The sequence below is a fragment of the Dreissena polymorpha genome, chromosome 12, assembly GCF_020536995.1.
Source record: "Dreissena polymorpha isolate Duluth1 chromosome 12, UMN_Dpol_1.0, whole genome shotgun sequence".
Lineage (NCBI taxonomy): Eukaryota > Metazoa > Mollusca > Bivalvia > Myida > Dreissenidae > Dreissena > Dreissena polymorpha.
This window is the reverse complement of record NC_068366.1, coordinates 29,128,681-29,196,889: the sequence shown is the minus strand read 5'-3', so window position 1 is coordinate 29,196,889 and position 68,209 is coordinate 29,128,681. Positions and strand designations below refer to the sequence as shown.

Genomic DNA, 68,209 nt, shown 5'->3' with positions numbered 1-68,209 from the left:
CTTCAATAAATATAACATACTTTATGGCTAACAGCTTGGCTTCAGAGAAAAGCGTTCCTTCGAAACACAACTTCTACAACTCATTGATGACCTGGCACAAAATATGAGATATGGACAACAAACTGATCTAAAATTGCTTGATTTCAGTAAAGCGTTCGACAAAGTGAACACTTTAAACTGCTTTTCAAATTACAGGAACATGGTGTGGATAAAGATACTCTCTCAGGGATTAAATCATTCCTTATAGGTCTTATTCAACGTGTTGCTCTGGATGGAGAATTACCATCCGAGGTACCAGTGACATCTGGGGTACCACAAGGGTCTGTGCTTGGTCCGTTACTTTGACTTCTCTATATAAATGACTTACCTAAATCAATCTATTACTTCTCAAGTTCGCTTATTTGCAGATGACACTGCCGTTTATCTAACAATCAACAATATGCATGACTGCCATACTCTACAAAAAGATCTAGATAAACTAATGAAATGGAAAATTCTTTGGGACATGGAGTTCAACCCAAGTAAATGCCAAGTTTTAAACATAACCAGAAATAAATCAAAATTCTCTTTTAACTACAGACTCCATGTACAAATATTAGAAACTGTTGACAATGCAAAATACTTAGGTGTGGACATCTCAAAAGACCTTTCCTGGAACATCCATATAAATAGAATTACAAATAACGCTAATAAATCTTTTGGTTTTCTACGCAGGAACATACAGACAAGAAATTCCAACATTCGCCAGCTGGCATACAAGACAATAGTTAGACCACAGGTTGAATATGCTTCTTCCGTATGCAGTCCTCACACATTACAAAATATACAAAAAAAATGAAAATGTACAGCGTCGAGCAGTCCGCTGGGTCAAGCATAATTATTCTCCATATGACAGTGTCACCTCCATGCAACAGGAACTTGGTTGGCAGACCCTACAAGACAGACGAAATGATACTAAATTAATAATCTTTTCCAAAATTGTTCAAGGTTTAGTGGCCGTGCCCCTACCACCATATATCGAGCGTTCCACCAGATTCACTCGTCACATGCACCCCCTCTTTTTCAGACAGATCCATACCACTGTAAATTATTATAAGTTTTCATTTTTCCCAAGTGCTATTGTGATGTGGAACAACCTCCCTGCCACTACAGTGTTACATCCTGATCTTGAAGGGTTTAAGCGGTCCCTGCTTTCCCCTTCTGCCCCTTGAGCTCCGAGAGACATGTTTTTATCCGTTGTTTAACTTTAAATCCCTTCGCCATGCATGATTAATCTAACATACTTTTATCTTTCTCACTTTTTCACTTTTAACACTTATCTTGCACTGACTGCGCACCTGTCAATAATACCCGCCAGGGGAGTTAGACAGTATAGATAGATAGATAGATAGATAGATAGATAGATAGATAGATAGATAGATAGATAGATAGATAGATAGATAGATAGATAGATAGATAGATAGATAGATAGATAGATAGATAGATAGATAGATAGATAGATAGATAGATAGATAGATAGATAGATAGATAGATAGATAGATAGATAGATAGATAGATAGATAGATAGATAGATAGATAGATAGATAGATAGATAGATAGATAGATAGATAGATAGATAGATAGATAGATAGATAGATAGATAGATAGATAGATAGATAGATAGATAGATAGATAGATAGATAGATAGATAGATAGATAGATAGATAGATAGATAGATAGATAGATAGATAGATAGATAGATAGATAGATAGATAGATAGATAGATAGATAGATAGATAGATAGATAGATAGGGAGGGAGGGAGGGAGGGAGGGAGGGAGGGAGGGAGGAGGGAGGGAGGGAGGGAGGGAGGGAGGGAGGAGGGGAGGGAGGGAGGGAGGGAGGAGGGAGGAGAGAGAGAGGAGAGAGAGAGAGAGAGAGAGAGAGAGAGAGAGAGAGAGAGGAGAGAGAGAGAGAGAGAGAGGAGAGAGGAGAGAGAGAGAGAGAGAGATAGAGAGATAGAGAGATAGAGAGAGAGAGAGAGAGAGAGAGAGAGTGAGAGAGATGGATGGATGGATGGATGGATGGATGGATGGATGGATGGACGGACGGACGGACAGACGGACGGACGGACGGACGGACGGACGGACGGACGGACGGACGGACGGACGGACGGACGGACGGACGGACGGACGGACGGACGGACGGACGGACGGACAGCCCAGAAGACAGGACAGACAGACAGACAGACAGACAGGACAGACAGACAGACAGACAGACAGACAGACAGGACAGACAGACAGACAGACAGACAGACAGACAGACAGACAGACAGACAGACAGACAGACAGACAGACAGACAGACAGACAGACAGACAGAACAGACAGACAGACAGACAGACAGACAGACAGACAGACAGACAGACAGACAGACAGACAGACGACAGACAGACAGACAGACAGACAGACAGACAGACAGACAGACAGACAGACAGACAGACAGACAGACAGACAGACAGACAGACAGACAGACAGACAGACAGACAGACAGACAGACAGACAGACAGACAGACAGACAGACAGACAGACAGACAGACAGACAGACAGACAGACAGACAGACAGACAGACAGACAGACAGACAGACAGACAGACAGACAGACAGCATGTCAAGTAATACGCACTAATGTTTACTATCTAAATGGCTCACATATCTGACATGATCTCAACAGGGTGCCGGTTTCAGCCGAAAAACCTTAACTTAAAGTATGCTACCATATAAAACGACCAATACGAGTTCAATTTAGCGGGGTGTACTGAAGAATTATACAATATAATTAAAAAAATACATTCAAAACGTCATTAAATGATTGCTTTCCTAAACTGTTTTAACATCATGTTACATTATACGCACATGGAGTTGCTATCGGAATAACATTACTACTTACAAATGGAAAAAGCGTAACAAAGGTAAACTGCACCGCCCGGAATGTTGTCCATACATTAACTGTTTTTCTTTTCGTACGGAAAATCTATCGATATCCCACTCTTGGAGGTGCGGAAGTAGACATGAAAACTTCTAATTCATATAATTTCATAAAGAAGACAAGCAATCTTCACAAGTTTAATGATAATTACATGATAATAATAAGGCTCCCAATGAAGTCACAGAAAATTATATTTTTAAATTCGAAGTAACATTTATATTATGTAATGTAAACATTAATTTTCTCTTCTGAATATACAATAAGGTGATTCAAACTGTTGAAGCCCTTAAAGTCATTGCAGGTGTGGGATTTATACATGTGTAGTGCCTTATTTCTGCCAGAAGTTTCTGGCGATTTGGCGGGTTTTCAATCGCCGACACGACAACTCTCAGTCGGATGACATTGCTGATAAAAATTAATTTTCAATAAGAACATAGTTCGGATATTTTCGGTAACGCTATCAACAACAAACCGAGCTGCAGTAATTTATTTAAGGTAGTTTATATTTCTTTCTGAAAGATATGCTTTATAAACGTCGATTTACATTAGTTGCGCAAGGTAAACAATTAATCAGGAACTCTGAAATACAAGTATTTCATCTGCTATCTACAGGTTTTGAGTTCGTTTTGTAAAATAGTAGCATTCAATTGAAACAAGAACAATAGCTCTATGCAAATTATAAGGCATTTCAATTGTGCAATCAAAACTACTTCTACATATTGCCACAAAAAGTGATCTTCTCGGTCATCTATTCAAAGGCTCAACCCAACTGTATATTAACTCAATCATTAAAAGAACTACATTTATAATGAATTTAGATATGAATCAATGTGTGTTAGATTGCTTTGAGTGTGACTTTCTTAAGATTGGGTGTTACTATTAAGAAAGTTTGTTCTTTCGACATAACTATTATGTGCTAAGATAAAACTGTTAGACTAAACATCGCAAAGACGATTTAGTAATGCTATGTAATAAACGGACAACACAATTTCGATTTAAAGACAGTAATGCAAAACGTAACACTTTTATTTCTAATTTATTAAACTGACATTCTTTAGCGCCAATCGAGATCATGGCAAAGGAAAGTTGAATTACAAATAACTTAAATTGCGACACATTCCTTTACTTATGTGTCTGATTGTGTTTTCCCGGACAATAATAATATAATTGTCCGTATTTTGACGTGTTATTGTATGTCTTACCATCAATTTGATATCTGATGTGTGACTCAACCTTGATCATTCAACCTTTATGTTTCGACTGTTTAAATCTTTAAGACGAAATGCATTTTAAATGTTTTTGAATGTAAAATGACATTCCATATCTGCGATGTTTAACGTTTCGGTTACAGAGTCGTCATAAAACACTTCGTGTCTCTTTAACTTCCTCAATAAGCACTTGAGGTGTAGTTCATTACCTTATGCATACATTCAAAATCGCATTCTTTAAAATATTGATCAGAGGCGTTATAAATTCATACTGAAGTATAACATGTATTATTTGGATGGTTAAATCGCTAAGGTGATTGTTTGTCTTCTGCCCATTACTAAATGGCCAAAGTACGCTCAACAACTGTTATCAGCAATTCTTTGACAATAAATGTCGTCTTATCTGAATTAGTTTTAAATCTAACATTGAGTGCACGTTTTAAGCAAGTCATGTGTGTTCACGAAATTATAAATATAGGAGTGTCATAGTCTTACATTTAAATGAATCAACAGATTCATTGTATATGCACAAGTGGTCGCAAACATGTATTATATATTAGAGACATTATTTCGTTGAAAAAAAGTTTGATACCGTTATTTAAAATATTGAAAAAGGCTGATTGGAATTAAGTTAAGTTAGACAAACCAGATTCAACATCTCTCAAACGAGTCCCATGAAAAAAAAACAGGCAAAACACAGAAATCTATGGTTTTTCAGAAGAATACATTTTAAATCAAAGCGCTGAAGGCACTGAAGTTGTTCGTTATTCCATAATCTAAGACGCAACTCAGTTTGCAAAATTATGTTTTAGCTTTTTATATCGCAAGTTTGAAATGAACACAACCCATTCAAATGTATAAAGAGTGTGTCATAAAGCACAGGTCGAGATGTGGGTGCACTGTTTATCTTCATATTTATGTTATAGAGATAACTTAGACAAAATAACAATAATATGTCTCTTTTGTTCGCAATAGGTTGCTGCACTGGCAAACATCTTTAGAATGTTGGTTGCCTTGCTAAAGAACAACAAGCCTAGAATCATGTACATGATGTGTTATGTGTATCTAATACTTTATTATTATTTTTTTTAATTCTTGAGCAATTATTTCGCCGACATGACAGACTTTTAATGCATCATGTCTTGTTGTTAGGCGGAATTGAATCATTTCCTAAGCCTAATTGATCAAAAGTCGCCAATTTGTATTCTATGTTTAATTGCATTGAGTTGTGTCAAGATTTGAAAAAGCTAGTTGCCCTAATTTTAAACCCAACTGTCACAAACTTTTAAAATTGAGTTTCCTGGGTCTAAATCTACTGGCCTCAGACTAACAGGCAACCACTTAACCTGTAAGTTATACATGGTGTAAGATGTGACAGTGTATTGAACTCATTCAGTTTCCAAGTCTGAAGACATTAAAGGGACCTTTTCACGTTTTGGTGAATTGACAAATTTTAACGATTTAATAATTTGGAGAGTTCTATTGTTGTCGTTATATTTTGCGGCGTAGCTGTATTAAACCAGCTTTTCACCTGACCTGACCTTTGTAAGTGTCAAATACAATTCAAATAAAATTTCCCGCGGCTAGGTACGAATGAATACACTTTATTTATTCCATTGGCTGATTTACCACCAGAACATTGGAAACATATCCGCGTCTTTGTAACACTGTTTTACTGCATGAAACAATTTTATCTCTAATGAAAAAGCTCAATAGATAGAACAGTTTTACACTCAATTCTCGACATACATACATTTCGTGCGTGCACCTTTTATTTTCAGAGAATTACCAGCGCAAAAGCGTTTATACTTAAAGGCTATGTTCTCATATTTAGTACTTACTTCCATATTCCTGTCAACATGTTAACATGTAAAAGTATAAAGAGCAGTGGAAGCGAGGCCTCACTTTAATGCATTGCATTTCAACCCGCGAGGTATCGGGTAAATCCGCGGCCAGTGTGTAAATGTCAGAGTTTATAAACAGTTCATCACCGGAGTTCACGGCCAGTAAAATAATCGTTATATAATAAAATAAAATATAATAAAATATCCGTGAACTAGGTGACCTGGAATTTTCTTTAGACCAAAAATATGTCAAATGAAGATATTCAGCAATATAATTATGGTATGTCAATAATAGATTCTTTATGTGTTTTCAACAATACAATGATAAATATAATGTTTGATTAATTTTACAATAACTATTCCACCATATTGACTTATGTATTAAGCATGAGCGCGATAATTCTCGATACCGTTAATAATCGAATCAAATAGCAATGCCCGACAAACCACTAAAACAGGTTTGTTCGAAGAACGCGCCTATAAATACGGATACTTCGCGTGTGGCCGGTTGACTCATATGTTTTAATTTCACTTCCATTCTTTTTTTGGTTTTCTGTTTTGTACTGATAGGTTTATGACCAGCAATATGTAATAATGTAGAATAAGCCGCGAAAAATCCGCGTAACATCCCGTACTGCGTGTGATGCAGCTAAGAACTGCGCAGAAAAAGACATTCGCTATCCTTGATCTCATTCATTGAACTATCAACGCCGTATATCTTTTTTAAAGATATTTCTTGTTTATACTACGAGGATTGCTACAATAAAGTATAAAAAACATCCCTCATTGTATGAGCACCGATGGCCGAGTGGTCTGAACGATAGACTTTTATTCCAGGGGTCAGTGGTTCGAGCCCAGTTGAGGGTAACTTGTTTTGTTTCTTTAATGTTATTCCTGTTTTGTTTGTTTTTTAAATGGAGCTTTAAAGATCTAATGTTTACATTTATCAATATTAAGCATTTAATGACAAACTGTAATTAGGTCATTTTTAGATGTTGTTTATTTGATTTAAATGTGATTTTGTTTATTTGCTTTGTCAGTGAGGTTACGTTGAAGTTATCACTTTTATCTGTTTTTTAAATCATTAATTGAAACGCTTATTTAAGCTTCTTTTTGGGAAAACAGGGCTTAATGCATATGCATTAATTGTCATCCCAGTACCAGAGACTGTCTTAAAACGAAAAACAACATAAAATCATAATTGAAACTAAAGTAGAAAAAATAGTTTCTTCTTAATAATTCGTGTTTGGATAGAGTAATTGCAATTAACTTGGTGTGATGGTAGCTTACATAAATACTTCGCTTGGGATTTCTTTTGGGGCCTGTCTGTTGAATTTCAAGAGCACTGTTACTTAATAAATCAATCATGAAGTATCTGATAAATGACTTTAGTTTAGACTGACCACACACACGTAATATTAAGAAATTTAATTTGAGAATACCAGTACTTAGATGCTGTATCTTCAAACTCAAACAAACTTATCCAGAATAAATTGACATGAATTCGAAAGTTGTATCAGGACAAGAAAAAGACGTACCGTGGTTGTATTCCAACTAGTCTTGTCTTATTAGAGTGATTTACTAACCTTTAGGTTGTATTACAAATTCATATTGATGTTTTTTAACCGTAAGAGCAGTAGTTCAAATGTTGTGTTGCTAACATAATGTGTAGCCTTTACTTAGCACATAGCAGGACAAATTTGGCAGATATTAGATTAATAAATGTATCTTGATTTCCGACTAATTTAATTAGTATGGCTTGTGTTCAAGTTTTACACACTGGCTTTTGTCATTTCAGCTTTACAATACGGAGATGTATACATATCAACAGTTATTATGTCAAAGATATTCATATTTTTTAATGATTGTATTGCATAAGGATATACACGAAAACAAAAATCAATGAAAAAGGTTTTCCGGATGATTTATGTATACATTCCGTTTGTGTTTATTTAATAAAATCATAACTGCATTACAGTTATATACTGTAAATATTCCTTTATCGGTGGATACGGTACTTAATCTAGATTGTACGACTTTAACCAACATTTTCGGAGAAGTCACTTGTGTTCAAAGGCATGTATCATGCTTTTTGTGTCTACATGAAGTGTTCAGGTTTCGCAGCCGCACAGTAGGTTGATGACTACGAGGGACTTGAGTAGCCTTGGCTTGGTGGCGAAGCTGCTTGAGCTGCTTGTCCACAACCTGCTCAGTCGGGCAATCGCTTCGGTCGACATGGTAATTCTTATTCGGACCTCAACCGTACTGGTACCAAAATAGGAAAGAGTTGCCACCAAGTACTTAAATGTGGCCACATCTTCTAGCTTCTTGTCGTTTATGGTGATGTCTGGTGTTATTCTTGCTATTCACCACGATCTTCGACTTCACCGAGAAACCGTGCCCTAGGACATTAGCCGCACGCAGTCGAACGCTTCCGTATAGTCGATGGAGTTGTTGAATAGTCGACGTTGGTAATGGAGGTGTTTCCCAATGATTACTCTGCTGTTCAAGGTTTGTTCCACTCTGCTCCTCCAAGCTCTGAATCCAGCCTGCTCTTCCGCCAGCAGCTCCTCGGCCTTACTGTTCAGGCAGTAAAGGATGATGCGTAGCATGACTTTGCTGGGATGGTTAATCAGGCTTATTGTGCAATAATTTTCACACAGCTCGAGGTACCCCTTTTTGTTAGGGGTGAAGATCAGAGACTGGCTCGACTTCTTCGTTCGCTTTTTCTACTCCAAGATCTTTTGGCATATTACCATGATTGCCCCTCCTCATTGCTTTATCAGCTCCCAAGGGCCGTTGTCCATTCTTAAGATTGTAATGCCTTCAGCTTGCGCGCTGCCTACTCCAAATCTGCATTAAGTATGGAAAAAAAGTTCGTTATCGGCTTATTGTATGGGATCGCTATGAAAGAGACTTCGTTTTGGTTCAAGCGGGTAGTTAAATCCACCTGTTCCGGATTGCGGCATTCTCGGTCAGCGTCTGACATATCAATGGTCCTCGTTAGGGTCTTGAAAGTAATTGAGGCCTTCTAACTCTTGCCTTTAGTTATATTTTTGTCAATGTTGATGCATATATATTCCTTAATTAGTATCAGAGGAAAAATGAGACATTTGACTACAATGATGTTCGGGTTTGAATTATTGGGAAAAGTAACGAATTTCTCAGCAAGAAATTGCTACCTGCCCCAACTCTTCCAAGCAAGAGACTGCTAGTAGTTTGATACATCGCTAGAAAAAAAATTATACATTTATACTTATTTATTTTTGCGTCTTCGTTAACTGATAAATTCCAATATTAACTCATTATACTGATTTTCTAATTATTATTCTAAGTTGTTTTAAATTGTGCTTCGATATACTATTTTTTCTTTTTTTTATCTTTTGCATAATGTGCACAACTAGCAAACACATCGTATGATAATCAGTAATTGGTCTTATATACTTCTGTATATTTACACGATAGTTTTTTCCATCAATAATTATTTGTAATAGACGCATTACATTAACTCGTTTCCATGAATTGCATGTATAAAAATTATTTAAGCATGCCAAGTCATTGGGCATTAATACACCTAAATGATTATTGACAAAACAATAAGTAAAAAACGATTATTAATATACTCGATTTGTATAATCAATGATGGATGGGATTGTTCATTTTTTTGCATTGTTTAGGATTTAGAGAAGATCACGATTAATAACCACATTTGTTCAACGTCTAACAACAATACGGCTGCATTTTCTGTTAGGGAATTTTCGACCTTGAGAAGACGTTTTTAACGTTGGCATTTAATAAATGTTATGGCAAAACCATTTTATTGTTATCTGAAGTTTACTTTTACCTCTACATACAATCTACATACAATCAAAATCAAAAATGTATTCGATGTCATTTTTTCAGATGAATGTGATAGTATGTACATTATACTATCACAGCGGAAATACTGTCGAGCGCGCTGTCTTCGGACATCGCATTTTAAAATGCTATTAAAAGACATATGTCTTTTTTGTTAAAACGGCGCATACAACAAATTATTATATATGTAATACATATGTTACTCTGAAACTTCGTAAGTGTGTTCATGGTTATAAATAAAACAAATTGTTTTAAACGACCGTTCCTGTCCTCCTTCGACCCACAAACGCACTTTGAGCGGGAACTTATAAAGACATTTATTCTTCTATGTAATTCTTTTTATTAAATGTACCATCCTATTGATGTGCGTAAAATAATTCATTTATTTTACAACATACAGATGCTAAAAATTGAAAGGTAACTTTTAAATTTATCTCAAACAGTATAATATTCCCTTTTTGACAAGTTTTCTCGCGGCGATTGTCTTTCAACGCTGTCACTCAATATGGCGATAAGTCTGTTTGTCCGTTCTCGCTGTCATTATTAGTATAATTATTAGTAGTAGTATTATTGTTTCTATTATAAAAATAAGCCCATGATGATGATGATAATGATGATGATGATGATGATGATGATGATGATGATGATGATGATGATGATGATGATGATGATGATGATGATGATGATGATGATGTTGTTGATGATGATGATGATGATGATGATGATGATGATGATGATGATGATGATGATGATGATGATGATGATGATGATGATGATGATGATGACGAGTATAATGATGATGATAATGATGTTGATGACTAATTCAGTTTTTTTAATTATGTCGCTATATATCGCAACTAGTGTTTATCTTATCATCAGCAAACTATATCGATGTAAGCAAATACTTTAAACAGGCGAATTTTATGATAAGTTGGGACTCTTGTTGTATTTGTAATGTCAAAAATATATTGTGTTCAACACTAGCATCTCAGCAGATTCAAACAAACGGACACTGCTGACATTTTAAAATGCATTTGTTTTAACACCGGTTATTTAAAAAAAAACTTTTTTCATGATTATCTATGTGATAAAATAAAAGTTATGTTTCTTCACTTAACATGTGTCTCACAATGTACATCAGACATAGTTTATAAACATGCAACCAAAATTTTGAACTATCGTTTCATAGTATTATTTTGCACTCCGATGTGCAATCTGATATGGTTTAACGTTATCTGTCCTAATCATGTAACAGCATGTTTTCCGTTTATCTGAAATGGACCTGCTCATAATCAAGCGATATATGGATCTGGTTGCATCTATGAATTCGCACTAGTTCGAATGCAGCTGTGATTTAATGAAGTTAATGATTGTGAACTGAACTGGTTACACATTTAGGATAGACTACAGAAAGAATTGACAGCCCATCGAAATTAAGCTTGGGTATGCAAATGATATGAAATGATGTCATCCATATGTGAATATAGCTGATTGCACCGTTAACTTATATTAAAGGGTAAGTTGTAGTAAATACCATACCCCATATCAAGACACGGTAGGGGATTAGCTGCTGTTGGTTTTCCATCACGAAAATGTATCGAGTACACTCTACCAAGACTTGTTGCCTACACGCCGCCCAACAATATGCAGCCATTTGTCACGCGCCTCTGGATTGGTCTTGCGGGTAGGGAAAGGGTACAGCCTTGCAAAATACAGATAATAAATTCATGCGACAATAAAAATAGGAAAATCAGCTCAAGATAATATTTGCTAAATCCAAACTTATTTTCACCCATTATTGGTATAAAAAAGATCTCAGAGACAATAGTATAATGAGTACCAACAACCTAGGGTTTGGGTCAGGAATTAAAAAGTAAGCTGTGGAAATACCCCTCTATATAGAGATTTGTCTATCTTTCTTGTGGCCACCATGCATGTACTCTTTATTATCCATGGAATAGCTACTATCTGTATTATTTCTAATGAACCAAATATATATCAACTATATATTTTTATTTATTTATTGTAAGATAAAATAAACAGTATACTTTTTCGGATCAAAGATTTATATTAATAAAACTTACCAAAACTGTGAAATGCACTGAAATTAATAGATGCATTGCGTTTTCACAAACATCGAATCTATTAGAAACACACCTTGAAGTGTGGCCGCTCTTACCATTTTGGAGGTTATTTCCCGGGGTTATTTATTATAATAATTATATGTTTTAAGCTGGGATTGTTGTCCGTCATGTGATCTTCAAAAAGAAGCGGGAACACACAATACAAAACACTGCTTTTTTTATTTTGATGTCGAAAATGTAATCATTGACACAAAAAGTAAATGTATCTAAAATTGCCAATTTTGAATGGTGTATTGAAATTATTATGGTTGATTATAATAACTTTGCCAGTTGTTCTCCGACAAGTTAGATGAAAAAGAGTGCAATTTGCCGGAACGACCACCCCCCCCCCCCCCCCTCGAGACGGGCAAGTTGGGAATCCAACACACACGTATCAACGTGTTATGCAGATGGAAACTCATTGAATCGCGCAATTTCGTTTCGTACAAATAAATACACAACGCATTCAATAACGTTTTATTAAAGCGTGTCGATATTCAACTGATTGTTTTGCCAAGAATGTGGCTAAATGCATACAGTCAAATTGGTTTTGCTTCTTCAAAGAACATTGCTGAGTAATCTCTATATAGATTCTTGCAAGATCGTTGGTAACGTTTCTTATTCATCCTGATTTAAATGTTAAACTTACATATTAACTATCGATCAAGTTTTAAACTAAATCGTTCTTAAGATATAATAATATACTCCCCGAATCATTCATAGTATACTATATTCGGCCAGTGTTTTATGGTGCATTTTAAGTATAATAGACGCCGAATTTCTTTTCAATTATATTCATTGTCTTCATTTCTGGTGTATTCGTGTGCAGGTCTCTTAGCTTTCCCCGAATATCAACAACATTTTCAGCGTAGACATATTAATTGATGACTATCATCCAGAGAAAGATATGTTTAAATATGCTGCATATCAAATTCCCATTGACTAATCATAATCCTTTATCTAAAACTAATCTATATGATATTTGATAGATAACACTCGTCCACTTTATTCATTTATTTAAATTGAATCTTACCAAACAACTTGATGAAATTATATTGGACAAAAACCGGTGATTGATTGATGAAATTTATGGGAAGTGTATGAGTCATTAATCGTGTGATAACATTCTGGAACACTACGCTTGTGGCGACGAAATATGAAGGGAAAGAGGCGCATGGTGAGCTTGCGGATGCCTTGTATATCTCTCTGGTGACCACCAGAAAGCAATTGATGCGAAGCACAAACATGGCGTTGCTTACAAGTTTATATTGCGACACAGGCAACTGAAATTTAGGCATTGTAATCATGAACACATAATGAAAACTCATTTATGAAATTTCGTGTGTGTTTCAAAATGACCCGTTCTTGAAAACTTACATTCGTGGATTCTTGATTTTGGAAACAAAATTATGTCACCGATCTATTACAAATTATTTCTGTGTCACGCGTCGCACTTTACTGTCGTGATCCTCTGTGTGTTGGCTGTTACAAATACAACATCCGGTTGTATACGCATTCTTTCTTTAAATTCGCGGACCGGTCCACCCATGAAACTACCGAAAAAAATGTCAAACGCATTATATGATTTTGCAGTTGTTGATATAATATTTGTAAGTGACATCTAATATTGTAAAAATAAAAACTATTTTAAGGACAGGCCATACACAAATCAGTTATTTGTACCCAGTGGGATATACATGTTGTAATGCGCATAATGGGATATATCGTATGTACCGATTTCATTAAGCGCAGTCCGTCGTCGGTAAATGTTTTATTCCAACGACAAGTCCTTAACTGCTTGACAGATTTTATACAACTTCACAAGATTCATTCTATGATAATCATCTTTGTAAGTGTTGCAAATCGTTCCGGTCTGCTTCATATTTATGTCACCTGTAAGAGCTAAAATACAGTTAAATTTCAAAAACCTCCTTTTCCGAAACCGAAAGATGACACTATATAATATGTGATGTGTAAGGTCGTATTGTTGGTGTCTCTTGGGTTTGTTTAACTCACATTGATTCCAAACTGCCGTCACCCCAGTATCACATGATTTTCAAATACCTATTCCGTCGATAACTTTTCTAAAACCGCTCGGGTTATGTATTTCTTATATTGCTTGTTACATTGTAAAGATGTCTTCTACTACTTTTGTTCAAATATAAATTTATATAAATATAAAACAACTTTCTTCTCTGAAGCAAAATGCCCCGGAGCTTTGATATTTCGTATGTATTATACGATATAGGTACTGCGCTAACATTGTTTGGATCACTTCAATGAGGTAAATACAGTTATGATATTATTGTTATTCAGTTGTTAAGTTTACAACATAATAATTATACTTCTCTTAACCACAATTTCGAGAACTTTGATATTTCGTATGTAAGATTGTATAGTGGGCCTCTACCAATTTAATTAAAATTGTAATCATGTGGCAAAAGCTTCGCACGTCCGATATGTCATAGGATTTAGTTAAACTTACATAGTAAATTAATTTATCAATATTCACCTCGACTGATGCAAATAGTGAAGCTTTGATATTTAGTATTGAACATCTGATAGTAGTCTAGCAATAGGTTTGTTTAGTCATGACCACGGAGTTTAAACTGATCACTCCCCAGGTGTAACAATATTCATAACAAAAAAAAAATAGTTAATTAATGAAACAAACATCACCTCTGAAGCTGCAATGATGAGAAATACACTGTGTCACAGTATATAAAATATAGATATATTTGATATAACATGATATTTATAATTTGTTATTATGTTTTGTACATTTTGATTTCAGTTAGAGGAGCTAGTAAAGTCATTCAAGGAAAACAATCACAAATGGCGGCACTATACGTCGATGAAGAATTCGAACAAGGCAAGATGATGTAAATCTGCATTGGTAAAGACAATGTAACAGAGTATAAATAGCCAAGATACTACAAACAAACTATTTTAGATATACCTTGCCACAATTCAATGTATGGCAATAACTGCAACCGTAAATAAATACGAAGTATAATTCGAATATATTTTCAAATTACAAACAAGGTTAAACAACTGTTTGCAACAGGTGGTATTTTCATATACGTTTGTAAGAGGTATGAATTATGAACATTTATAAATAAAGGCGAGAGTAACAGTTGCACTATTCCTGAATTAAAATCGATGTATATCTAGGATATTAAAATAAAGACAGAGAGCATTTTCTTACTTAATTGATATTTTTCGTTTACTATCAACAGTTTATTTCTTTTTGGGTACAATGGGCCAGAATTGTATTATTTTAATATCATCATAAGGGATGAAAAATGAGATGGTGATTAAATGCGTACTTTATTCTCTCAGACAGCTGTTTTGATTTACAGCAAAAGAAGGGATCTAGATCAAAATTATAACATATAAAATACTGCAACATGCATTCGTTTTCAAACTGTGTGGAACAATGCTTGTCACAATTACATAGACTTTGAGGTTGTGTTTATCAAAAGTATGCGCCAATTCGTAAGGGTGGTTTATTGCTTTGCACATGTCTGTCGGTAGGTTGGTCGATAGGTCGGTCGGTCTGTAGATCATTCTTTAACGAGCAATGAAAAATGCTTAGACTTACAATCATGCAACGTGACGCAATTCTTCTTTTGGAGGACACTTATCGATTTTGAGGTTAACAGACAAAAGGCCATTGTCACAGTGGCTCGTAACATGTTATCGAAATAAATAATAACGGTAGGTATTCCAATTAATCGCCCTTTCAACATACTTTGAAATATGATTAAACGTCATATGGACATACTGAATTCCCTGATTATTAAATAGATTAAAGTGCTTACACTTGTAAATGCTTTCAGGCATTTAATCAATATTGACATAATGACATATTGACATAAAAGAGAGTATCAAAGAGTAGTGTACTGAAAAAAACATGAATACATTTTTAGGCCGTCTGTCGCTTACTTGACCCTTGGCCGCATTTAATCTTTTCATAGTAAAACTTTTAAATGTGCAAGTATTGTTACCTAAAATGTGACCTTGTGTATTTGTTATTTTTATCATACTAAGTTAAATTACAAAAGCCATGCCCCTTTTCAAACTAAGACATGACTTAATTATTGTTATACCCTCCTTTAAAGAATCGGGGTATATTGCTTTGTAAGAGACCGTTGGTTTGTTGGTTGCTTTTGTCGGTTTGTTGACATTTCGTTATATATAGAACGCTTTGACATATAAACATGCAAATTGGTACAAAGGGAAGGAAGATGCCACATGAATCAAGTTTAATTTTGTCAAAGGTAATAAGTACAGGTCGCAGCGTTTTGGAACAGTAATTAATATCCGCTCAAATTCGAGAATGTTTTAATCTATGATCATTAACGCAAATAATAAATTATAAATAATAATGGTTACTTCAGTAAAATTGAAGATGCCTAAACATGTTGATGCACAGAAATGTCAAGGGCGTAGGGGTCTGTAACATGAAACTCATTTCGGAACCATATTTTGACAACCCTGTCGCTCACGATCATGCAAATCGGTATAGTGTTAACATGCAATGAAGTAAGCATTTTATACTAAGAGTGCTTTAACTTTCGATCTTGCACATTGTTTTGATGGTTATTTGGAATGAAACTTTCACGCCTATTTATGCACATTGGTTAGGTGGTTATTTGGGATGAAAGTTTAACGCCTATTTATGTTGTGTTCAACAGGTAAAAGGTAAATTTCGCACGCGCTAGTAATAGGATATTCGTTACGGCATACACTCTCGAGAATGCCTGGAGAAACGATAATACAAACTGTTTGATTGGTTACTTGGATTAAAAGGACGACGTTTATTGCGTTCGGGGTCATGTGGTCAAAGGTCAAGGTCACACGAACTTGTATAATGAAATATGAAATTTTGCAATATCTAGAGAACACAATTCCCTATAACCATCTATATTTGTTACTGGTATTGCCGGTTACTTGGGAGAAGAAGAAAATTACTATTGTTATTATGCTTTTATATCTTTTTAGGTCAACAATACAAACAACAATGTAACATGTGATTGTAAATTGATTAAATGTTCATTGTATATTAAAAAGCACTTTATTTGCTTATCATTTTGGTATTTACATAATAACAATAATTTAAAAATAATTTAATACCCGCCACATACATGTTTATTCAAAAAGCACTTGTTATGCTACAATATGGTTTCGTCGGAATCGAATCACACTGCATTTCTCCTCAAATATAATTCGATGTAAAAATAAAATGAAATCAAGTAGTTTCCTAAGACATAATGTTCTGTCCATAAAAATGGACATATAACAAATTTGGTTAAAACATTTTGGATATAAATCTAATTGCTTTTGTAAGCAACAAAACAACAATTTTATGAACATATAAACGCCATTGATTAAGGAATGTAAAACAGCGAATGTTGATAACCTACGAATACATAACATGGTCTCAAATATGTATCACTACTTGGACCTTAATAAAACAACTGAGCAAATTGTAAGTGACGTTTTGCAAGTTTTTAACGTTTAGAAAGGAATTGTAGCAACGCTCAGATAGGTATTTTGTTTAATCGTATGGATATTTTGTTCTGAAACGAAACTAAACAAGTATGCATAAAATTGTTCATCGCGCGTTTAAACATGAGCGTTTGTGCCTCTAGATGTTCGTATCACAATTTAATGAAATAGTTATAACTTAAAAGAAACACTCCATCACGAGTCAAATGAAGCCTCAAATAATATATAAATGATTATTTCCTTATACATGTTTTAAATATGAATGATTAAATTCTTCTTCTTGGAAAACAAGGCTTAATGAATTTGTGTTAATTGTTTTGAATTACAAATTACCTGTGCAGTCCGCACTTATCAAGGAGACACCGTCCGCTTTTATTGTATTGTCGCTTTAAAGAAGTTTCTTCTCAGCAAAAATCTATTTAAGACAAACATTTAGCCCCTGATTAGCTTGTGCAAACTACACCCTAATCTGGGACAATGCTATGTGCATGCATTTAACCTCCTTTTTCCATAGCGAGGCTTAAGACTTTACTAAATTATTGATTAATTCTTCTCACTTCAAATCTTTTTAAGAAACTCTTAATAAAATGTACATGAAATTCCAGGCTTAACTTAATGTCACTGTCCTGTTTAATCTGTTTTACAGTAGATGAGTATAAATTTAATTGCAGTTTATTATTTTTTATAATTTTTTACAGATAAATAAATACTATAAATATTGTTTTTGGGTAAAAATGTGGAACAAGTTTGAATATGCATTGCTAAAATAAATGTTTCTTTTCTAAGATCTGCCCATTTATTGGAGAAATACTGTAAATATGCCTTGTAGATTTGTTATATACCTAACAAAAGAACAAGATAAATCAATAGTTATAATAAGAACATTAAAACCGTTTCCATTTTGTATACAAAAGATAATTATCTTGACGCACTTATTACTTTCAATATAATTCAAGAAATTAAGATTATGTCATTTGAGAAAGAATGCATCACTGAAAATTCAAATTTGAAACAACCATTAATTCACTTAAATTTTGCAAACATTATTAAACAATAACACTTAAAAAGCTCAGCTAACAATGATTTTATTTACTGTTTTCCGTGCATAAAAACTGAAAAAACGCTAAAAGCACAGAATTCCTGAGGATTTAACAGTAAGGATTCAATGTCACCATCCTACTCCTTGTCCAGGAGCAAAATCTTAATAGTTTCCAGTAAGACATGGATATTAAGCACATATCACCTTCACACAACAGGCAGGTACAGTTCTGCGATCAACCCGTTACAGGAAACTTTACATGTGGTCATCCGGTTGAAGGCATCCCTTTATCCAAAGGATGTACTGTTAAAGGCAGCATTACTAATTGATCTAGTTGTGTCCTCCTCATCTACAGTCTGATGTGCAAACAAATTGTTCTGAAACGTTTGCTGGATATGGAGGGTAAGAGGATCAGTCACCGCAGATTCCATTTCCTGAAAAATATGGCCACATTTAAAACCTCAAAACACTGATAAATCCAGACATATAGCTGTTAGTGTGCAATCTTTAGGATGCAGAAACATACTTGCCACCATGTTAAATGGGTCAGATTCAACAATAATCAACAGACCTGCCTGTGGCTTGTACAGTATTGTGGAGCCATGCCAAAACAAAGCTGGTCTTTGTCACGGTCCATCAATCGACAAGTCCTTCAAACCCACCCAGAAGGGTTTGCTTAAGGATGGTCCAGACTGGTCTGGGATAGGCTGTCAGGAATTACTCCTATATGTCTGGCAGCAATTTCCTTTAATATCTCATATGCTCCGTGAGAAGTAAAATTGTCTATGATATCCTAGAAAGACATTTCTGCATTTAAACAAAAATTCAATTGCTGCAACATAATATCACAATAATCATATAATATAATGACATTAACACATAGAAAATTTTTTTTTTAATTAACCATATTTACCATCTATTGCAGTTTTTTGTAAAATGTCAATATACATCTACTTTAGTGTCAGAGCATAATATAAAATTCGTAAGTCATGTAGCAACACAAGCCTCTCTCTTTGCTAGCCCCAGCTTCCCACTTTCTTTTGTATTTGCAAGTAGGCTATGTCTTTTCATATTTATCACTGGCATTAGGTGTTCAAGTTGATAAATCATGTTTAACATACAAATACTTTGTATGCATTAATGTGCTTAATTGTGTTCTTTTCTCTTTCAACATTAATATCACAATCAATTATATATGTATCCAACATTATCTACAGATAATTTTAATATTCTCCAAGGCAATGTTAACTAAAACAAAATGCAGCTACACAATCATACCTCTTCTGTTCGTTGCTGGAACGTGACAAAGTCTAGCCCTGTTCTTTGTTGGACAATTCTTTGTGTACTTCTCCTTGGCTTAATTATGATTATATCATAGTAAACATAATAAATTCATACTAATTTAATTGTGTTGTATTATTATGTCATATGTTATCTTCAACATTAATGAAAATGCAATCTTTAGTAAATTCATTAAATTTGAAAAAGGAGAAAATTCCATTACTCTTTTCAAAAATATTTTGACAATTCAGTTTATTTATCAGTTGTCATTTATGAGAATAGTAAATACGTAAGTGTTTTGTATAAATAATTACAGTACTCTGGGGCTACTGATCAGTGATGATCAATCATAATTGTTTACGCTTTTTGTAACTTACATTTATTCTAGAGTCAAGTCAACTCGGCGTCTTTTCTATGTCTCTACTCTACTACAGACTCTCATTCTAAACGACAATTATTATTGACACTATGTTTCCTGTATATGCATATATTTATGAAACGAAAACGAATAACTGTTTTGGTTATATTTATAAAAAGAACTACGCACAATTCAGGTAAACGATATATAAAAACATGTTTTTCTTAGTTCTTTCGTGTTTTATAATGTAGGTTCCGCCATTTTGTTTCCGCTTCGTCTGTCTAGCTTAGCACGTCACGTCATTGCACATTGCGTGTTTTTTTTAGACAGAAAAACACCTCGTTGGTGATGCGAGTGGAAGAACGAGACGGCAATTGCCATCTCTCCAACTGTCAATCAGATTCTTATCTTAATATCGATCGACCAATCAGCGATCGATACACCGTGCGCGCCGGTTGCTAACGACCTGTCCGCCATTTTCTAGACAAGTAGTATGCCTAGTTCTCATTTATTCAACGACTTTCGTTTATTTTGTTTGAACAAAATAGGAAATGAAATATAAAGAAACGGTTTAAATAAGGTTAATGTAACTCGGACAGTCGGTATCCAGATATATACATTATAGTAATTTAATTTATACAATTTCCAACGCGGAAATGTAGTCCTGACAAGTGCGAGTGGAAGCTTCAATTTGTAGAATAACCAAAATTACCAAAGCCCCCTAATAGAAAATTAATTTTAATTCAGAAACTGAAAATGTCATGTAAGCACTATCAAGTATGAATTATATCACATGTATATGTAAACTAATAGGGAATGTTGGTATTTGGTAACTTAACGAAATCAACGTAATAAATCATTTTACATGTCAAAACAAGTGAAAAACTATTTTATGTTTCTAATTTAATAAAAACGTCTCGATGCCACCGTTTTGTTGTTCTACTCTTTCAATTATGATGATTGATAAATGTCCCATAACCACTGTTTTATATTATTTATATCACTTTAATACGTAATACTAGTAACATGTGGGATTTTTGTACCCGCTCGGCGTCAGAAAGCGTGTACAACTTAAGCAAAATTCCAGTTAAAAAGCGCTATTTGTGTCAAATACATGTGAACAAAATGTTCCGCTAGTATTTTCGTAAATCACATGGGTAAATACCAGAATAGAGGTGTTAACTTATTACTAATACCACCATTACACGTAGTAACAGGTTAGATTTCGTTAAGTGCGCAAGAGTTAGGGAGCGTGTTTAAAGTACCGAAATACCCGTTATACATAGCTAATGTTCTTTTTAAACTAATAGTTTTGTGCTTTGGCATAATATATATATATATATATATATATATATATATATATATATATATATATATATATATATATATATATATATATATATATATTTATATATATATATATATATATATATATATATATATATATATATATATATATATATATATATGTCAATTAAACGTGTTTTAGTACTTGCATGCAGAAATGTGTCAGTAGAAAGTCTATATTGTTCATTTCTAGGTGATATTTACTAAGAAAAATGGCAGATATAGATATATTGGTAATCTGTGAAAAGGCCCCTTTAAAATCGCATCCGATGTTTTATCTCCAACTTTTAATTGTGTTATCATTTGTTTGCATTTTTGCTCTCTCTATCCATGGTTCGAGAGGTCTTTTTAACATCGGTATTAAAAACATCTCAAGTTCAAAATTAGGTAACTTGATTTCCAGCTTAATAATACAGTTCTAGCATTTCAATGTTTTCAATGAAGATTTGATTATATACACGATTCTGTTTTAACTAGAGCAACCAAACATTCCAAATGATTTTCGTTTGTCTAGTATCTGTTTTATTTTGCCCTAATTATGGCTGTAAAGGTAATGTAAACTCAAAAAATTGAAGAGTTCCGTGGGCATATACGCGTTGAAACTTTTTCGTATTTGACTGATCGTAATCTAATTTTGTTTTAAATCAATACAAATGTATTAAATGTAACTAATCAGTGGGTCTTTTCACCATTGTTTTAAAGTTAATGAAATACTTGCTGTTGATAAAATGACCAGGTATTCGGACGTTCTAAACTTGCGTTCAAATTCGGTTATGAAATGTTAAATATCTTAAAATATCTTAATCAATGAATACTGAACGCTTCCTGAAATAACCGTATTTAATTACATGTATATTTCGATGTATGTGTGTTATATAAAATAAAATTGTGTAGTCTCGTCAATTTTATTTTACGGGAATATAATAGTGAAAAACTATATTTTCGCATGAACATATTTTTGAACTGTTTGAGTAAAGAGCACTGATCGTATTGGTACATTCATGGATATCTATTCCTGGTCAAAGCTATTCATGTTCATAAGTTCCTCTTTAACACTAAGTTAACACTAACTTCTTTCATTGCAATCATGGTACAGTTTTATATAAAAAAAATAAAAAAAATTCTCATTTTCCATCAAAGTATTTATGATGCTCTCACCCTACCGCTACGAAGAAGCAGATGTATATTAATTTGCACCTGTCTGTCGATTGTTCAGTCGAAAAGTCGGTACGTAAACCATTCGTTTCTATATGTCTGATAGAGTAAGAAACACAAATCATTACCTTGTTAGCGTTTAATACAAATATATAACTAAAGCGTTGTCAAAATCATGAGAAATTCCTTCGCAACATTGTGTCTGCTATAATCCATGGACAAATAATTCAAGTTATGGATCACTGAGGATAATAAGTGTCTTGGACATTTACACTTCATTGTGATTCTTTATTTGAATTATCAATCAGATCGATAAAGACATACGAGTGTAGCTCGTACCACAAAACCATAGCACTATATAAATCGACAAATCGACGGACAGACGAATCGATACACAGACAGAGTCTGAAGTCTGAGTGATTCAAATATTTCACCGCTAAAATATCTCGCTTATTTTTAGGAGGGATATTTACAGTACCTTATACAGTTTTTATCCTTTTGTCGGATTTTATATTTTGTGATTAAATACTTTGAAGATAACTAAACAATCTTAAATAATTTATTTGTCTAGGCAACTTTGCTTTTTAACTTGCTTGAGCGCATGGTAAGCTATTTTAGTCATCCTATGTCTGGCTTCGGTCTTCGTGTGGGGTGCATCTTGCCACGACAACCTTCAGCTCGTTGTCGCAACAGAGGTCTTAATTTTATATTTTATATAAACAAAACATGTTCAGAATGTTTATCATGAAAATACAAAGGTAAAGTTTTAATTTCGGTCATGTGCGTCCAAAAACTAAGTAACCAAATCAAATCTTAAAACAACACCGTCATCACTGTAGAGGCCACATCTTTTACTCAATCTTGATGCAACTAGTTCGGACTGTTTTTCTTCACAATATTAATCTAGGGCTTGAAACTTTGGACGTGAATTCAAAACGTAGGCCTAAGATTGAATCTATGAATTAACTGTATTCAATTAGGAGGCCACATTTAAAATCTCGATGTTCGAAAGTTTATATTGACCTTAGGTTAGCCGAGTTTGAATCTGTGTCATGTGCGTTCAACTTGTCACAACTCAAGAAACCAGATTTGTGACTCAATATTGACGACACTTTGTCAGAAGGTTAATGTTTGCTATATTAAGGCTGTGTTCGATTCTGAGTCACATGCGTCTTAAATAAACGTAACGTGATCACATCTTTCATAACAAATAATTAATTTAACAATTCGTACAACTTGGTTGATATAGGCATTTCTATAAAAAAAAAGGTAGATATATAAATGCATACCATTATACATATCCAAACACACATTTGACACACACATACATATTAATATAGCTTTTATTCATCTGCATATATTACAAAATATATTGTAAAAATACAAGTTGATCGATTAGCATATAATATAGTTCCTTTTACACATTGTTAAAATTCCTGGATATATTATAGGTGATGTTATTATAGAGAGATATCAATGCATAACATAATATAGACACAAACACACATTCCACACACACTCATACATACACAGTAATCTGGTATGGTAGAAACAAACGTTTTACTTCCAAAAAATATAAATCTTTAATCATAGACAAATCAAATGACCATGATATTACATATTTCAGGCAAATAATACAAATTACAGTTAGATTACACCAGTGGTCTTCAAATAGTTTTACAATTGCTTAGTTAAGTAGATCCTTTTCTTGACCTATTGTTTTAGCTTAAATTTCCCAAGCTAAGCGTGGATTTTTCTTCAGCCCTCCTTTTGAAGGTAATTAACCCTTTTTCTTGCACAAACATATATACTTTTAAGTTCTATTATGAGAATGTTACCATCAGTAAGTTAAATGCTTGTACACCTAAATAACATGGTTTGACAGGAAATTTCAGTATAAGTATATTTGCGCTCATTGTGACCTTAAAAATTCAATTACGTAAGTTACAATTCTCTTTTTTTAAATCTTAAAGCTCATTCATTTCATTTATCTTCAAAAAAGGTTCAGGTCTTAATTAATAAAACAAAATACCTTTCCTACGAATATAGTTGCTGGGATTAAACCAACAAATAGTATCACAACCATAAACCTTTTAATTTTCCTTCCCAAGAAGCTAAAACATTAGAATTTAATGTTTGCAACCAGCGTCAATTAAATTTCGTAAATAAAACAGTTACAAAGATTAATGAATGAATTATTATTTCAAACCATGATAAAAAATACGTCCACTTTTAAATGTCATTAAAAAAAATAACGCTCAAATTTCATTTACAGAACATAATATTTGGAGTTAAATTAGCTACTGAGCAGATATAAACTATCATATAAGGATATCATGTGACAGTTGACGACTGTGGAGGTTATATTTAAAAAATACTGTCAACATATAGATGTACCAAATTAGCGAAAGTTATGTGAAACTAGTATAAAATGTTGTTTTGTCAAGTAAACAAGAATCAACATAATATATAAAAAGAATCATTATTGTTAATAAAGTTCAGTTAAAATACAATTTAGAAGGAGACTCCGTTTTCGATCGCTTTGAGTCATCTATATTGAAATCAGTTTCATTGCAGTAATATTGTGTTACTGTGGAGACAAAATATAACATCAAATAAAGACGAAACAACAATAACCTAAATAAAAATCAGTTATTGTCTACAACGTAATTTATTGAAGTATACACATAAGTATAATGTTGAAGTATTTCATGAGGCACATGATATATAGATCAATAACATTTATTATATTTTTTATGGTTATGAGTTTGTGTCAAAGTGATGGATAACGCTGTTTACTCCCTAAAACAAGTAGGTCAGCGCCAAGGTTACCATTTTTGTATAAAACGGACCGTGTTGAAACCTCTATTCGAGCCAAGGCAGCGAGCCGAACCTTTGTGGTAGCGCACAAGTGAATATCCCATTTCTGGCTTCACGGGATAGTGCAAGAGAGACGGACATTTGGACATTTGTTTTCTCTTGACAGATTATATTTTGTGTTGGAGTATCTCGTTTATTTTTTTACTGATTATTTCTTGTCTCAATTTCTTAAAGAAGAATTACATACAAATAAGAATAAGATACATTTACAATACAATATATATAATTATTTAATCAAGAATAAAAGATGTTATATGCTACAAAAAGACTTGTTGCCTTATTTTGCAAACTGATGAATAATCTACGAATCTGGGACATTTAAGTCACATCAAAAAATTACACAACGCGACTTAAAACGAACTTTGAGAGCCACTAGATTACATAACGGCTGAAATGCCACATATGTTAATCATTTTTAGCGCCGTGACGCAGGATACTCACAAGGTGCAACATAATCATTTTTGGCGCCGTGACGTAGGATACTCACAAGGTGCCACATAATCATTTTTGGTGCCGTGATCAGGATACTCACAAGTTGCCACATAATCATTTTTGGCGCCGTGACGTAGGATACTCACAAGGTGCCACATAATCATTTTTGGTGCGGCGTGCCAGGATATTTAAAAGTTTGCAGGCAATATCTATTTTGGAGCCGTGTGACAGCAGCAGACGACCAGAAGCAGTAACATTTCGTTTTTACAGTGGGACGCTACGATAAACAATAATAACCATTCATCGACACGCTAGGAAAGCAGACGACATTAACAAACTTTCTTTCAGCAGCAACTACAACAACAACAACAACGACTTGGGCGACGGGAGCAGCGGACAACCACCACAACGACCGGAAGCAGCGACGAACATTTTGTTTATATTTATTATATAGATTTAATAAGTTAATAATTGTTAAACAAATAATTTTTATTATCTAAATATTGTTTTTATAATTACAGGTCACGCAATTATCGGTGGAGCTCTCCTGAGAAACGTTCACCGGAAGCTGAAAAGGGCATTTTGTCACGTGAACCGGAGTCAGGTCAGATTTTTTTTTCTATCTCAGTTCTTTCGACCTACTTGCCAACTTGTTAAAGACTCATATTTAAGGTTGAGCTGGTTAATACCCACATTTTTAGGTTACGCTGTTAAGTATTTATATTTTAGGGTAAAGAAATAAGGTTACGGTTTTAAGAAAAATAATCTAAAGATGGCCACTGGATCGCAACCAACACCATTTCAAGTACTGGCTGAAAGTCTAATTAACTTACCGGACACTTTATATGCAAACACAGCTTTAATACAGTTACCACGGTTTTCGGGAAAATCGTCGGAATTCCATGATTGGACATTAGAACTAAAGAGATTTTTTATGATTCATAATTGCGATGAGGCCAGGAAAATTAAAATAGTTTTTCAGACGGCCGCAGGCCCAGTCTGTGAATTTTTAAAGCGATTTCTAACCACAAACCCTGAAGTTAGGTACATTGACTTAAAAGCTGAATTGAAAATGCGATACGGGGATATAACTTACCCACAATACGCCTTAAAGCTATTGAGGAACGTTAAGCAACGTACAGGGGAAAAAGTTGCAAATTATGGGGAACGCCTATTGATGTTAGCTAGGGATGCATGTGAGGGTGAACTCGATGAGAGGGATCCCATGCAACGAATTTGAGTAGGCCAGTTCTCTGATGGGTTGATTCATCAACCTGTGAGAAATAAATTAATAAGGAGTAATCCGAGTAATTTAACGGAGGCCGTTAACATTGTTCTTAAGGAGCAAAATATCTTAAAAAGGGTAAACATGAGGAAAGGTCACGGAGAGTATAAGTCACATGATCATGGTCCACAACCGATGGAGATAGACCATGCGCGTCCGACGCGCAGGTGTTATAAATGTGGCAGGAAAAAACACATAGCTAAAAACTGTAGAACAGTTAATGCAGTCAGTCAACAAAAGGAACTCGATAAGCAGAGGAACCAATAATACACGTGTCATTCAACAGGCCATTTTGTCAGAGATTGTCCTCTTAAAAAAGTACTACCGAAACCACGTTTGGAATTAGATGATTTCAGGAACAAATGTCATAATTGTCTTTCAACCAACCATTTTATTAAGGATTGTCCGAAACCGATGACAATTACAGGTTCTCTAGCGCACCATTTTCATACGCAAACTTTGAAAGCAAAACGTTTAAACCGGCAACGACCTTTCGACGCAGGCCAACCGAAAAGAACAAACTAGGGGCCACACAACTTAAATTACCAGAAGATCCTACCTCGTGCTTAATTATATTAGAAAATGTTAAAGTTAGGGGATTAATCGACACAGGTAGCGATATAACTATTTTGAGTGAAAAAATATTTAAACAAATTTCTCCGCGTAAAAATATGCGTAAATACTCATTAAATAGTCAAGCTGTAAGCGGCGACAGTCTCAAAGTTTAAGGTATATCAACACTTTCATTCACAATAGGGAAACAGAAACGTGTACACGGTTTCGTTATTATAAAGAACATTAACCGAAATTGCATAATAGGAAGAGATTTTCTAAACAGATTTAGCGCAAGAATTTATTTTGATTTAAAACGAATTCGAACTAATAATGAAATGATTCAAATTGAGAGTGATATTCACATAGCGTCATTGGTACGCACATGACGGTCAATCACAATTCAGCCATATACTACGCTTGTCACAAAAGGGAAAATCAAAAACCATAACTCCACGCTTGAAGGCGTACATAGCTTAACACCGATAACAGACTGTCTAGACGATGAACCAGGTTTACAATTAATGGATACGATATTGACCGTGTCAAACAGCAATAAAATACCAATATGCGTTGTTAACAATACCGGAAGAACAATACGATTACGAAAAGATTATATTATCGGAAAATTAGATAAATCAGTCGAAGTAAATAACGTTACGTCTTCTTATGATAAGCAGTTTAAGGAAAATGATAAACAGTTTAAGTTTAATTGCAATCCGAAATATACGCACTTAATTCAGCCGATATTGAAAAAGAATACCGATTTATTTGCACACACGGATAAAGATTTAACTCCGACTTCTGCTATTAAAGCGACTATCGATACAGGCGATCACAAACCTATTAAGTTAAGACCGTATCCCACACCAATCAAACATAGGGAAATAATAGAAAATACAATTAAGGAAATGCTCGAAGCGGAAATAATTGAACAGTCAAATTCTCCTTGGTCTTTTCCAGTAGTATTAGTAAAGAAATAAGATGGTAGTCTTCGTTTTTGTGTAGATTTTAGACAATTAAACAAAATAATAAAAGATTATGCCTGGCCTTTACCTCGCATAGACGAAATCTTACCACTATTAGGAGGGTGCAGTTTTTTCACAAAATTAGACATGAAGTCTGGGTTTTGGCAAATACCTGTTGATGAGAAATCACGCGAAAAACTAGCTTTTACTTGTGCAGGGCTAGGACTTTAACAATTTCGTGTAAAACCATTTGGGGCAAAGATATCTCCATCAATATTTCAAAGACTTATGGATACCGTTTTGAGGGGCTGTGAATCTTTTGCTATTCCATATCTCGATGATATTATAGTGTTTAGCACTGACGTCAATAGTCACTTGACCCACATTCAAACCGTATTTGATAAATTAAGACAGTATACTCTGAAATTAAAACTTTCGAAATGTAGCTTTCTTGAGGAAGAAATAAATTATTTAGGCTTCATATAAAACAAACATGATAACAAACCCGACCCAGAAAAGGTCAAAGCAATTAAAATTGTTCCTCCACCACAATCTGTTAAAGACTTCAGGTCATTTGTTGGTATGTGTGTTTTTATAGACGAATAATACCAAACTTTTCTCAAATAGCGGCACCACTGTTTGCTCTTACAAAAAAATATGCCCGTTTTAATTGGACATGCGAATGTCAAAGCGCTTTCGACATGTTAAAAGAACGATTGACAAGCATTCCAGGACATGATGTACGACTTTCGACTGACGATACGACTATGGACATTGACAGTTATCACCGGGTTGAGCATCGCACAGCCCATTGTAAGGAACAACGTAGTTTGCATACCCATAAACAAATTTTCCGCAAAACAGTCTACATGGACAATAAGCTTTGTACTAGATCTACAACCGTATGACGACGTCTTAAATGCATTAAGAGCGGACTTGACTATTGTAGAAAACTTATCGACTTCGATGACGAACAAGTACCTACCCACTAATGCATATAAGTTTCTAGAATTATATCTAAGTTCTATTCAAGGGTTAAATGCTGAAATTCAGAAACTATATAGTGTTTACATTCAGCTTTTGCACAAAGTAAATTCAAACAAGTTTATACGTCAGAAACGAGCTTTATTTGATTTTGGATCAGGTATATTAAGAGCAGTTTTTGGTGTTGCTAAAGATAGCGATATTAAGCAGATACGTTCTGTTTTAAATACCCTTCATCAGAGACAATTACGTTTAATGCATGTTAGTTCTCAGTCTTTAACGCTGTTGAATCTTACCCAGCATGCTATTAAGGAAAATCGCAACTCATTAAATGACGTAATAAACACCCTTAATAAAGTTGAAGTACGATTACGTAACGTGACTGACGAGGTTAACGCCAGGTTACTTGAAACTAATAATTTCATGGTATCATATTTTCATATGGACCTTCTTATTCAAGAAGTGAGGGATTTAATGTCTCGAGCAACCCTTATGTTTGAACATTTAGATAATCAACTCACTGCCTTAAGTTTAGGGCATTTGTCACCAAATTTAATTCCTCCTTATCAGTTAAAGGATTTACTTTTAGAAATATAAAATGAATTACCCCCATTGAATACGTTACCGTTTGATATCGAAAAGGACATTTTGGAGTACTATAAATATCTTCCAATATCGGGCGTTATCGAAAATAACAAAATGGTTATGGTAGTAAAAATACCGCTAAACGAGCAATATGAATATTACCAGATGTAAAGCATCATTAATATTCCGCTCACATTTGCTAATACGACAAAAAGCCAATTAACGTCGAATATGGCCGTAGCGAAATATGACATTCCATACGCCGGTATAGCGATAAACTCGAAGCAAACCAAATATGCATTACTTGAGACAGGGGAAATAAATAGTTGTGTTGGGGCACCATTTTGTCAATTAATGAAACCTCTTTATCCGATTGAACTATCAAGCACATGTTTTGTTCATATATTCATGAATAAACAAGATTTAATAGCTGAAAATTGCAGGGAATTGGTTAAACCCAATGTACAGCTACCTTACGCCGAATATATTTCTAATGGTGTTTGGGTTGTGGTGACACCAAAATCACTGAGGTTATCTATCACTTGCAAACGTGAAAACAATTTAGAGTCGAGTTGGTCAACGATTAACCCACCGTTTGACATAATTACTATTCCTCAAGGCTGTACGGCAATAAATGATCTAATTACCTTGTCAGCTACATTTGATTACCAATCTACCGCTACTATCACTGATGATTTTGTACAAATCATGAAGAAAACACTTAATATATCCTCATTATCTATATGGAAGGAGTTCAATGAAAAAGTGATTGATTATGGGACGATTGAAATACCCAAAACACTCCCGTCTGTAGATTTTATTCCCATGGATTCTCTGTTAGATGAAATAGAAACCGCTAGGGGATATAGCACGAAAAATAAATTGAACATGCTTTCATTCATTACTACGGGTGTAGTAACGTTGATTATTATAGGTGTATTAGCCTATGTCATTAAGGTCAAATGTAGAAATAGGTGTAATCGGAAATTCCTTAAGAAATTTGGGGACTTTGGCAAGAGGTCAAGGACTGAGATGGGTCCTGACGAGGTTTTGATGGCGAGCATGAATGCCTCAGCCCCGGTAAGGGAGAACTTCACCGATATGATGGGGCCATCAAAGAATAAAACAAACCTCAATTACATTGCTTTGTATCCTAAAACTCAGGAGACCGAAACTTAGGATTTGTTTTACTATGATATGTTAATTGTATGTCTGTATATTTGCATAAACCGAGGAACACTGGAGACACGTGCAGGGCGACCATGGTTCATCACTAAGCTGCCAGGTGTTATGACATTCTTGACCGGGCGACTTGTGCAACGAAGGCGATTAGTGAACCAAGTGACATTTGTGGGACGTGTAGACTCTTGACATAAAAGTGAACTTGTGTGACTTGCAAAAGTGTTCCCATTTATAATAGGACTTTACATTTATGATAGGACTTTACATTTATGATAGGACTTTACATTCATAGTAGGACTTTGTTTTATAGTAGGACTTTGTCTTGTTAAATGACTCTGTGTATATAATAGGATATTGTGTTTGTTATAGGACTTTGTGTTTATTGTAGTACTTTATACTTAATTATATCCTGATAACATACTTATACATTGAATGACTTTGTGTATGTTTGTATTATTATTTAAAGTGACACTTTGGTGTAGGGTTTGCATTTTCATGATATATTATTTGATATGGTGTTTCATGTTGATGAAAATTGATGCCTTGTTGTTTGATATGCATTGTGACGACATAGCACACGACTTTCCTGACATTGACTTTGAGGACGGTTTGGAAAAAGAATTAAACCCTGAATTATTTTTCTTAGAAAGGGGCGTATGTGACACTTTTTCTGTTTAGTCATCACTATCCTAATAACTAGATATGCATTGTCACTTGGGGAAATACATTAAGGAGAACAATGACGTACATTTGACCATATCTTGCGGTCAATAAAGTATTAATTATACACGAACTGCTTATGTAAACAGCTTATATAAACAGGTTAAATAAGCCTATATAGTAAGAAATAATTTAACGACCAAAAAGTGATAGGCATTGTTATAGCCCGTTTATAGTTATATTTTTTATGGTTATGAGTTTGTGTCAAAGTGATGGATAACGCTGTTTACTCCCTAAAACAAGTAGGTCAGCGCGAAGGTTACCATTTTTGTATAAAACGGACCGTGTTGAAACCTCTATTCGAGCCAAGGCAGCGAGCCGAACCTTTGTGGTAGCGCACAAGTGAATATCCCGATTTCTGGCTTCACTGGATAGTGCAAGAGAGACGGACATATGGACATTTGTTTTCTCTGGACGGATTATATTTTGTGTTGGAGTATCTCGTTTATTTTTTAACTCATTATTTCTTGTCTCAATTTCTTAAAGAAGAATTACATACAAATAAGAATAAGATACATTTACAATACAATATATATATAAACATTTAATCAAGAATCAAAGTTGTTATATGCTACAAAAAGACTTGTTGCCGTATTTTGCAAACTGATGAATAATCTACGAATCTGGGACATTTAAGTCAAATCAAAAAATTACACAACGCGACTTAAAACGAACTTTGAGAGCCACTAGATTACATATCGGCTGAAGTGCCACATATGTTAATCATTTTGGCGCCGTGACGCAGGATACTCACAAGGTGCAACATAATCATTTTTGGCGCCGTGACGTAGGATACTCACAAGGTGCCACAACTTGTTTGTTAATACATGAACTTACAATTGTCGCAAACCTGTTCGTTCTACTAACACTAACAAAGTCATGCGCAATTTGCCGTAATGACGTTAATCGTAACAACTGAGTGAATTCAGTTTTGTACGTGCCGAATATGGCAAGTCGGGCCCATTCTAATATGTTCAATTTATCTGTATAATTTAATATACAACAGCACTATGATAGATGAATCCAAGTCCAATGTAATATTCGTGTCCATCTAAGTCTATGCTCAGATTCTTTTCTAACAAAGTATGCGAGCTATATACTGCGAGCTATCTGCTCATCAAACAAACATCTCCGTATTCAATTTTTAGTTAGTAAATATAACTCCGTCCTCGCACGTGGTCATTGTTTGTTGGCTGATAAACTTTTATGCTAAATAAATCACGTAGTAGGAATAAGCCTAGATTACATTATACTGTGTTTTGGTGTTGATTAGCGAATAATTCTAGAGGTATGGGCATTGCACTCTGATAATTAATCATTTTGATGTCTATTATGTATATTAATAATTTTGGCATCTGTTAGGTATATGAGCCTTAAGGAGAATTATTTTCGTAGGTACACGTCATATTGCTGGTCTGCAAGCAATACATCTACACATTATGTTTTCATAATTGCACTCCGGTAATTAATCATTTAAGCATCTGTTACATGTTACTTCGTTGGTCTGGAACAAAATATCATATGCGCCTGCATAGGGCTGGAACGGAATAACATACGCTCATGCATGTTTGCGTTTTGTAAGGAATACATATTAAATTTTGCGTTTTCTTTTTGATGTTTTACGAAATAATTTATGTCCGTATGCTAAAAGATATATTTACTATATTTTCAAAAGTTAAATTATAATATATATAATATGAATACGAATTTTACATAAAACTACATTTCATTATTAAATGTAAGCGCTATTAATTTTGCTTTTAATATTTCGTATATTTATATAAGTTACTGAAATTGGAAACGCAATAGGCGGTACATATCAAATCAATACATTATAGCACAGCTGACATTAAGCAAAGTAAATTATTATCGACTTAGCCGCCTATATCAAAATCGTCTGTGTTATTTATGTCGCCAACATCAGTAATTATTTGATGATAGGTGCTCACACAACTCACACAATAACATAACATGGGACAAATTATGCATAATTACGTTCGGTTCTATAGAATATGTTAGACAGCTTAGTTGTAAATCAGTCATTACAAAATAAGTATCACCATAACTTATTAATCCGTTTTCAGTGTTACCAAACCTTTCTACCTTTATATTGAATGATATTTCAAAAAGTATATTTTACTTCATCTGAACTTTTAAACCGGACGAAATAAAAGACAGGAAATTATTATATCAAGATTATGAACGCGGAGGTTAGAAATAAACAAGTATATATGACCGTTGACATTAATAAAAGATGATCTGGCTAAACGTTATTGGGATAGAGAAACATAGTACAAAAAATAAGTAGAGAAAATGTATTTCGTTTCATGTTATTGAATAATTGTGTTCTGTTAAAATAAGATCATCATACAAAACAACTACATGAAAGGGCCAAGTAATTTGAAAATATAAATTTATAACAGTGAGTGGTTAAAAGATTAGTAATTTCTATTGATTATGGCCGAGGAATAAAACATATAACAAACTTTACGACCTTAGAAAAAGAAGATGACTGTATAATTTTTACAATATTCAATACCGTGTTAGCATTAAAATAATGAAATTCAATATATTGTTAAAATCTTTTCAAAAACACTTCACATTTAGGAACATTTGCGAAGACACATTTATCACATGCGATATTAACTCCAAAACGACAAAAAAGAAAGAATAATGGCCCAATAACGAAGACAACATAACAATTAAAAACACATGGAGCATAATAATTTATGTTATGAAAGAATTAAGGCGGGAGCATTTATATGATAAAAAATAAATATAACACCTGTCGTTCAACTAGTGAAATGCAAAGGCTCAGTTTGTAATACATCTTAATAATCATAATCTTTGCCAAAAATACATATTACAACAACTACTACATACCTACAGTAGAGAGATTGTAGTATCATCATTCAATAAATACAACAAAACAAAAAATAAACAATACTTATAGTAGCATTTAAAGTTTGACTCTCACAATTTTAATGAATCAAGCTGGATGATATGTAAGAACCATACACTACATAGTTACAGACAATCATATTGAACTTACAAAGCATACAATGGAGTAATTGAATAAAATCATTTAACAAGCAACGTGAAATTTATACATATCACATAGAAGATACCACTTAGATACAAATAAATCTTCCGAGCGCTTCATGTTAACATCTTCAATGAATATTAAGTCAGCATTCAATTGAGTCTCTCGCGAATATATTCTTTCACTTTGGAATTATTCTTGAAACATATTTAAAAATGATCTTAAATATACATAGCATGAACGTTCAATCTGCTTCAAAAGTACGTGGTTTGCCAATTACAGATTCATAAAAGATATTACGGGAATCATCGAAAACATTATGTACAAAAATGGTAAAAAAGACACATGGTGTAAATTGACTTTTTTTAACGGTTACACCAGTTTCATCCTTTTTCGTGTAAGTTTGTATTGTGAAGGTAATTGGTCGCTTAGTCTTAAGTAAAAGACAAACACTTTGGGAGATCATTATTCATACAACACAGTCAAATGCAATTCTTTAAGAAACAAATCGGAAGTGGAGATGGGATGGAAATCAAATAGTGGAGAAAATAGTGCGTTATTGAAAATTGACAAATTTACACACATTTTGTACTTTTTACAAGTGTGTTCAACATGCAATGCAGGCATTCATAACATTGCAACCTGTAGCTATATACAAACGTATAAAGTATGATATATACTCATTTTACGTCACTGAAATTTACCTATGCCCTGATTTCTATTAATGATTTTGCATTTCATTGTTAAAAACCGTCAATTCGTAAACGTTCGTAAAACAGCAATTATCAAGTGTCTTGATTGAAAATTTGGTTGTGTACGTTTTTGAAATACATGTATGTTTACATTGCATCATCTTAAAAGCGTCATTAGTGTTGACGTTTATTAATAAATGTTAGCCAATACGCCGCATTTGATTCCTTATTTAGTAAGTTTGATAAGTATATTAAAAAGTATTGTTCGTTTACGCGTCATTCTCATTTGTATTCATATGCTTTTAATTATATTCTTCTTGCGACATTATAGCTAAGTTTGTTTGAAGGCTTTGGTTTTCTTTTATGCATATGTCCAACATGCTTTTGAGAACCCGACCGCACTGCCTCTGGTATTTTCTAGTTCGTATAAATGGAATGATACTTCCACGTTTCGAACCGATTTTGTCATATCTGCTATAAAAGAATTCGAAACCTTGCAGTATTGCATGCGACTGGGAATTCATTTTAAGGTAAAGATCTTCAATGTCAATATTAAATCGGCTAGACAGAATTGTCAAAGAGTTGGAGTCAATTCCAAGCTGATACTTGTAAAATTTAACTTCTTTTCTTAAAATGTCAATTTCTAATCGTTCATTCTGCACTCTGTTTGAGTTTATGGCTGCCATTGCAGCGCACTTGGAAGTGTGGCCGATTCTGTGTTTGAGTTGTTTGATTTTTTCATTCACAACTTCGTTGGAAACAACAGACAGGGAAAGTACTAAGGCGGCCCGTTTTTCAAGTTTTACCTTGTCGATAAGCATGCTGGACAACTTTCCAAAGTCGAAAACATTTACATCATGGCTGTTAACCAAAAATATACGTGGATTTTCTATATTTGCTTTCTGGAGGTTTTTAAGGTTTTCATCTTTTATGTTATCAATTGTTTTTTTCTCCTCTTCCTTTGTCAACCCACGCCTTTTTCCCTGTTTCATATTGTACAGATCGCTATCTACTTGTGTTCTCACAAAAAACAAATTTGCGCCTGGGTATTGTTCAACTATTTGTTTTGCCAGCCAGGTATCATTTGTCGTATACCGCTTTGAAGAAACCAGTATGATAAAATCATACTGTTGAAAAATTACCTGCTTAAGATAGGTACTCTGCGGAAAGTTTGGGGTTCCGACTCCGGGTAAGTCCCACAACTCAAGGTTCCTATTGTTGGGGTGTGGATAAGGTGTTGGTTCAGAGGTTGTTTCAACGCAACCTGTCTTTGCGGCTCCCTCGTCATCATCTTTCAGATTTAGCAATGCATTGATCAGAGTTGATTTACCACTACCAGATTTACCAGTAACTGCAATTTTTATTTTGATATCCTTCCACGCAGTGTTAATTTTGTCAAGCCCCGTCATAAGTTCTATGTATCCACATTGATTAAGTACTTTTTGATAATCCTCGAACTCCTTTTCAGTTACCTATATTTTTACATGAAGAAAATGTAGTAAACATTTTGTAATTCATAATCCAACGGGGATATGTACTTTAAATAACATGCTTTAAATAAAATGAGAAAATCACAATTCAAACTTACAAGGTCTTCATTTTCAATGAAATCACTCCCATCTTCAAGGTCACTTAAGTCTACAAAAAAATCACATAATGATATTTAAATACTTTAGGTAATCGATAATGTGTATTAATAATATATATATACACATATAATTCAATAGATGTGTACTGAGTCTGTTGACAGCGTGTAGACGTTTAAGCATTTATACAACGGTTCTCTATTTCTATTACTATGAAAAAGTATAACTTTTAATTGGCATAAATACAGTCTTATATACATGTTAACATTTAAATTGTCAACAGTTTAACAACTTGTGAATTGCCAATATATACCACATGAGACAACAATGCACCGCATTGTAATATTTTTATGTAATGAGTTCGTTGAAGGGACTTAAGAATGTCATACAACTATTTGTGATATGTATGTCGTTCAATGTTACTGTTTCGGTGGCAAAGTGGCAAATACCGTACTTTTTAAAATTTGAGCGGCTTGGTTGTTGTAATTAGACGGTAACAAAATCGCGGACTTATACTAAGCTCATTTGTTAAAGACTTAAAGTAGAAAGTATTCTTAAGAAAGCCATCCGCAAAAAAACGCGTGTTATATATCAATTACCCTTTTATTTGTATGTTAACACACATAGCCATATGACACCATATTAGGTAACGTTATTTATGACGTACTTTTCTTTACAAAAGAACTTACTTATGCAAGCAATGTATTGATTTGACCTTCATAAATACTGGTAAATTATGAACATGTTTACATTTATTGTTATGCATATATCTTTGAGTAAAATGTATGTAATAAACCAGTAGCAAGGTCCGTATTGATACTTTTGCGGAGTCATTGGCACATTTGCTAGAGCCCTCTAGCAACTCGGCCGAAGGTGTCCCAATACGCGCCACTGACACACCATAACCGTGTTATAACCTTTAAAAACTATACTACGCCGCCAAATAACTTATCACCAACCGGAACAATTGCAACGACAATATATCAAATATTTATAATTTATATTTCTATGTTATTATTCTGGAAGACTAGCTGACGTCGTCCTGTCTTAACTAACGTTCTACAACCCTGTGAAGTAATTTAAGCTCCATTTCCACTTTGTTCAAAACAGTGACTAGGCGCAGTATAATGAAGCGCTATACTGTTTGTTTTTACCACTATATTTGATGTCTTTTACCTTGTGTTGTTTAACCAATACCATTTTCATAATAATGCCAGTAAAATGAAAGAAAAATGGGATTAAAAGAATTCGAGGCTAGTCGCAAAGGTTTTCATAGCATCGCTTAATACACGTTTTTGTATTGAACACTAACTTCGTATATATATATATATATATATATATATATATATATATATATATATATATATATTAAGTCAAATTGAAATCAACGTCATGTGCAATACAAAAACACCATCGACATTGTTAAATATAAAAATCACAACAGCATGTTTCACTTGAATGCCAGAGCCTATAGACGACAAAACAACTTTGAGATTGAGTGGGGTTTTCTACAATCATGCAAAGTTGAGGGCTTCCGAGCCCACCAATGGAAATATTGACAGCTTGATTAAATGACAATTTTCGGAAATCACAATGTATACCATTTACAAAATCAATCAAATATTTTTTTAGCAAAAGAAATAACATTAACAGACTAAAAAATGCAACAATATAGATTCGTGTATGGACTATCATATATCGAATTGGTAAAATAATTACGCGTGTTTAATGCTTCTCATCGATAATTTGTGGAATACGTGTATCGTATGCATTTTCCCGTATTGCATGGATCATTGGTCACTTGTCTTCAATTTAAGACAACGGGTGTTAGACGGGATTTCTCTACTGATACTGTTCCTGGAGTTTGAGAGTTTGATTATCATTTGTATTACTTACAAAGCGTACACAATACGTTTGATATATATACGACAATCTAATAATACATTTATGAGTATTGCACAGTCGCTGTCAAATAAGAGCCCCTGTCAATATTGGATGCTTCATTTTCTTTTGAAAAGTCGACCACTTGTTAAAAATCGCCCGAAACGGCTGTCCATCAGATAATATGCGAACAATTGTTAAAACCGCTGCAACCAAATTGCTTATATTGCGCCCATCCTCATCGGCACATTAAATGTCTATCTATCAGATAGTTTTCGTATAAATCCTATCAAAACAGAATGGTCTTCATCTTTGCAAGAATTCAGGTGTTGTATTTAAACAACATTTCTCAAACAAACATTTAACAGTTATTTAACTAATCATTTAGATGTCATAATTCAATTCAATTTTACACCGTAACACATTTAAGCGATGTATGAATTTTAATTACTTTAAAATATTGCATTGATTAATTTCGAATCATAAATAGGTAAATAACAAATATATATGTTTTAAACTAAGACAAATGTAAGTATTGATATTACAATAATTTAAAGTTTAAACAAAACAAATATAGAAAAAAAAATCTTAGTGGCCTATTATTTTGCGACGGACGAGAACTATTGAACCAGCTTAGAATATAACATTTCTAACTTAGTAAATTAAATTTTATTTTGAAATCTAGCCAATGCTTTTCGCAGATCGTATATTAAAACGATTAAAGTAAAGCGATGACAGACTGGCTATAACTTAAAACTAACCAGAATACATCTGGAAAAGAACCATGTCAGAAACACACTTTCCGCATTGAGCCCGAATTTCGCAGTGTGATATATGGCATAACACTTTTGTTTTACAGCATAAAGAAACCTATCTAAATTATTTTTAACTTGAAAGAAATGTTATCATAAGTCTAATCTTTTTATACGTATGTGATTTATATATATATATATATATATATATATATATATATATATATATATATATATATATATATATATATATATATATATATATATATATATGACTGAACTATCGGGAAAGCTTTCAATCATGACTATTAAAAACTTGTGTCGGCTTCATGAAAAAAGATTCACTCATTAAAGCTTGATCACACGGTTAGTTGTATAACACACAAGCGAAACACAACGCTTACATATATACCTACCGCATGGGCAAACATCCTCGACATGAATGACGGACTAATAGGGAGGTCTCGGATAAAAATCAAGTGCATAAAAAGTACATTGGAAAAGTTAATAAAACTCAGGAAACTTGTATCATTTCGTGAACGTCATGCACAACTCACCATCCGCAAAGTCGTCCGCCTGCTTGTCTGAAAATAAATAAATAAATTGTATATTAATAAAACTATTCGTGTAACCTGTGCAGTAATTGTTTAAATTTTTGTATTTTATCTTCACGAAGAACACGTACAAACTAAAGATATGTCCATATGACATCTTTATACCTGCTAAATGTCACTGGACACAACAACCAGTTAAGTGTCTCAGACATGATCTGCTTACAAAAAAACACAGTTAATACAATAATTCAGAGATATAAAATAGGTCGATACATATGCAAGAGTTTTACCATATTCACGCGTGCTGCTTATGTAGATCCATGTTGTATTTACTTGCATATGCACAATGTTACTTGGAAACTGCATTTTGTTTCTTGCATATGTGGTGGAACAAGTATCGGTCATGCTTATTGATGATTATTTTAGCCCCTTTAGAAATATTGCTTCTTTTACGTGAAATAGATAAATGGTTTTAAATTTTCTGCTTGCTTACTGAAACATTGGAATGTTTATTCATACTTCATTTTATTATTTATGTTTACATCCTCTGTTTGTCTACTGCATTTGACTGTGTTGCTGGTAAATCCAGCGACCGAGTAGCGACCTCGCGGAGCTTTCTTGCATGATTATGCGTTATTAGATAACATATATTAACTAAAGAACAGCAAAGAAGTATTGACGGGAGAAAACTATGTCAGAGCAGAGGTTCAATAGTTTCCGGGATGAAGACTTATAGATTCATATGCGGTAATGCGGTCAGGATATCGCATTCTCGTTTCATGATCTCGCCTTATCACAATCATCTTGAAATTAAAGGTCGATAATTCGAAATGTCGATGCGATAATACGATGCCAGATAGTAAACCGCATTAAACTGTATACATAAAACACAATATCTCCTGACGATTCATATGGATCTGTGTACATAGTGATTAATTGGCAGGGACGGACGTATGAACAAACTGGCATACTAAAGTATTAACTATACAGCAATTCGGCCCAAGGATTTTGCTTTAGTATACGTTTCCGCAAGGCCATGTTTTTGTTTCGACGAAAATTAGCCGGTGGCGTAACAAGTCAAGAAAAAGCTTGGACTTTAGAATTCCCGAGCAATTGAGTGAAACTGCCGATATTTATGGTTTGTCGCTTTATATGAAAACATAAAACAAATTCTTTAGTGGCATTTCATTCATACGTTGATTCACGTCTTACGAAATAATGTATATATATATATATATATCTTTGTGTGATTACTGAGGTAATTACTAGTGTAAAGTTGTAACGTAAACACTAAAACGCGATTATATTTAAATAATCATGATAACAAATGGATGCGTTTTCAATAACACTTAAGAATTCAAAGTTATTTTTGTTTATCTAATAAGGGCAATAAAGCTAGTAGTATGTACCACCAAGTGATGTAAAGAAGCAAACATGAGCACAGAGTTACAGTATGTGTTTCATTTATAACAACCATGCAAACAGCATTTGTCATTTACCAACATGCAACTGTAAAATGTCAGATCGGAGATGTCTTGAAGCAATAAAAATGTCAATAAGTAATGTGAAATTGCCATTAGCAACATGAATTGACTGATGGACATTCTCATCCATATAAAAAATGTACAATAGATGTTCGTGGAATATATTTATCTTTATTTAACCTGCGGAGATTGCTCAAAACTTAAAATGCATATTCAGAGGCATTTACATATGGTTGACTTACTGATGACAAAGCTTAAGCGAAACTTCGATCGGTCAATCCTATGAAATTTTTTACACGGGTAAAGTGTCGTGCTTTAAGCACGCCGATGTAATAGATATGTCACTCTTACAATGATTTTTGATTTTTAAATTGATATTCATATTTGTAATTATAACATATATATAGGATCTGACACGAGTTGTCATATCATAACATATTTTATTAAACGAGTTCAGGAATTTTGTTAGTAAGCGAGCCTTTATCAATATAAAGCATTTAATGACAAACTTCAATGCATGCCAAAATATGTGAAAAGGCCCCTTTAATCTTACGCCGTGAATTGAAGTGACTACATTAGATTATTTACCAGCTGCGTTAGCTCCAGCTGTTTCTCCTTCTTCGATAACATTTACATAATTAGCAGGGATTAAGCCTCGTTTGCCGTTCAGTTCTGCCATCCACCACGCGTCACAGACCTGCAGCAAAGCATTGTGTTTATGTCAAAGTTTTCTAAGTTTTCCGAGTGAAATTGTTCAACACGTATAGCGACGTAAGATCAAGTCATACTATACCCATAATTAGATAGGTATTAATAATGCATGGAAGAGAAAGGCAACTGGAACGTAGATAGAACCTTAGCACATTCATTTTTGTTTATCGAGGCGAATTATCATTGACATAATATAGGTATCGGCATCCTGTTGTGTGGTGATCCTCACCAGTTGATAAACAATATACTGCTGAAGAGAAAACAGCGATTTGCTTATGTCAGCTAAGACAAACGATTGCAGATAATTTAACTCTATAGTCGACCAATACATGGAGCTGCATACGCCGTGGATGAGACGGGCATTTCTAAAACAGGGTCTTTAAAAGACACCAACATATCTGACAGACAGACGGAACCATATCATTTGTCACATCACAACAGCATATCCTGAACACTGATGCATAGGTATGTGCATGTGACGAAAATATTACAATAATAATAATAATAATAATAATATTATTATTATTATTATTATTATTATTAATAATACTAATAAAAGTAGTTACTGTAATAATAATAATATAATTATAATAAAACTGTTTACACGAGATTTGTATATTATTCATCGACGAAACATTACCTGCTTCACAAGTTCGACAATGTCACCAACTTTTAGCGCAAGCTCATCATCAGATGTCGGATTAAATGAAAAGAATACCCGTGCGTGTTTCTTTTGTGAGCGTTCATCTTAAAAGCAAGGGATTTTCATTGATTATAGTTTAAATCGTCTATACAATTCATGTTTAAACATCATTGTGTTTATGGTTTATTTTATAACGACAACTCTGGTTGTTTAAACACATTTATTGATTGCGATCATGCCAGTATACTGAATTATGAGATCATAGTGGATTTGTTTTGTTAAATGCTGACATTTGATACTAAACTGCTTTTGAATACTTCATTTCAACAACTCCGAGAGAGGGACATAATAGATAAAAATGCTACCATAGTCAATTATACATTATGTTTCAGCTGAAAAGCACTTACTCTGCGAACCATGAGACTCAACAGCATTGTCGTTTATTCGTTTAGTTCGAAGTTGTACGTCAACGCCGCCTGTAGCCCCTTGGTCTACATGAACATAAAATATAAATATTGCTTATTAATTAATAAGAGTTCGTAATTATTTTTCAAGATACATTAATTAAAGCCTTCAATACAATAGTATGAAGCAAAGTTGGAAGTGTTAAATCCAGCATTTAGAAATGTTTGTTGATTGACGTTTTATTTACTGCCTGGTATTTTAAGATGCCCCAAATCATCTGATAACGGATTAAATGAAAAGAATACTCTTGCGTGTTTCTTTTGCGAGCGTTCATCTTAAAAATTATATAGAGTTTTATAAATCGGCTCTCCGGAATGTTAATTAAGTTGGAGTCAACTGAAAGCTGATACTTAAACAATAACACAAGGCAGAGCTGGACCGGACGTCGTAAATCTGCCAATATAACGGCCTTCTAGCCTTCTGATGACAATTGGGAATTTTCTCAGTTTTGCGCGATGGGGAAAGTAACGTTTACTGGTACTTTATAAAGAAGGAAACAATCGCTGATCGCTATTTTATATATGTAATTTTGATAACTGGTCTTCAATTGAAATGTTTATTTAATATGTAAAAATGTATGAACAATAAAGAAGTGACTTTTTCCCCCGAAAACTTACAAATGTAATGCATAATGTATTGTGTTTCTACATTCGATTGTCTATCTCATGTTAACAGTTGACACAAGCAGTAAGTAATATATAATATACATAGGCAAGTCGAATCCTACATGTAACTGTGAGCGTAAGTTTCAAATATTCAGAAAATGATGAATACATGTAAAACTCGCACTGTTGATCGTAAAGTAATTATACTAGACTATATACCAGCTGCGTGAGCTCTAGCTGTTTCTCCTATTTCCAGAATCTTTACGTAGTTTGAAGGGATTACGCCTCGTTTGCCGTTCAGTTCTGCCATCCACCATCCCTTAGGGTCCTGCAAGAGAATATTTTGTTCAAAAATATAATAAAATAAAGCTGTACAAACGACTTAAATGAAATTGAAACTGATGAACGAAACATTACCTGACACAGGATTTCGACTACGTCACAAACTTTAAGCGCAAGCTCATCATCTAATGCCGGATTAAATGAATACAATACCCTTGCGTGTTTCTTTTGTAATCGTTCATCTAAAAAGCAAGACATTTTTATTGCATAATCGATTATAAACATAACTTATAAAGTATTATAACGCTTTTGCTCCAGATTGTGTTGATTGTCTTTCTTATAAATGAATAAATTGTTACTTTGTCTACAAAATTACGGTCGAATAATAAATGAAAAAATGTGCATACAATTTTATAAATCCTAACAACATTATGAAACAGAATAATTTCTTATCATTTAAACCACATATACGTTCTAAAAGCAAAATTAACTCAACTTTAACTTGATATGCTTAAGCAGTTATTCGAAAGATAATTGAAATGCATGTGTACTCCAAACAGCCTTTGACAAATCCTGAGACTGGTCACTAATCATGGTTACAGAGGATGCTCATGGCAATGTTAAAACATAACACATTGTTTTAACTAAGACATTACGCTTTGAAAATTATTAGTTTCTATTTTAAAACTGGTCACCAACTTTTATGTAAGCAAAACCATGAACAAAAATGGTGGTATTAACGTCGCCGAAAAGTGTTTTTTTTAAACGATGCACGAGTTTTTACCAAATTAAATAAGGATACCGAATGAGAAAAAAATTCAACATATGTATTAAAAAATATTTCTTTATGTGTACAATGTCATTAAGCAAATGTGATCGAACAAAGCAAAATAAATTTTTGTTATGTGGACATATGTTTAATACATACGACGATTCCATGGATTTATAAAGGCGGGATATTTTCACAACATTTTATTGTTTATAAACACATATCAATACCTGCTTCAGATATAAACGCTTATTTTTTTTAGAGATTCCAACATGCGAAATCTTTATTATTCAAACATTATACTACAAGGCTGTAAAACAACAAAAAGGATGCAGATATAATATGTTGTAATATTGAAAAATTTGTTTAAATATCACAGTTTTAAATGTCAATCTTAAACATCAATTACGTCTGCGAGACAGCGCATATAAATACGCCTTCAATCAGCGGGAACATATTCATGCCTTAACCCATACGTCGATAAACCAAACTTGTAACAGATAAACCAAACTGCAGACGATTCAATCTGCATGTGGATGGTTGGTGCATAGTTGTATTATTTCCTTCGATTTTATGATACAAGTTACATTCTTGATGCACACATGTATGAAATGATGTCTGGAACTATTTTGTTTAAGGTGATCTGCAATAAATCCATAGTTTTATAAAAAAATATATAAATATGTCTTTGTAATGTGCATAATTTGCCTAAAATGTATTGTTATTGATAAATGTTTATATTCTTCATAGACCAGATTATAACTTGCATATCTCTTCGGTGTTATTGGCGATTGCTCTACCAACTATAAGGAAAAACAACACAACTTAACAATAAGAACGCCTTACTGAAGATTTTGTATAATAACGATATTATATAAATGTTACCATTAGTATTTTGTTTAATCAGTATTTAAGTCTAGACAATAAAACATAAGCACACTGATATATTTTTTAGAGAATAGGCATATATTTTTTATATGCATATCGCCACATGTTTTGTAATATCACTACATTTTAATCAGACAGTTTCATATATTAATTTGTATTAGTTAACATAATTTGCAACTTTGCCATTTGAATTCACATCTATCATCCATATCGAGACAAATTGGAAAATGCCGCGTATAAAACTCCCAGTTGCTGCCACTAAACTAATCACAATCGCTTATCTATGACTATCCCTAACTAAAACTAAAATATGTTCATTTTTATCAAATGATTTTTTGTAAAGAACCATGACGACCTACCATGCAATATCTGCTATTTCGCCTTACACTTAATTTTAGGAAAACATCATACGATAATAACGCAATTAGCCTTCTGATATAGTAAATAATGGCGTATTGCATACTGTATCTAAATTACACTAAAATGTCCGTCTGTAGATAACATATTTCAGCATCGTTTAAAAAAAATATAATAATACTTTTATTAACTTTAGTTTGCCCGTATCGAGTTACAAGTATATTTTGTCAAGGTTTTCCCATGGCCTTTACAGCCAGCTCGATCAGTAGCTTATTGGCAATGTATCGTCCATTTCTTGACTTTAACTATACAGTATCACACTTTAACATTACACCCTGTTTGGATGTTTCATCGAATTGCAATGCCTTCATTTTTTTAATTCTTTTCTAGTTCCTTTAACTAATTTGGAAACAAAAATAAATGATAAAAGATAATAACCAACAATAATTGTTATTTTAACAAACAATTATTTTAATTTGTGCAATATACAAATCATGTTTAAACATCATGTTTGTTGTTTATTTTAGAGAGGGACATAATAGATAAAAATGCTACCATAGTCAATTATACATTATGTTTCAGCTGAAAAGCACTTACTGTGCGAAACATGAGACTCAACAGCATTGTCGTTTATTCGTTTAGTCCGAAGCTGTACGTCAACGCCGCCTGTAGCTCCTTGGTCTACATGAACATAAAATATCAATATTGTTTAAGAGTTCGTAATTTTTTTTTTCAATATACCTTAATTAAATCCTTCAATAAAATAGTATGTAGCAAAGTTGGAAAAATGTTAAATCCAGCCTTTAGAAATATTTATTGATTGAACTTCATTTACTGCCTGGTATTTTAAGATGCCCCACACATTTTACGAGGGCAAGTTTTCCAATATCTATGCAAAAACTGATGTTACAAGATTTGAAAATATAAGATTAATATAAAGCTATGTTGAGAGCATACTTCTTGAACAGACCTTCTTTTCAATATACACCAACAGTGGACGAGTTTATAAATATCAAAATAAATATTTTTTAACACATCATAGACATTCTGTCATATATGTCATAGATTTGCATGGGCAGTAATATTTTTCAGCTTTATTTCTTGGAGATTGTTTTTGTGTGTTTGGAAGATATTAACGCCAAATTTGTAGTGCATATTCAGCTTTTTCTAACTTCCTCATTGTTTAAAAACTAATCACGTGTATATCGGTTTCAATACTATCATACATTGAAAAAATAAAATAAAGATATACAATTTCAATAAGCTCTCATTACCTTTAGCTTCTTTGATCTGACGATTTTGAATACCACAATTGACACAGAATGGCTCATGATCCAACAGTCTCTCTCCACAACATTTACATATCATTCTGAAACTGGTATAAGTAAAATAAAATACTTTTTAAAATGATGAAAACAAGCTTTAACCCATACACCGATCGTTTTGTTTATGTCAAATCATTGGCAATATGATAATAATAAAACTACATTAACATTATCGGGGGGGGGGACTTCTGGTTAACACCCGCTAGTAAATGACCAGTTACTTATACAGCACAAGGTAAACAAAAGAACTCCATTCAACATAAAAAAGCAATAGATCGCAAACTACACTTTAACATTATTTTTTTTTAGTTTGTTTGAACCCCGTTCGTAGGAGTCGTAGCCCGCATCCTACCTAATTGACGTATCTATTAAAACATCATTAAAGGATACGACCTGCGTAATATGTAACCTGAGCGGTATTTTATGAAGGCAATTCGTTGATATGCTGTATTTGTCAATTGTACATTGTTTATGTATATATTCCAGTATTTGTGTACGTTATATGAAATGCTGACAATTTTCATGTATCAATTGTTTAATTTAAATATGTATATTTGATTTACTACGTGATTTTGAAAGAACCTTTTCAATCTTTTATCCACAATATAAGTGTGTGTTCCAGAACACATTTACAAAATGTAGTTTCAAACTATTAAACTGTGCATTATATCTCTTATTGTAAGTAATGTTTACTATTGTACCATACATTGTGATGAATGCAAAGTGGAAATAACACTTATATCGTTCCGTAAGCTGAATATGCAATATTGATTTAATTTATGTTGCATTGTCATGGAGAGGCTGCTAATAAAACTTCAAAAATCTTAAAACATAAACCCCTGACTGCATTTCAGAATAATTCAATAAGTTACCTTCATTCTATTTTTAATATTATTAAATCATTAAATCTTTATAGAGAAATTTTGTTTTAAACGTGACCGCCACTTAGTATACAAGTTTAATATTTAAATCAGGATGTACAGAAAACATAAAATCATTCGGCGAGGATTTGCCAAACAGTGCCTCAGCAATTTTCTTTATTAGAAAATATCTTTATTATTCAACAGTCAAGAATTGAAATACAATTAACTACCTAACAAAGGCGCTATTGTTAAAACAGTTTTGCGATAGGTATTATTTTACTTTGTCTTTTCCAAAAGCCACTAACTTATATGAGCACGTACATTAAGATATAATACTTATTGAATTAAAACGTTATTTCATTCAAAACGGCGTTATTCTGCGTTTATGACATGAAACACAAAAAATGACATACCTTCGTCATTTTTAGGAATTGGATGCTCAAATTTTAAATTTAGATTTGTCAAATGTAGCACTTTCATAATATATGCTTAACTGAAAAAGTCATGGGTCAAAATCTTGTTCCCAGCAACTTATTCAGAATATTTTTGTGTTAAGTTTAACGAAACGAAAGCGTACGATTCAATGGATTTTGGTATTCGTTAGACTTTGATATCAAGGAGCAATATTATGAGGCCTATTATGATGATATAAGAAATTTGATAATTGTTTGAGTAGTATGATGATGCAATTTTATAGAAGATTAGTGACTTTTGCCGACATTGATTTTTTTTAAGTTATTTTAACGAACTTCGGAATGGGCTAGAACTTATATATGGAGTCACAGACGATTTAATGTTATTTTGTATATAAGCCAACGTGTATGGTAACCTACGCTTAATAATAGTATGGTAGGCATATGACATTTAGGTATTTCATGTCGAATCACGACTTGCCCAATGAAACAGACAAAAGGAGTTTTGATATGTGAGTTTTGTTTTACAAACGAAACATGTTACCTACGGACCGCCATTAAAGCCTTAAGTAAACACAATACAAAGCAGAACGATCCCATGAAAAGGTACATTTACAAATAGAATCACGAACAGGTGGTCAAAAAGTTAAAACAAAGGAACAAATAGTGTATCGAAATTTAACTTACTTGCCTGACGGATTTCACTCGTGAAAATATTAATTAAATATGAAAATATTGTTTTTGGAGCCATATATGAACACGGTGCATGCATAGTTTACAGATTATACAGGTTTCCCTATTATTTACGAAGTTATAAATAAAATAACCCACTTCTAAAACCTAAAAAGGTTTATCAATAATTTATGAAAACGAACAAAACATATTTTTAATAGGAGATTAATATTTAAATTACTCTCTTTAAATTTTCAAATTAGTATCACTTACAAAATTATAAATGTTTTAAATATATACTTAATTTTACCATGTATTCCTTGCTGAATCTTATAGTCGATTGGATCGATAGCTTTCGTGGGGCTGCATCAAAAGTCGGATAAGGGAGTTTCGCTCTGCAAAAGAAATTTGACTTGAGAGCAAATAGTCTGTAAATCCTGAAGGAAGATTCATGGTCCTTGTAATATGCATATTGCCTTAAAGCGCTCTAACATGATATTGGTCATGATATGACGTATAACGTGAATCTCTTCAATACTAAGTGTACTTGAGTAATACACTGCACAAAGCGTAAAACGACTATCCAAACATTAAGCAAAGAGACAAAACTCCAAAATTACCTTTATAAGAATTGTGGTTTTTATGCTATGCTCTTTCTATCAATTTGTGTTATTAATGTACACAGTTTTATGTGAATAACTTCAATGCTTAGGGACTTATTTTCAGCACAAGACGGACAATTACCGTGTAAAACCTTAAGTGCAAAATTTTGATTTTAAATGTATTGATTTGTTTGTTCACCAGTGGTTTTTGGAAGGGACATTTCTTGGTTAGCTTCATCCAAGTGATAATTTCACACACAAACAATAAAAATAAATGAATGGTTTGTATAAAAGAATGCTTTGAAATGACTATACCATGGGGTATCACACGTGGATAATATGTGAACAATGTTACATAAGACAGTTCCATTTACGACTATTTTGCTTTCATCAATTTTAAATAATGTTTTAAAGTTTTAATTTATTTTCGCAAACTGTGAAGTTCCAGTTTTAACACCGCATTGAAGATTTTTCTAACAAATCATGCATTTTTTAATAATTCAAACAAATTCGCACTATACTAGTCTGTCGGGAAAAATAAAAAATCAAAGAAAAATAATACTGTTTGCTTTGTGGCTGAAATTCTTCTTATTGAGAACTTTAGCGAACATTTTGACTGTGTCATGTGTTCAATTTTTATCACTGAAGTTTTGAAAAAGGCCAATTTAAATCAAAGTATGAGATAATTATCATCTCATCCCAATCTTGTCTACTCTCGACATGAGAACGTTACATTTTTTTAAGAAACGAAATATATTTGCAGTGATAAAATTGTGTTTGTTTTCCAAATAATTGTTATTGTGCAAAACTTATTTATTATTTATTATTTTTGCTCGGTTCAAAACTGTTTACGTACATATATCCCGAAATATAAATATTGGATTGTTAATGCGTATATCCGCGTTTTTGTAAAATATGCTATTTCCATTTTAAACTAGACCGACTTTTGAAAAGCTATGTTAAGTAATTTGCTATAAAGGTGGTATAGGGTTATCGGTAATTGTTGCCCCATTGTGTGTTGTGATAAATAATGTCGCATTGGCTAGTATGTTGAATGAATTAAACGACTTATTATTAAAAAAATTATAAAAGTTATGTCGATACATCTTTTTGTTTCTTTTATTGAATTATTATCTAAAACCTAGATTGTTTTACATAAAAACTTCCCATAATTGTTAGGCTATGGACTAGTTGTCGTGAGAAAGACCTCAATGTGTTTGTCATAATTTATTTGTATTGTATTTACACATATGTATTGCTTATTATTTTATCGAATTGATTTAACATTATAAGGAACATTTCAAATTACATTTCGTCTCCGTAATATTTTTTTTTTTATTCCGCCAACTTCAACGTTATTTCAACAATGTATAGGCAGTCAATTAACCCACACTTTTCCTGAGTTATCTGGTTTACCAGTACAAAGGGATAGAACTAAGAACGATAGCTAAATAAGAACGTTCTGACTGCAGGATTGTCTTCCCTTCGCTTTCGCGCATAACGATCGGCATATCAGATTGTTATGCCACGGAGGCAGTACACATCGTCATATTTCAGAAACGGAAGAATAAGATTAGCCATTCAAATGAAATAATACGCAAGTGGAAAACTTGTCAGGGTCGTGTACCCGTTATAAACTTCCGAATTATTTTTTTTCCTGTCGGCAGATGTCGGAATTATTCGTATAGTGTATTCGACCGTGTACGGCAATTGTGTACACACCGGTCTTACTGACCTGTGTACTAACGCAAAAGGAATTATGGGTAGCACTTCTTTTACGAGTGAAAAGTGAAAGCGAAAGTTGGTCAGGTAATCGTGCTTTTGATGATCGCTATCAGTCTTAAAAGAGATTCAAAATCACATTTAAACATAATTAAATAACATTTCTTTAAACAACATTCCGTTTTAAACACACAATAAAAAACGATTTTTCTTTCATTATTAACATTTTCATTCCTACGCAGAACTACTTTGGCGGAAGCATAATTCCCCAAACCAGGGGAATGTGATGCGTCTTATTATAGAGGTGACAATAACGTAGTGACGTCACCATCTATGTATAGAATGGTATACGGCTAAATATGTCACAGTCCGGTTTAATTCGTTCGTCGTTTTTTATGGGAAAATAATCAGTATCTTTAAGATGAAAGGTTGTCTTAGTTTGGTATTAGGGCTGTCTGAAAAGTGAGAAAAAATATCCCTGTACATGAAATATACCACTACTTCATTCGTTTATTTTAAAATGTTCTTATGTATTTTAGTACTGTTTTCACGATTGGTTTTTACAGCCCGACTGTCTGTTAAAATATTGTGTTCACGCCTGATAACATCACCGGAAAAGGCAATAATTCACTTTTTTGACGAGATATTCAAGTTTACATCAATGTAATAAAATTCAACTCGGAGTCAACGGACTCATCGCACATACTTTCCAAAATAACATTTTTACAAATTGTTTTGCGTTTTCCCCAAGACAAATTAATTCAATTCATTTTTATGGAGAAAGAACATAATTATCACGAACATTTAAGTTGTTGTTTCACTCTGTGAATATTCATATAGTGTGGACTTTGATTATATTACTACACATGCTTACACACAAAGTGGATCTCTCTGTATAATATTACCATGTAAACTACAGCGTAGGACACATGCACATGTGTTTAGATAAATATATAAAAACCTTATTCAAATTAAATTGTTTTAATTTTATCAAAAGCTATTAAACGTTTTTTAGTAATGAGTCACTTTTATTTTATATAAACAGTACTGATAATTAATATAATACATGTAGGAGGGAGGTACTCAAAGAAGTAGTAATATTAATAAAAACAGATGCAGAAGCAGTTGTAATCGTATCAACGGACAGACAAACAGGCGGTAAAGAAGGTAATGCCATTTGATATCTTTACATACATAAGCAATTACTGATATGCAGCATAAAACTAATAATTCGTAAAAGTAATATACAGATGGGCTGATAGAAAATATACGGATTAAATATTTTTATGTCTAACTGTGTCATATAAATATAAAACTGTATTCGTCCTCTGAATCAAAGTCATTTCAACATAAACACGATTATTGAAAGGATTGTAAGTCTGAGTATGGCAAGCGGTTCGACGCATAATCCCAAGAAACTAGGTTTTTTACTGAGACTATGTTTACATTCTGAGAACCTATGTTCTCGCTTGAAGATTGCACATTGCGTCCAGAACCCAAGTTCTTATTCGATATCATAGGTTTTCACCAGAACCCAAGTTATCATTAAATGTGCATCAAACGGCGATAGCCTAGGTTCGTATTTGAAAACCAAGGTTTCGACAGGCGTTAAATAATCTGTGAAAACCATAGTTCTCATGACGAGAACTGAAGTTCTCATCTTAAATACTAAATCCGTGGTTTTCATTTGGAAACCATAGTACTCATGAGAACCTTGGTTCCCAGAATTACGCATAGGACGGCAGACTCGCAGACGCTAAACATAAATTCAGAAACCTATGATCTCATTTTGAAACCTTAGTTTACGCTCGAGAACCCATGTTCTCGGCGAGACGACGCACATACACACATAGTACTTAGGTTCTCATGAGAATCTAAGTAATCATTTCAGAACCCCGGTTTTCAGTCAGATATTTAACGAATATTTATAAAAACACACATTTTCATGAAAACCTAGAATTTTAAATCTAGAAATTAAGTTATCAGATAATAAAGCCAAAACAATTTGCGAGAACCAAAGTTCTCGTTTGATATCTAAGGTTTTCACAAGAACCTAGGTTCTCGACAGCTTTTCGCGTCGTTCTCTCGGATATTTTTCTTGAGAACACAAGATTTCATTTGGGATCATAAGTTTTGGTAAGAACCTAGGTTCTCAGATTGAGAACCTAGGTTCTCAGTAAAAACCTTGTTTCTTGGGATTATGAAATGAACCGCTTGCCATATCTGAGCATATCTGCGAATTTGGATTCTCAACGGGTGTGCCGAGGCTCGTAATTTATCAAAACTAAGCACATACCTCTCAAAAGTAAGTTCAAGTAATTTTCATATTCCAAATAGGTTTTAAAATCTGTATACATATCTTTTAAAGAACAGTTATCTATCTAATTACCATACCACTCTTGTTAAAAAAAATCAAAATACATTTTATAGATAGGGATTCTAACCCCTTTTGTAAATCCATCGGGAAAGAAGCCCGATACAAAATACCGTGAAACTTTCTGGTTTTGTATAAACCCAAACTTCTGTGTTCCACTATCCTAGCAACCACCTAGTTACTAATAAAGGCGCTATAGAGCGCGGAGCGCGACACGTATTATTAATTGTAATAATGAGTCTTGATAAAGGAAAAGCCACTTATCAATGAGAAGCATCATCGCAGCACCCCAGTCTCATTACTATCATGTCCTCCTACAGATTTTTTTAAGAACCACATATAGAAGGCCGCAAGCCTGACCCGTATCTTGCCAGTGGTATGGACCCTTTGGTATGGAACTTTAACGCCGCTTACTATCCAGCGTTTAAACTTCCGGGTTTACATTTAAACCGACTATTAATAGCTTATTAATATCTTAGTTAGAAGGTGATTTTTCAAGCGGTTCCGTAGTGTAGTGGTTACACGCTCACTTAACATGTGAGAGGCCCAAGGTTCGAGCCCCAGTAGAATCAAATTATTTTATTTATGTTCTATGTTAACTTTTTGTTTTGATGAAGACATTTTAGTTTAAATAAATATGCTGTTTTATTGTAACCATTTTTTGGTTTTATTATGCCCATGAAATATATGTGTGATAGGGTGGGGGGTTCGTAAACACATTTAAACTTTTTCAGTGTTTTCATATCAATGAGTACTCAACCCCTATCGTAAATGAGCAACGTAAGAATAAGTTCGGAATCATCTCCCCTTGAAGTTGAGAAAAATATTAAATTACGCTAACAAGATAAAGCAGATTTTTTCAAACCTACACAGTTCTGTTCCATTAATGAAAACTGCACACGGATGCCAGTAAAAAAGGAAACCAATGTTAATAAAATGAACTATGAAATATTTGGGGGCTACAACACAAAATCATAGATAATGGTTATTTGGGGGTTATGACACAACATCATAGATAATGGTTATTTGGGGGTTATAACACACAATCATAGATAATGGTTATACCAGTATCTTTAACTATTTTGTTTAAAATAATCGGCCAATATATAAATATTTACAGTAGAAAAAAAACGTTCCATGTAACTTCATTGAGTGCCTTTTTCACTGAAATTCCCGACGCCCTTTGATGCTTTGCATCAATACTTATCTTGTACGGGATTGTACTCGAATAAAAAATACGTAGAGGGTCGTGGTACAAATGTCTTGCAGTATCGCATTCGTTACAAAACCATTCAGCGTTATTTATACAGCTATTTACATTGAAACTAGGGTTTGTTTAATAAAGACATGTTTTAGAAAATAGCGTGTCCGCAACACTGTGAATGGTTTCAGTTAATATGTTTTACTCGTCATTAATTGGCGTTCTACTCGAATAATCTATATGTTGTACACTAATATTAAATACAGGTAACATAGAAAAAAATCCTGAACGAAATTGCCCACATAACGCATCGTCCAATTCATATTTTACATCGGTGTAAGACTGATACTCAGACGAGACATTATTATAAAATTACGAAATGTAACGGGGCGTGATCACTAAAAACTTTACAATTATTCACGGTGAATTCGATTTACTTGAAAAGCTGTATTAGTTTTCTAACAAATAATCCATGACAGACGTACCGTTCTTAGAATTAAGCTCACAGCTATTGTCAACTCTATCATTAACATTACGTAAACATGAGGATTCCCATCAATCGAGTAATTTAACCCTATGACTATAAGGTGAACTATCTACCGAGGCCCTAACGGAGTCGTTATCTGGGTAGTAATCAGCGTGATCATATACCGTATTCATTTTGTCTTGTACAATATAAACGCAATTATCTCCAACTTCACTATTGAGATCGCCAGCAACAAACATTGTACGCAATTCCGAAAAATAAGTTATATCGTTTTCTAATGTTCAACCAGATCCGCATTAAATGTGTTATATTTTTGCGACTCATGCACCACATATAAGTTGAACAAATATAAAAATCTAGAGATATTAAAAATGTGTGGTCAAGTTTTAACCAGATAATTGCATCATAATGTTATTTTACCATTTTAAAACATTCGGCTAATTCTTCTATATATACACAACAATACCAATACTATTTCTACGAGCTGCGTCTAGATTTTTTTTAAAGAAGTTAAAAGGCAAATATCCACTCAAATTGATATCACTAGAACTATTGGTCCAAGATTCATACAAAACATATATAATGAGAGCTCAAAATATTACCAAAATCAGAAGATGACTTCTCACTATCAGTAAATGAGTTAATGATCCACGACAGGATTGATATTTCACCACCGTCGTGCTCTTACGCGCCCACCGGGGTGCGGTCAATGTAAAGCGTATCGTAAGCCAGGTAAGCCCGATTTCATATGTATATGCGTGATACACGCTTTGCCACCCTCTTGACTCTCTCCTTGTCTCTTATTGGCTCTCTCATAGACTCTCTCTTAATGCACCCACCACAGACGTTTCGTGCCTTTTTAAAGCCTCACGCTTCTCAAAGTACTCTATGGCATTCATTCTCGTCTTCAGACACTCTAAACGGCCTCTAATAGCACCTTCACGTCACGAATAGTGGGTCCATCCCTGCTGTATGCCATTATTAATTTTAATGATCATCTTCACTTGCCGTTTTTACTTTAACAATAACCGCTAAAACGTCCACTACAACTAGGGATCTATACAACTACACTGTTTTCCAAATGTTCAACGCTAAACAGTACTCTTTTCGCATTATTTAGAATATCTCTTAGGTACACGTTACCGGTATCGGAATCCGCGGTTGGGTCTCTTTTCATTTTGTATCTTATTTGTATTTTATTAAGTTAAATGTCAAAACCGTTTCTTTGTTTTATTTACTTTTTTTGGAATTGTTATATTAAATTCATAAGGCCGTTATAAATCTCATTTGCCCATAAAATCCAAGTAGTTTCCAATCAAAATCTTTATTGCATGTACGGTTATTTTGGTAAATTATATATTTTGTATCCCGCTAAAAACCAGCAACCGATCTCACCTACATCACCTGTAATAGTATTTGCAGAATTAGTAAAAGAAGTTGGTGCTTGCGTTCTGTGTATTGTTTTCATGCCTTTGTTGTCCATTAAGCTCTTTTTGTTTGCTTTTTTGTATTTGTGTTTGATTCGGTGTCAATGTTTTGTGTTATTAATTTTCTTTTGTTGTTGTTTGATTCTGTTGTTCGTTGTGGTTTGTTTTTTTTTAATGTTAGTATTCTTCTTTAAATCTTGTGTTTTTTTATAGCTTATGCTGGTGTTTCTGTAGGATAAAACCTTGAAACAAACGGTCTTAAACGTATTTTTGTTGATCTTAAATTATGCTAAAACAAAACCACTATAACTGGAGCTTGCTTCCGCCCACCAAATGCTGATATCGCATATATAAAACCTTTTTTGGATAAGCAACGGAAACAGACAAAGTTGAAGGTCTATGTGAATAAAGTTAGTTTAAACAGTAAATATATGGATAATCTCACTGAAAGAAGACTCGATACCACTTTGATTGATCTTTATCGTTTTATTAAAACAACAAATCATTATGTTATTAGTCCCCATCTCACAATTTGGTGAACAACAGCAAAAAAAGCATCAGCGACAATACAGAACATAAATCTCTTCTGAGGAGAATATAAGCGATACAAAAGTTCTAATATTGGACGAGTAAGTCGGTTCGAGACTGGTCGATCGTCAAAGCAGCAATGTATGTGAACATAAGCTCGTACCGGACATGCATTAAACACGTATCACATCACATATATCGAACTTTTGCTGTTGCCATCCAACTGATTTCTCGATGAAAAAACTCAGTAATAATGTGATTGGAGCAATCAGTTGACATAGATAATATTGAGCAACCGAAGATTAATACTTATGTAGAGCATACTCGATTGAGATTAATTGTTTTAATTATGTGGACTGACATTAAATACTTTTAGATCAGTTTGTGTCTTATCTCTATAGATCGTTTAATGATAATTAATCAAATAATCATTCAATTCAAATTCTATTTAAATGAGGAATAAAATTAATATATATGACTGTGTTAATATTCCACATTTTGACGAAATTCGTTGAAAAAAAATCCATTATTAATGAAAAATGTAAGAGTTAAGTAAGAAGTTTAAGTTAAGTGCGTCAGATAATGGTTCTATTTATTGTGATACTTTGACGTCTGTCCTTCCATTTTTACGCATTTCGTTACAAAAACACAGAGTATATTCAAGCTTAAATGCAGGTTTAGAATGAAACAGTTACTTGACAAAAACAAAATATTCATGGATGGTTTACAGGTATCTGTTTCAAATGTTACAAAGATCTGTAAACTTGAAAAGATATCAATACAGTTAATATCTAACATATCCTATTTCTTAATAAGGAAAATATATCTCACACAATACACCGAATATTTAAATGTAAAGTGCAGTGAAAGCAGAGACATATGGCTTCCCAGTGTTTAGGTAAGCAGCGTTGCTCTAAGGATTCTTATTGCTTTAAATGACTTAGTGTTTGCATACATAATCTAGGCTACCCACTAGTTTAAGTGAATTTAATTTACATAAATACATAGGCAATATACTGGTTACACAATGACATTCTTCAAACCTTATATGAAGCCCTCACCTAACCAATGATTAAAAAAACCGACAGGCGGTCGCGAAGCGTTGTGTTGGCAGGGGTTATGGTCGTGTCGGTTTGAGCGAGTTATCTTTTTTGTAAATTGACATTGTAAAATTGTGTTATGATTTTTTTTCTTTAAAGAGACATGTTCAAAGATTGTCGACATGATTTTTTTTAAGCAAATAAAGAACACTTTTCATCAGGAATCGAAACAATACCAACTGCGTAGATTCATATTGAACATTCATGTTCGTTTATGAGTAATCATCATTTGAAATTCATACAATTATAAAGCGTAACAAAAATTGACCAATTGAAGAATTTGGAGTGTTCCTATTTTATTTGCATTTTGTGACGATACCTGGATAATGCGATAGCTTTTGACTCTATAGGTTAGTGATTCGAGCCCAGGTGTGTAAAAAATATTTTCTTTTTTCTTTCTTCAATATTTTGTATACTGGAGCTCCGATGGTTGAATTTAATTGAAATAACTGAATGACTAACTTAAAAAAAATTGTGAAGTGTCTTTAACGGAAAAAAAAATCCATAATTTGAATTGTTTTTCTGTATAGGTCAATCAATCAAAAGGCCAAGTAATAAACTTATTGTGGCAGATGACGGCCAACAAGACGGTCAGATTTGTTTAAAAACATCCTAGAGCTATACATTTAAAATGTTCACACACGGTGACAAAAAATACTCCGCAGCATAGCATTTCGACAATTATGCAAATTTATTCTTCCTATCAATGTAAAATTCGAGGTGAAAGTTAATAATTGATTAATTATATACGTACGCGTCCTGTCGAGGCTGATTATGAACTTTTCCATTTTAAATTTCAAACACAATCATTGCAATCACCGTTCTTCTGAAACATAAACCATATAGAAACTCGTTTAATACCACTCAAAGTGTTAACACCGGTCTAACAAATTTGTGTTAACCCACTTGCGGCAAAATTACATTGTGTCGCCAGATGTCGCTTCTCAATTTATGCGCGCTGTATGATGGGAAATGTGTAGTACTATTTATATTTAAGGTTACATTCCACACACTCATTGTGTATCCGTTTGTATTTCATTCAAGTGTCTTTTTTTTAAGTGTTCCTTTTTTCTTCTAGTTTAAATTCCTTTGCGTTTTGGGGGCATTTTTACTTTTTGGAGATTGGAATTTTTTAATTTTTAGTGCAAGAAGGTTTATTTTTATGTTGTTTTATTTTCATGAACTCAAAATAGTGAGTATCTTTTCAGGTTGCATTTAGCTAATTCATGTTGATTCCGTTCCTTTTCCATACATCTAAAAAGTTCCTTTTCTCTTCCGGTTTAAATCCATTTCTAGAACGCACCCATTCCTTTTGTGGTTATTGCGTCTGCAACCTCTTTACCATTGCATTGGGATCTTCGTTGAAAGATGAACGTTTGTGGTGCGTTTATTGGAATACTGGGCAGATTGTCAAAATATTATTCCGAAATCCTGTTTTCCGAGGATGCTTGCATTTGGACGAATATGGTTGTTGCATTATATATCTTGACTAAATTTATTTTTTAAATGAAAAATATTCATTGTTGCATTGATAAAAGACTTGCACAATCTGCTACAGAAAAAAAGGCAGGAAAAAACCTTAACAGTTGGCCGTTTCATAATGGGATCCTATGGAAATCCGATTTAAAGTAAACTCACTTCACGCCAAAACATCCAAGATACACTTCCATTAAACGTTTGCAAAATCGCCATACTGTATACTTTAGTTTTCAAATGCTTAGTCAACGGATTTGATAAAAAGAAACTCTTATTTATATCACATATTAATGCTTCTATAGTATGCTTGCAAACACATGTATAAAACACTGTTATAGTGTGTGTTGTTCTTATAATTGAACCTTACCGCGATTATAACATGACGTTTTAAAAAACTTTAATAAAGTGAGGTTCTTTAAAAATAATTTCATTTTATTTTGTAAAGTTCAAAATGCGACACAAGCGCATGACCCTTGGTGGGAAAGCGGCCTAAACTATCATTAATATCTAATCCCTGTTCAGCGATTTGAACTTATAATAAAAAATCGCTATGTATGAATTTATATGTAACAACGAAACAACTATGGATTACCGTGAAATAACTCTTATTATTAACAGAAGTGCAGAGATGTAAATTACATGCAAACAGAAAATGAAATCCACACGAAAATGAATGTATGCATCGTAAGTGCAAATATATTTCTATATTTGAAACAAATATGCGTAGCATATCAAAATCTGATAGACCTAAATACCAGCCCGAATGTTCATTTCAAAGTTAAAAGGTTCATACAAAATAACTGTGCTTTCTTGTCAATCAGCCGTTCCATGGGGAAATAATTGACTAAATACCTTACTGTGGAATAAATATACAACTATAAATACTACATTTGTTCTTTTGAAAATGAAAATATTTCGACTGAAGCATCAACACTCGTATGCCTAAAAAATAAATCGGAACTAAAAAGCAAGTTTTATTTTACATCAATACCTTACGATTAAAAAGAAACTGTCGCAAGTGGATTGATTCGTTTGAATAGATACAATCGCATAATGATGCAAATCAACATTAAGGGTAAGGGTATTTTCCTGAATAATGCACAATGGCAATGGAGTAGTCAAACACAGTCAGCAATATGATAAGAATCCATCGTCATTATTATAATGTACGACTACGTTAAGGTTATTGCGGTAATAACCAATGCTTTCAATACAACCACTCGGGCTATAACGCTCATGGTTTAATTTATACGCATCGGAACTCCAATATATTTTCCATATTTACTTCATGAACATTTGAAAACGAATCACGTTCTATTTTCATGGCAATTTAATCGTTTAATTTAATCTTCAAATTGTGTTTACACATGTACTATGATACAAACTTGTTAGCATGACTTTTCAGTTTCAGTCGGGGTTGGAGATATTAGAAAGAATTGTTCTAGGTTAAGATCAGTGTTCGAATTCAGAATTGTATTCTTAGTAAACTATATCTTTTTAGATGTAGTACAAACTTTCACGTTATATGTAACGTATTATTTCTACAACATTTTGTGTAAGGTGTAGCCATGGTTAGTCGCTAATCTAATATTTAAATATTATTTCGTTTCCAAATGCTTTTGCTACCAACTTTACTTTATCCAAAATTATTACCAGATATCAAAAGCAGAGACGGCTGAGTATGAGATAATTTTGAAAGAAAGCGGTTACAACGAACTTATCAAGAAACTCAACGAATCAAATGGAGAATGGAGAAATTCTACTATAAACATTACTCGGTGAGGCTAGGGCAGGCAAATCCACGTAAATAAATTATTAAAGGGGGTTGAAGGCTCACGATGCAAGTGCAGCAAAGACTGAGTGTACAGAAACTACAACGCAGGTTACTTGTTATCTGTATTATGCGTGAGCTGAAGAAAAAGATTCACGTGCAATCTGCTTGGATTTTGGAATCAGAGACAAGTTTTGAAAGGTACTATGAATCGCTTGACGAATATCATTATTCATTTGTTGACATACTTCCAGTGATTGGTCACCAAAAAAAATTCAAAAGGTTCAGCGCTAAAGCGCAGCTGTACTCAAAAGCATTCTGAATATTTGTAAATCTGAGAATCAAATACTTCAGACTCAAATTGCTCTTTGGACGAACACGGATAGTTAATTATAACCCATAGCACAGTTATGTTGTTTTTAACGTTGTGTTGATGCAAATACACAATTAAACAAACTCCTACTGTTTGCACCAAACAATTAAAAAGGTATAGAAAAGAAAACATTAATAATATAGTATTCCAGTGTTTAAATTGTGTTGCTTTACTGATGTTTGTATTCCATTTAACGCAATTTGAAGTTGGTAGTTGTTTTTCTGCTTACAAATTTAACCGAAAATTTCGGCGTCGAGTCCACAATCGAAATCGATGATGAAACCGCGTTTAGTATGTAACCATGTTTTTCGTTTGTCAGTGTTGTTTACTTTCTTTATGACAATAAATGTATGTAAGAAGTCGAAGTCGCAATGTAAATTATATTATATTATTATAAGATTATAATTCATAACGAAACCTGTATTAACTAGATATGACATATTATGTTCATTAATTTCAATTTATTACGTTTATCTAAAAATGTATGATGACGACCGACGTTGTTATATACTATTTAGTTTTCTTGTACTTGTTTATTCTGTAACTATTTGTTAACGTTTAGTGTGAAAAAGTGCATAACACGTTTAAAAAAAGGAATGGTGAGCTTCTGGGAAACCGAGCTGTCCGTCCGCCGTCGGTCAATGAGTGCGTGCGAGTTAACGGTTTTTTCTAACGACTTCACCTCCTAAGCAAATTTAAACGAATCTTTATACGTAGATCCTTAGGTAACCCGCTTTTAAGTTGTTCAACTTTTTCCTGCGCTACAAATGTAAATCACTAGAACCTAATATATTTTTCAAATTAAAACTTAACATATCGTCTCCGAGCCCATAAGTCAAAATCCTGAAATATTTTGTATGTGACATAATATAGTACTTCTCTGCAAAGATTTTTAACATCATGCTCCTGTAGTCACAATTCGACAACCCTAAATGGTAAGATGATTGATTTGTGTCTTTTTTTTAAGACAAGAAGTGCAATATTAAAATTGTGAAATTATATAATGTTTATCTACTCAGTTTGTTTATGTCATCAGTCGGAATAGAAATAGGAGTGTGGGCTTGGGAAATATTTTATTTTATTTACTTTAATAGTATAATACATTTTAAAATCCCTAAAATCATAAATCACACAGCTTTGATATAAGGTATCTAACATAAGATTGTGGTCGTCTACCACGAGAGTGTTTAAATCACGCGCCTTTCTTTAAAGATTACCACATTCATTAAACAGGTGAGCGATTTAGTGCCATCTTTGTTTAAGATACTTGACTTAATTTAGTTTGGTTGTGTTATTATGAAAATTATGGTTGTACATTCAGATGTATTATTAAAAATGGCTGCACCATATAAGCGACTTAATTGATTTCCTATCATTATTGGTGTGTTGTATATTGTGCGTCTCATATAGTAGTAATAATAATAGAAGAGGAAGTTTTTCCACCTATTTTCTTACGAGTGATTGCTTACCCGCGTGGACGCGTCAAAATCAGCATGATGAAGGCTAAACAAAAATGTTTTTGCTAATATCGTTTAACTTAATGTGTATCATGTTATCCGTTTAAGTTAATTGATTTTTTTATCGATTTTATCTCATATAACGCTCGCTTTGACGAAAAAAATGAATGAAATTAGATGGATTTCATTCTAGTAAATAACTTCTTTTTTATTTGCATAATTTTTCGTTTATTTTGTGTTGTTTTTAACAATTATTTAGTGTTTAGTTTCTTAATTTATAGAGAAAACGCGAGAATGATTGGATATTATAAAATTATCGCATACAGATTATTTTTATATGCAAAATATTAGCAATTTACTGATAGAAAATAAATAATTTGTTAAAGTCATGGTTCGTTGTCTGGAAATCACTGTATAGGTGATATATTCAAGAATTGAACCTTTATTTAAGGGCACTTATATGAGTGTAAAATGAATAAATTCATTCCAAGCATTACAGTAGCCAAACATATACAAAATATGAATACGATAATTAAGGAAAAATATCAGTTTCAAGAACATAATTTAAAATTCTTTGACGGTGAATGGGCATCGTTTTATGCCATTCTCTCACAAACTTGAAACTTAAGTTTGATGAGTTTTATTGATTTTTACAACCTTTTACACATACTGTTTATATCGTTCCGTCATTTAACAGATAAATGTTGGACCTATGTGCCATATTGCATCATTATATGCACCTACATTTGTTTCTCTGTTCCATTGTTTTTAATCTGTTATTACAATTCATACTGACTTTTTCTCTGTATGCACTGGAAAATGTATTTTTATTATTGTTTCTTGATGCCTTTTAAAAGTGTATACCTGATTCAATTAAATAACAAATTATGTACTTCAGAAAGTTATGTTATCTCTAAAATATATGCTCTTGACTTTAACTTGTTTTAAGCAAAATTAATATTTTCACACTTAAGAGCATATTGTATACAAGACAATTTACATGCATATGCTTTTATAGAATCTTTCAAAAAATTATTAATATAACTTAAAATTAGTTGAATTCAGGATTTGTATCTGTAATTGTATTGTATAATTGTGTTAATTTGCATATTATATATGTATGTGTTTGCAATCTCGAAATAAATTGTGTAAAAAAAATTGCAATTTCATAGAAATTGCTTTTTATAAAATGATTGATGATGAAAGGTTATAAATATATATTGCAACTGTTGTGTTATTATGTATGTATGTATCGTGAAATTGTTATTTATCCAGCATATGTAATAAATATGCTGCAGTGTAATAATACTACTATTAAGCACCGATTTACATTCACCTATTTAACAATTCGATTCATTTAATTAAATATATAATATTGATTGTAATTTGCTTAAGACTGTGTAAAACATAATAGGCTTATTTTATTGTACCCGAGTTACCCACTGTACATTCACCGGGGCTTTTTTACATGATTTAGTGTCGTAGTGTGCTACTTTAAGCTAAAATTTCTTTGTTTAAAAAAATGTCATTTTATTTAAATAGTGTTATATTTAGTAAATATAAAAATGTGCTTATTAGTTGTTTTGTCTATGTACAGTGAACTATTATAATAAAAAGGATAATCAAACAATCAAAAAACTAGATAAAATTAGCCAACTCAGACGTATTGCACAGAAATAAAAAGTTTATTTATTTCAATTTATTTTTACTACATGTATACATGTTATCTGAAACACTCGTAAATTTGTAATTATGTAATAAAATGTATAAAATGTATATATTAGTATGTGTAAATTTTGTTTTATTATTGACTATTATGTGTACCCCTCAAACACTGCCAAACAAATGAGCTTGTAACAGTTAAAACTTCCAAAGACCATCGTTTATCTTGATATCATTCCGTTTTAAACAACTCAAACTCTCAAACTCTTTGAGGTGTATTTGACCCCCCGCCCCCTCCACCCTCATGGGGTAGCCAGTTTTGATCCCCAGGGGCATACTTTATTAAGAATTGGTTGTTGTTAATATTTGCACTTTGTGGTTTGAGTCATGTGACCTTTTTGTTCTTACGAGTTTATTACTTTTTTTTATTTTTTTTAACAAACTCTAAATTAAATATGGAATTAAAACAAATATGCATATATATTATATCATTTTGACCAATTCATGCAACTATGTACAGCAGGCGACTAACTTGTTATGTTTAACATTGCAAAATTCAGAAGAACGTCTCTGATTAAATTTACGGCTATGGGTATACAGACAGACAGACAGACGAACAGACCTCTGTGATGATTCTAATAAACACCCTTCTACTTCGTAGATGGTGGAGGTTAAGTAAAAATTCGCCAAACAATACACGGAGCATAAATGTCACATTCCGTAATAACTGTTTATAACATATTAAACACTTGGTTAAATGCAGTATTTCTTTACAGACGGGTGCGATTTGCTACTTTGTGTGTGTGTTTTTTTTTCGCATATTGAACCATTGATCTTAACTGCACAAACTTCTCTCTATGTGTAAGTTTAATACGGAAATCCCATGTACACGAAATAATCATTATCAGAAAACATCATGTTTAAGGCACCATTTCAGGTTAAACAATTCTACTTTCGAGTTAACAATATATATAGAGAGAGAAAATTTAAGCAGTAATTTATCAGTATTAATGCAGCTACATACATCTATATGAACACATTATATAATTATCGTTTGCAGTTTAAGCAGTCGATATACAATTGTTTGTTTCAAAGAACAAAAATATAAATATTGTCAAAAAATAATCGAATAGATGCATAGCCTGATCAAACTGAAACTCAAATAGCATTGCAAGTGATTCCCCACTGCTTATTACGGTAATATTTGTTATTGATTAAAAATGTTAAACAATTCAGTAGTTACAGTAAATAATCAGTTAAAAAACAATAATATAAATAACGGTTCGTAATTACATAGCTAGATAACGATATAGAAAACGAAAAAGTTCATCTGTATCTGTAAGTTGATGAATTCTGAATAATCTCTATAGTGTTTTTCCCAGGAGGGCAAAGGGGCATGGCGCATTACTTTCAAAAAGAGCATTTTAGCGCGCAGTTTAGGCAAAAAAGGGCAAAAACGTTCCATGTTATTTGCTCCACGAAGCAGTTGTGGAAAAAATAACATATAAACAAGCACATTTAATGGTAATAGATGTATTTAACTTACTATGATTTATATTAATATATTTACCTTGCAATGAACATTTAAGTTCCATGCTGTTTCAATAAACTGTACAGCACGACAAACATAATACAGCAATATATGCATATGAATCTGATTATACACAGATCCACTAACATATAAATGAAACCATGTTTGTCTTATCCCATTTTCTAACAATAATCTCGACAGATGTTTAAAATAACATTGCGAGTAAATTGATCTC

At 33.1% G+C, this 68,209-nt stretch overlaps 1 protein-coding gene across 1 annotated transcript; it reads right to left on the bottom strand.

Annotated features, from left to right (window-relative positions):
• Positions 1 to 8,126: 8,126 nt before the first annotated feature.
• On the bottom strand, positions 8,127 to 37,422 carry LOC127852481 (interferon-inducible GTPase 5-like). The gene is made up of 3 exons (XM_052386437.1): positions 37,156 to 37,422; positions 11,486 to 11,550; positions 8,127 to 8,280 (listed from the first exon to the last, which is right to left on the bottom strand). Exons 1-3 carry the CDS (start codon positions 37,420 to 37,422, stop codon positions 8,127 to 8,129), a joined length of 486 nt encoding a protein of 161 aa, XP_052242397.1.
• Between the last annotated feature and the right edge of the window lie 30,787 nt (positions 37,423 to 68,209).

Coding starts and splice junctions, on each gene's coding strand:
- LOC127852481 (XM_052386437.1), bottom strand. CDS start 37,422: ATGACGGGGCTTGACAAAATTAACACTGCGTGGAAGGATATCAAAATA. Junction 11,551..37,155: donor AGAGTACCTATCTTAAGCAG/GTAATTTTTCAA, acceptor CCTACCCGCAAG/ACCAATCCAGAGGCGCGTGA. Junction 8,281..11,485: donor CGTGTAGGCAACAAGTCTTG/GTAGAGTGTACT, acceptor TTTTGGTACCAG/TACGGTTGAGGTCCGAATAA.